The sequence below is a fragment of the Tenrec ecaudatus genome, chromosome 10 (genome assembly GCF_050624435.1).
Source record: "Tenrec ecaudatus isolate mTenEca1 chromosome 10, mTenEca1.hap1, whole genome shotgun sequence".
NCBI classification, from domain to species: Eukaryota; Metazoa; Chordata; class Mammalia; order Afrosoricida; family Tenrecidae; genus Tenrec; species Tenrec ecaudatus.
This window is the reverse complement of record NC_134539.1, coordinates 136,943,749-137,007,353: the sequence shown is the minus strand read 5'-3', so window position 1 is coordinate 137,007,353 and position 63,605 is coordinate 136,943,749. Positions and strand designations below refer to the sequence as shown.

The 63,605-nt window shown below is 54.8% G+C and overlaps 2 protein-coding genes across 3 annotated transcripts; both read left to right on the top strand.

Moving 5' to 3' along the window:
- Positions 1-22,993: 22,993 nt before the first annotated feature.
- Positions 22,994-27,302, top strand: LOC142458340 (keratin, type I cytoskeletal 14-like). Of its 2 annotated transcripts, XM_075559367.1 has the most exons (8): positions 22,994-23,588; positions 24,782-24,864; positions 25,426-25,582; positions 25,711-25,872; positions 25,963-26,088; positions 26,192-26,412; positions 26,522-26,565; positions 27,114-27,302. In XM_075559367.1, exons 1-8 carry the CDS (start codon positions 23,031-23,033, stop codon positions 27,209-27,211), a joined length of 1,449 nt encoding a protein of 482 aa, XP_075415482.1. In that variant the 5' UTR covers positions 22,994-23,030; the 3' UTR covers positions 27,212-27,302. The 2 variants fall into 2 exon arrangements, with proteins under 2 accessions (XP_075415482.1, XP_075415483.1); XM_075559368.1 differs by lacking the exon at positions 26,522-26,565 and having other exon boundaries at positions 27,094-27,302.
- A 16,624-nt stretch (positions 27,303-43,926) lies between these two features.
- Positions 43,927-49,252, top strand: KRT9 (keratin 9). Its single transcript, XM_075559662.1, has 9 exons — positions 43,927-44,125; positions 44,216-44,619; positions 45,271-45,353; positions 45,451-45,607; positions 45,875-46,036; positions 46,817-46,942; positions 47,042-47,265; positions 47,630-48,099; positions 49,245-49,252. Exons 1-9 carry the CDS (start codon positions 43,927-43,929, stop codon positions 49,250-49,252), a joined length of 1,833 nt encoding a protein of 610 aa, XP_075415777.1.
- Positions 49,253-63,605: the final 14,353 nt, after the last annotated feature.

Sequence of the window (63,605 nt, the reverse complement as noted above, 5' to 3'; positions counted from 1 at the left end):
CCCCAGCTGTCTCCCCATCCCTCTGCTGGTGGTGGGCTAATAAAGCTGCCTTTCTGGTTGATGCAAACCCGAGTTTCTGTTCTTGAGTTCATGGACGGAGAGTTACAGGTGCCTTCCACAAACACCCCACGCCGTGGGGTCCCACTGTCCGAAGGGTGCCGGACATGGGGTAGATCGCAGAGGTTGTAGCACCCTGGCGAGACAGCGGGGTCTTTCTAGAAATATCTCCACGGCATCAAGGGAGTTGGGGAGCAGTCACAAGGTGGGAGGCAGGACAGCAGGGAGCTCACAGGGTTGGCAAAGCTATGAGGAAGCGCCGCGGGCTCATCATGGAGACAGGAACGTCCTTGGGATTCAAGGATGTCAGATAATTTGCATGGAGCCGTGGAGACGGCAGGTGGCATGGGTTGGGGAATGCACCCAGGCCTGTCTGGCTGCAGAGTTCTCCCATTTTTGGGGGGAGCACTAGACTTGCTTAGTGTTAGCCCCAAGCTTGCCTTCTTAGCCCCATCCCGTCGTAGCTCCCCAGACTCACACATATGTGGTTTTTGTGCTGGATGGTGCTTTGGGGATGGTGCCCATGGCCAGTACAGAACATCTCCCCAATCTCCACCTTCTCATCACACCAATCAGCTCCCACCTCTTCCTCCATCCCCTCAACCAGTTAAGTACTGAAGGGTCCCTGAGGTTCCTCCTTGTCACCACGCCCTACTCTTCACCCCACGGTCACCACCACCTCCCCACGGACCTTCTCCCTCTTGCCTTTAACTGGGGAGAGTCTACTAACTGGGGCCCTTTGAGTTCCAGCCTTAGCACTCCAATCCATTCCTCAGTGCTCTTTCTAATTAGGATGCGGTTGAGCCCCAGAGCGAGAAGGTGGCCAAAGGTCCCTGCCCAAGAGCCCCTTGCCCCTCCAGCTCTCAGCCCTTCCTTTCCGGGTCCTTTGCTGCCTGCTGCCCTCCCACCCCGAGAAACAACCCCACCTGCACGACCCACCTCTCACGCGGCTCCTCATTCCTCCGTGCCTTCTGTGTTTAAGAAATGTAACTTCAAGAAGACCCATGTTTCAGACGTCTCCCGTCGTGAAACGTTTTTATGAAAAAAGCCATCTGTGGACTGGATCTCACGCTCCCACTCACCCCCGCCCGCCCCACTCCGCCCGCCCTTTCAAATCTCAGTGTTTCCTTTGGGCATTTGTCTCCTGGATGCTAAATAGTAGGTTTCGACAGCCCTTGGCATTTTTACCAATTGGCTTCCTGCTAGGAAGGGTGGGGATCCGGCTCTCCCAGGCAGCACTTTCAAGAATTTACAGAAATCTTGGTGATGGGGTAGGGCATCCCGTATATGGGTAAGGAAGCCCATACTGGTTACATCTCCAAACCTCTCCCAGCCCCTTCTTCCCGTCCGCATTACTATGACCACGTAGAGTTGCTTCGTCGTCCAGCCATGTTTGATTACCAGCTCACAGTTCTTTCTCAGCTGGTTTCTGTGTTCCATGTACTTTCCCCCAACGTACAGGCCTGCACATGGGTTGTTCTTGACTAGTAACCTAAAGGTAGGGATTGTGAATCTCTCTGACTAGTAACCTAAAGGTGGGCGGTGTGAGTCCCTCCAGTGGTCCTCTGATGACAGGCGTGGCCACCTGCCTCTGTGCATGCTGCTGCTGCTGCATGCCGTCCAGTTGACCGCGTAGGACAGAGGAGCAGCCCCTGAGGGTCTCCGGGTGATTGCCAGGGACCAGTTTGCAGGGTGTCTTCTTCCAGGGAGGGTCTGGGGAGTCCAGACTGCCAGCCTCTAAGTCAGCCGCTGAGCCTGTGACCGGGCGCCATCTGGGTGCCTCCCATCAAGTTTATAGTCGAGAGAGTTCCATGGAACTGATCTTCCCTGTAACACACCGGGCCATGTTGAGTCAGAATCCACTCGACAGCCATGCTTTTTTTGGGGGAAAAAAATCACCAATTCATTTCCTCATTGACTGCTGAGAGTGTGAATGCCATCTCCTATAGGTTAAAGCATTGCATAGTGTATCCATTTCAGTTTCTTGAAGATGTCCCTCCGGGTCCCCTCTGTTCTTCGACAGACACACAGCTTAGCATGCAGTGCTATGGATACTGTAACAGAAGCACTCTGCTGTGTTACTGTGTTACTACTAGTGTTACACTTACGGACCTAACAGTGGATTTACAAGCCCATTCCCCTATGCTGGATTTCCAGGAGCATAGTTCCTAGGAGAGAGGATACAGATATGGTAAGGTCCTCAGTCTGAATTATGAAACTGATTTAAAGAGACGCGCCAATGTATGCATTTTCCAGTAGGCAATGGGAGTGACTATTCTAGAATGTGATCACTGTAGCGATGGGGATCTTCAAAGCTGCGAGCAGCAATTTAAAGGGACCACGATTGGTCTCTCCACAACTGGGGAAAGGAGAGTGGTACAAATCAGAAGACACCCAGGAGCAAAGAGTCTAATGGACTATCGGACTGTGTGAACATCTGTCTCTAAACCCTTGAGATCAAGAGAACTAGATGGTGCCCGTCTACCACGACCAACTGCTCTGCAAAAGGTCACAGGAGCAGGTTCTGGCCAGAGCAGGAGGAAAATATGGACCAGAATTCTAATCCTTTTTTTGTTTTGTCTGGAGACTCGTTTATTCCGTACCAACAGTACAGCTCGGAGGTGACACAGAGGCACATGGCTGAATTCCACCACAATGGCTGAAGAGACATTCAGAGTGAGGCTACAGGGATGAGGGGGCAGGTCTGGTCACCACGTCACCACAGGTCCTGAGACATAACGTGAAGGGACTTACCCCGTAGAGATTGGGTCCCTGGGCCTGATGGCCAGGGCTCGAGGGGAGGATGCAGTGAGCCAGGGGCCCTACAAGTTCACGGCAGACCCAGGATGGGCCGGCTCTACCTACATCTCAGGGGGCTGAGGTTGGTGTGACCTGTCGGGCCCCAGGAAGGAACTGCATGAGGCCAAGCCCTCCCCAAGGTGCCTTTGAAAGATATGGACAGCCCGTAAAGGGACCCTGCTACGTCTAAGGAGGAAGGGAGGCCCGACTGGAGGTTCTCTGCTGGAATTCCGGTAAGGAAGGCGGCTTGTACAGTGGGTGGAGCAGAAAATGCACTCACAGGGCCCTCCCGAGGCGCAGACGCAAATGAGGACCAGTGCTGTAGACAAGGTAGAGGGTGTGGAGCCAGGATTCCCCCCAGCCGTGCATGAGGGCCCCCAGACCGGGCAGCTCTGACTGGGGACTTCCCCATGGGGTACTGAGTTACCCCCACCTCCACCCTCTCTTTCTATTTCTTCTCCAGGGCAGCCCAAAGCATTAGCCCGGAGTTGGAGCCAGGACGCCCTGCCCCTAATGTGGTCAGGGTGAAGGCATTGGGCACAACCAGGCAGATGACAACGTGGAGGCAGCATGGGGCCCACCCTGGGTAATCCAAGGTTTGGGGGACAGAGGGGGACCAACAGGCGAGAGCAGGAGGCTCCTTTGTCGTCTACACACGCACCTCCGGGCTACTTACAGAGGGAGAGGCAGAACTGGGGACAGGGGCTGCCGCCTCTCTGGGCCAGGCTCCTCGGGTCTTTTCTGTGGGCGGCAACTTCCTGACCGGCAGGTGATGGGGCACCCATGTCACAGGGCTGCCGGTCCATGGGTCGGTCCATCGGTCCACCTCCAGGGAGCCCCTAGGGCCTTTGCTTTGCCCTCCGCTTGCCAGCGGGAGCCCTGGGCCCCGTCAGGCGGTAAGGCTCCAGGCTGACTTGGAGGCGCCCTGTGCCCGCAGGACCACCCCCAGCACTTCTCCCGGCGCAGCAGCTTGTACGGGGTGTGTGTGTGTGTGTGTGTGTGTGTGTGTGTGTGTGTGTGGCCTGTGAGAGCCGTCAGGGGAAGTCAGCAGCCCGAAACCATCCACTCTGCCAGCTTTGAACTCCCCCTTCAAAGGTCTGTTGTCCTGCCGAATGAAGACCCCCGACGCCATCGAACTTGCCCCGGGGCAAACTCCCCCTCATACCTGGAGCCGTCTGAGAAGGCCAGGACCTGCAGCCATTAAACAGCCCGTTCTCAAAGTGGCCCAGGCAGGTGCCACCGTCTGCAAACAGCCGTTGGCCAAAGCCATATGCCCACGGCCCTCCTTCCAGTCGCCACGGTTCTCCTCAGCACTGGAGCAGGTGAAGGACCCTCGGGTCAGCGCCATGGCGGCAGCTCACAGAAGGAAAGGATGGAAGCGTGACTGTACTCTGGATGGGTGGCAAACGCTCAGTCCAAATATTTTCCTGGGCTCTGCCTTTCGGGGTGACCGTCACGCGCCGACGCGGAGCCCTGCGGCCCAGACCATGGCTCCAGAACTCTAAATCTTAAGAGACCAGCCTCCCCAAGTCCCCCCAGATGTAGTCACCCTTCAGGTTTGGAACTGAACGCCCCTCTGCTTTGGGATAACCCACTGAGATCGAAAGGGCAGCATTTTCCCCAGGACGCAGTTCAGAGGGTTAGGCAAGGAGGACGAGAGGAAGCAGGAAGCAGGAAGCGGGATAAGTGAGGGGGTTGCGTTGGGGGCGCTGCTTCAAAGTGCGTCTGAACTGTCGAATGTAAAATTGATGATCTGCTCTATAAACCTTTCACCTACACCTCACAGCAAGAAGCAACAAAACACCCCCCAAACAAACAAAAACAAAATAAAGCGTCCAGGATCCCCGGCTTTGAGTCTTCTTGTTTAAAAATCTCTTTTGCAAGCGGATTGACCTGTCACTCTTTGAAGTGACTGACGGAATGAACCCTCACCCAGAGAGCCGCTCGGCCGGCACGGCGAGGCAGCTTCTGAGTGGGCGCACAGCTCAGGAGTTACTGACGCGCGAAGGAGCTGACAGAACGCAGGACAGATGCAGAACACCCTCTGTCTGGGTGTGTGGAGCTTTCTCTTTTTAATCGATCTCCTTCGTTTTTGTGGTTTTTGAGGGTCTACACCAAGTCTACAATCTCTACATGTACAATTCCGACACAGTAACTGCCCTCGTCAAGTTGGGCAAACCATTCCCTCTCACCTCTTTAGGGTGACTTCACCCTCCCGGAAAATCCCCGCCCCTAAGCCTCCTAGCTAATCTTTCCAGTTGCTGCTGTCAGTTTGATCCCATAGAACCCAATATTTATGGAAGCGGGTGACCTCACCTTCTCCCGATGAGTGGCTCACGGTGAGCTTGAACACCCCACCTTGTAGTTAGCAGTCCAGTGCTTACCCAACAGGGCCACCAGGGCTCCATTTAACGCACAGTTCATCGCACTGCCATTGAATCCACCCCACCTCGCAGCCACCCTGCCGGACAGCACAGCACTGCCCCGCGAGCTTCCTAGACCGTTAACTCTTTCTTTAAAGAACGCAGCTAAATAAAACCCCAGTTTATTGTTGTTGGACAACATGGTTTACACATACATTAAACACCCCCAAAGAAATGAAGAACAGCTCTATAGACCAAAAAAAAAAAAAAAAAAGGGAAAGAAAGCTTTTATCTTTGGCCTTTTTAACCGTCTCATACAGACCGCATTTCTCATGCAGCCAAGCACACACGCAGATCCAGTTCCTGGAGTGCTCAGACTAAGACTGCATTTGTTGTTGTTTTTTCTCTTTTTGACGACTTTGAGTCTCTCGTGACCGCGGCCACACCACAAGTCTCAGCAGGAGCAGGACCGAGAAGCGCTCAGGGCTGGTGCGGTCCTCCGAGACCATTAACAATGGCTGACCCCTATCTATGTACAAAAATATAAAATGCACATAAAAAATACAAACACACTTCCCTTTGTAAAGCACGTTTAAGGGAAAAAGCCGGGCCTTGAGGGTCTGGGTTTTTTTTTTGTCTCCCCTGTTGGAAATTCACGGTGAGGTTTCGGTGGCGGGGATGGGGTGGGTTGGGGGTGGGTGCCAGCCGGCACAGCCCGGACTCTAGTGGAAGGTGCCCACCTTTAGAGACTGAGACGGGAAGTGAAGGGTGAGTCGGTCACGGTGGCCCCCCCTTTATGGGAAGGTTGAGTTCTTCCTTTCGCTGCCTGGTCATTCTTCTGGGCTTGGTGGCATCATCGACACCCTCAGTCCTCATTTTCCTCATTAGCGTTTCCATCCCGCCTACGCCTGCTCCCACCCTCCTCCTTCTCGAAGACCTGGGTGGGTTGGAGCTGCAGTGACAGGGCGGGTGATCCGGAGCAGCAGCGGTTACAAAGAAAGCGTGAGTTTTGGGACTCGTGACAGGGGAGGAGGTGGCTTCTTAGGGCAGCTATTGGGGGTCGGGCGAGACTAACTCTTTACTGGAGTAGAAAGCTCTGTCTTCCTGCTGGGGAACCGCTGGTGGTTTCAAACTGCCGACCTTGCGGTGAGAACAGCCCCGCATGTGACCACTGCGCCCCCAGGGCAGGGCAGGCGTCTGTCCCAGCTGGATCTGGAGAGGTCTTAAGGGAACACAGTGCTGAATGCAGGCCTTTTTTACTCGTTGAGCTAAACGATTGTCTAGTTTTCAGAAGGTCCAGGGGACACTTGTTGGCTTGAGTTTGAGAAACGATCTCAGGGCAATGATTTTTGGGAGTTTATGTGGCCCTCGTGATGCCAGCAAAACCCGGGTTCCATGAATATTGGAAAACAAGTTTTAAAATTTATTTTTAATCCATATCGTATCATTCCAGAGTTCAGTTGCGTCCAGCAGAACTGTACCATTGCCGCCACCATCCATCTCCAAACATCCTTCCTCGACGCTGTCTCCCCCTCAGGTACTGTATGCCCCTCCCCCCAAAACCCTTATTCTACTTTTAAGGGGACCAGATGTCCCGCTTTTGGTGGACAGTCCCGATTTTTAACAATTTTTCCCGGGTCCCACGGCGTTTTTAAAAAGTCCCAATTTTTGGAAAGACTGCACGACAAGCTAGGGTAGACGGTTTCCGGCTGCCATGTGGCTGTTTCGCCAGGAGATGAGTTTTATCAGTGGTGTCCTGCTTTACCAATATTAAATCTGAGTATTGCTGTCTCCCTAGGGTCATCAGTGCTCGGTTTCATATATTGAAGACTGGAAAAACATATAGCACAACTTCAACAGGGTGACTTCCAACGACATGACACCTCTTTTACAGGAGCTGTGCTCAAAATGTCCACTCCTGGCAGCTGGGCACTATCCAGCTTGTCTGGGCTCATGGAAAAGGGCCAGTTGTTCATGGAGGCAACTAAGCTCATATTTAATCCCTTCCTCCTCCCTGACTCTCCTGTGGCCGCGTGAAAGATGCTGTCGGTTCCACTGTCTTCAGAGCTCATAGTCCGGCCCAGTGGACCCTCCGGAAGCTCCATCTAAAGTTCTTCTCCTGACAGATGAGGAAACTGAGGCCCACAATGAAGGAAAGGAGGAAGAGGAGGAGGAGGAGGACAAGAAGAAGTAGAAAAGACTTTCTCAAGTTCTCACAACCAGTTAGCAGAGTGCTCCAGACCAGGGACCTTATTTCCTGTATTCACCGCTGCGTCCTGTATCTATTTTAGAAGAAACAGAATCAGCTCCGTACACGTGACATTGGCAGCACTTGACCTGACTTTCGACAAATCACTGGGAAAGACAGACCGGTAGAAAAGACGATTGTATCAGGAAAAGCAGTGACAGCGAGGGAAATCTTCTGTGAGGTCGGTGGACACAACAGCCTACACGATGGACTCGCACAGGCTGCTGGTCAGAACGTTGGCACGGGACCCAGCGGTGGTTCGTTCTGCTCATATGTCGACAGAAACCATGACAATCCTGTGGACACAGAGCACACATCCTTCCTAAAGAAGGACAATATCGGCCGGGAAGGGCCCGTTTCCCCTTCAACAAGGGGACTCGCTCTTCCTGCGAGAAATGCCTGATTCCTGAAGCAACATGTCATGTCCCAACCTAGACTGCACCTTGCTCCTGGTCAGCCTTTCCCAGTTCCTGGCGTCTTTGACAAGAAGGTTGAATGCTTCTGAATGTGCCTTGTCTGCTTTGAACACACCCTCAGATGCCTTATGCTTGAGCTAGTGTCAATGTTTATGGAGTATTGTGATAGATAATTGCCTGGGGTTTTTAATTATGAAACAATGCCTAGAATGAGAACGAACGACAGCTCATAAAGCCTATCTGCTGATGTAAATGAATTAGCAGGGACCTCGTAAGATGCTGCTCTCTTTGGGCCCATTGTCTTCGAGAGCTATAAAAAAGTGTGGTGTTACCTCCTACTGTCTGCATCCCCGGTCTTCCTCTGCTTGCCTTCTCACTGTTGGTGCTTGTTGTTTAAGGCTGTCTGGCAGCTCTCTGAAGCATAAACATAAACGAAGCTCTTTGTGCTCCTCTCTAGCTGTCCGTCCGTCAGTGGACAGCTCCCAACGCACAAGGGACGCTTGATAAAGGCTCGTGGAGTCAAGTCATGGAGGGTTGGTTTGGACGCCTCTGCTCTTTCAGGTCTCCATGGAAGCGCATCGGACTTAAGCTTCTGGAGGGCAGGTGTCTCCTGGTTCCCATGAGTCTCCCCCGGAGCCTCCCCATGCTGTATTGACACAAAGCAGCCTCCGGGGGTGGGTGGTATTGATGGGCTTCCGTGGAGGAGAGAGCAAATAGCTATCTTGGTACCTGGAGTTCATTCTGGGAGGGCTGAGGTACCCAGGGAGGGAAGCCTTTACTTGGCCCTTCCTCCAATGTAAGAAACCTTGCTGATATAGTGGCTACACGTTGGACTGTTCACTGCAAGGTCAGCGGTTGGAAACCATTGGGTGCTCTTCAGCAGGAAGACGAGGCTTCCTACTCCTGTAAAGAGGGACAGGTCTCGGAAACCCATAGGGGCGGCTCTACTCTGGCATCTAGGGTCATGATGAGCCAGTATTGACTTGATGGCAGTGAGTGTGTGGTTTTGAGTTTACCATCACTGTGGGCAGATGTAGCCTTTGTGTCCATGTCCGTGCCCCCCCCCCCGCCCCAACGATCTCCAACAGCCCAAGATCCTGGAAGGCCTTTGAGAAGGTCAAGGGATGTTACAGCCAGCACAGCAGCCACCAGAAGTCACATCCTGTTCCGACTTTGCCGCTATTAGCACAGTGCTGAGTTTCGAGAGTCCCTCTCTTTCCTACAATCACACAGAAAACAGATATACCTTTGAATCCTTCCATCTTTGAATCTGTCCTTTAAGTAGTTTGACACTACACATGGAAATACACAAAATAGACATTTTAACCCACTGTTCTGTCCAAGGGTCTTTATTTTTCCAGGCTCCTTCCTGGCCTTGGCTACACGTGAGTACCCAACCGAGACGAGTTTCAAGTGATGAAAGGGACTTTCGTGTGATGGGAAATGAACCCAGCTGGAAGACCAGTTTAAAGGGACATTCGCAAGGGTTGAGTTGGAGTGACAGAATAGGGAAAACCAAGTCACGGTAGACAGACTGAGTGAGCCAGGGCCCACACAGAGCCGCGGTGACCATCATGGAATCGGAGCCATGTCAGGAGAGATCCTTCTTGCAGAGCAGCACATGTAGGGCCCTGACTACACGTGTGGGAGGCAAACTATCAGTCTCCCAGTTAGGCAAAGGCATGTGTGCGCATGACCCTATGAACCCAACCAATACCGAAGTCTACACAGGGGTTGACGTGGGCTACCTGGTTTACTCCTGAAAAGAGCTAGCCTCAGAAACGAGAGGGGCAGTTCTCCCCTGTCCTCTGGGGCACTCTGAGTGGGCACTGACTGGATGGCAGTGAGTGTTCTTGCGGTTAAGGTAAGAGGCTGATGTGGAAACGGGGGGGGGGGGGGGAGGGTGGAAGAAGAATCCAGAAAAACCAACCCACTGCTACTTAGGCAATGCTGACTCACAGTGACCCTGCAGGACACGGGCTGGGGGTGGGGCTGCCCCCTGGGTTTTGAAGACTGAAGTCTTTATGGAAGCAGACTGCCACGTCTTTCTGCTTTGGAGCAGCTGGTGGGCTTGAACCGCTGCACCTTCTGCTAGCAGCTGAGTGCTTAAACCACTGAGCCACCAGGGTTCCTTCCAAAGAAACGCAGGAAAGAACAAGATCGTCAGCATTTTAATATAGACGTATATGTACGCACACATATACATATTTACTTGTGTGTGTGCAGGCCTGGTGACATAATGGTTACGAGTCCGGCTGCTAAAGCTTTGGGCCACTAACTGCAAGGTCAGAAGTTTGAAACCACCAGCTGCTCCGTGGGAGAAAGACCGGGCTTTCTACCCCCTTAAAGGGCTACAGTGTTGGAGACTCGGAGTGGAAATTCTACCCTGTCCTATAGGGTCACTATGAGTCTGAATTGACTCTGGTAGTGAGTTTGGTCACACACACACACACGCACACGCAGTACCTAAAAAACACTGGAATTTTTTTTCTTCAAAACTATGTATTAAAAAAATTTTTTTTAAACAAAACAATCTTATCATCTTCAAAGTACTCTCCTTTACACTTAATACATCTGTCAAATCTGGGATTCCATTCTTGGAAACATTTTTCAAACCCATCTTTATGGATGGCTGGCAGTACCTCCCTCTCTTTCTCTTCATTGTCAAATCGCTGTTCTTTCATGTCCCTCTTCATTCACAGAAACAAAAAGAAGGCACACGGAGCGAGGTCAGGTGAGTAAGGTGTGTGGGACAAGAGAAGCATGCTGTTTTTGCCCCAAACTGACACACTGAGATGGCTGCCTGAGCAGGTGCATTGTCGTGGTGGCAAAGTCAGTCTCCCGTCTGCCACCAATCAGGCCGCTTTGTTGTACACCATTCCACAGTCTTTTCAGAAGGTCTAAATAGAAAGCTTGACCAACAGTCTGACCTGGTGGAACAAACTCCAAATGCACCACGAGTTGACATTTTTGTCCCTTTGTTGATGGACATCCAGAATGAGGTTTGCCACCAAAGGACATTTCACCTTTTTTGAAATGAGAGATCCACTCATCATACACCTGAGATTTCCCACAGTGCTGTCCTTGTAAGCTGTGTTCAACATCACAACGGTTTCTGTGGCATTTTTCCTGAGCAGGACTCACAATTTCACAGCTGCAAGCTGTTCTCTTAAATCAGCCACCGCAATAAATGAGGTTCAAACGAAACTGCTTTTATGAAAGAATTCACTGTGACCAGAGAACCTTCCCAGGCGACGCCACTGGGTGCACTGACTCAGAGTGAGTTGCTTGATGCTCGCCTATCAGGAAAAATGCATAGTATGATGTTTTTCCTGTGTTTTTTTTTGTGTACCTCTTGTATACACACACACACACACAAATTATGTATGCAAGTGTGTAAATAAAGAAATCAAATCAAAAGATTAAGAACCAAAACTCAGTTAACCAACTTGTTGGACATCAATCAACTTCCTACTTAAAATCAAGTTGCACATGCTAATTATATTCTAGCCCGTCAATTTTATATTACCGTTGAACAGATTTTAAATTTGCTTTGTGCTTTGATGATAGAAAGGCTACACAGCTTGAAAACTGATCAGTGAAAGGAAAAATAAAATAAAGAGCAGATGGCCATCCCTGGTCGAAGGCACTGTGCGAAGAGGACGACAGAGCCGTCAGGCTGACTGGGAGCGACCTTGGAGTGTGAGCTTCCCTCTCGATGGCTCAGCTCCTCCTCTGTACGTTGAAGACATTGAGATCTGCTTCACAGGGTTTGTGCAATGATTGAAAGAGCTCAGCGGTGGGCACGGCACACAGTAGGTGCTCAGTAAATACTCTTTGTTCCACCACTGTCTCCACGGCTTTACACCTGTGTCTTCAGGCAGCTTGTGTTCAGCTTCCTGAAGGAGACCCGGAGCAAGCATCATCTCCCTGCGTGCTCTCCGCCTAATTCTTTCCCCACCCCCACCTGACTCACCCCATCTTACAGGTGAGGAAACTGAGGGCCGGTGAAATACAGTGATTTGCCCCAGGACGTGGGGCTGGTAGAGTGGAGCATCAGGTGGGGCTCCCCGGCCCTGCCTCTGTGCCCATCTCCCAGGTGAGCAGGCCCCTGGACCTCTGCTAGTGGTCCCGCCAAGCCAAGGGAGACCAGTAAGGGCCCAGGAGACATCCCAGAGCCAGAGCTCGGGTCTTGCATAGGAGGTGGCTGAAAGGGCGAGAGGAGCCTTGGCCTATTGGGGTGCCTGCGGGCTCAGTGGGCACAGAGAGGGGCACTCCAGAGGGCAGGGACCATAGGGCAATAGCCCTGGGAACGGAATTCCAGGGAAGTCGCCCGATCTTAACTTCCCACATTGGTAATGCATGGAGCTAGCACCTACCCTCCAGGGCTGTGTGAAGATCAAATGAGTAAACACCCTAAGATCGCACCATGGCAACACCCAGGGCAGTCAGCCCCAGACGGAACTGTGGGCTTGGGTCACAGAGAATCGCCTGCTCCAAGTCGCTGGCCAGAAACAGTACTGGCCCAGGAGCCAGGTGCCTGCCATCTTCTGCCATGGCCTTTTGGGCACCTCTCTGACACTTGAAGAACTCAAGACAGCATTCTGTCCCTAGCACTGCCCTCCCCGGAGGTGGACATCAAGGTCCGAACTGCGGCTCCGGCTCAGTAAACAGATGGTGAGCCAGCTCTCCCGTCGCCCCTGGCCACATCACCTGATTCCAGGGGCTCCCGCCCTAAGTCCTGGCAGCTCATTGGTGGGACTATGGCTAGAGGGGGCGGGCACACAGCCAGCAGCATCAAGAACTCAAAGAAATTCTACCCCCCACCTGTTCCCAGCAGCCAGGGAAGAGAGGAAGCGACCAGGCCCTTAGTGTGGTGATGCTGGGACTAGTGGGACCCCCAGGACCCACTGGGACTCTGAGCAGCTGCTCCCCCAACCCTTTACTCCTGGGGGTGGGGGCTGGAAAGAGGCCAGTGTTGGGTCTCCAGTCTCCGAAGGTGGGCTCACTGGAAGCTCCCTGCCGCCTCCCTTCACAGCCAATCCTGCGCCCCGCTCTTCCTCAGCAGGATTGCAGGGTGCCACCTTGTTCTCACAGACTCCACCCTGGCCCGGCCCTACACACTCACCAGCGCATCACTCAACTCAGGTGGCATGAGCACCCCTTTGCCAGCCTCCCTGTCCCGGGGCCCGGCCCTCCCCACTCCCTCCTCCTGCTCCTGGACAGTCGGCACCGTCATGGGCTCCTCTTTGTTCTCTGCCTTCAGGTCTTGGCCTGGAGTGTACTTACTCTCCAGCCACCAGCCCCTGCATCCATGGGTCAATGCTAGGGCTTCTCTTAAGGGAATGCTTACTCTGTAGGAAGCCCTGGGGGCAGAGCAGGTAACTCACTGGGCAGCTAACTACAAGGTCATCAGTTCAAACCCCCCAGTCACTCCATGGGGGAAAGCTGAGGCTGTCCGCCCCTGTGAAGACTTCCTCTCTGAAACCCACAGAGGCAGTCCCACCCTGTCCTAGAGGGGCTTGATGAATCAGAATTGATTTGATGGCAGTGAGTTTGATTATTTATTTTTTTCATGGTGTCAAGCACCAATTCGCCCACTTCCGGTAAACTAGTGACCCCTCGCCATCCTGTGAGGTGGCCTCTGGCCTTATGCCGTTTTATAGGAATCTGGCGTCCCATGAAAGGCATAGGTGACTTGTCCAAGGTCACATGGCTGGCCCACGGTGGGGTGTCTACTTGTAGAGAAGGGTCCAGGAAGCCCTGTTCCTTCCACCCCATGGGGTGTCTCAGTCTGGGGTTGGGGTGGGCTGCATGATGCTACATCTCCTTCTGAACCTCCCATTGGGTGACAGGGGCCCCTTTCTTCCTACCAGCAGGAGCTCTAGGGCCCCGGGGCCCACTTCCCTTCTTCTGGTCTGGCCTATTGTTCAGGACTCCTGACGCAGCCATGCTGACTCCTCTCAGCTCATGAGGCTTCGCTGGTTCCCACAGCCACGCCCCAGGCTGGGAATGCATGCCCTCTCCCCCACACCCACTCTTCCTTCTTCCCAAACCTGACTCAAAGCTCACCCTTTCCAGGAAGCCTTTCTTGCGCTCCCCACCCTCTCTCCAGCCGCTGAGGCAGTGACTGGGCTCTGGGCTCCCCTCAGCTTGCTCCTCCTCCTCCATCAGACAGGACATCCCCAGGGGCAAGGGCTGTGTCTCCCCTGCAATGAATGAACATGCCGAGCATCCACGATGGGAGGGACACTTGTGGTCCTCTAAGGAATCGTGTGTGGGGGGGGAAGGGGGCAGGGGACGGGGGTGGGGTTAGAGTATAGAGCAATGGAGGGCTGAGAGACAGTGGCAGGGGCCTCCTGGGAGAAGGTGTCTGAGTCAACACTGTCGTTTACCTGGATGACGGCAGTCTTCTCTTGCTGGTGTTCCCTTTTGGTGTCCTCCCGCCCCCCCTCCAAAAAAGCACACTCTCCACACAATGCCTGCGTGACCTTTGCTTAGCTCACACCTGCCAAGGGCCATCCTCCGCTTGGTTTCTGACTCACTCTCTTGCCACCTGATCATTAACAACCAGGGCAAAGTTTGGGGTAGCAAACCCAGTTCTTTGCACCCCAGCCTCCGGCGCCCCCTATTCCCACCCTGCCTGGCTCAGACCCCTGGGTGGTGTTTGGCACTTACCTTATCCTTTTCAAGAGGCTTGGCTGTGGGATGCTGGGTTCGCAACCTCCCTTCTCCAGGTTTCAGTTCCCCATTGGGAAGGTGAAGAGGCTGCTCTGGGTGGCTACCCAGGCCTGATTGGACCCTGGCTTACAAAGACATCGTTTTATTGGAGACTCTTACAGCATTCCATACATCCATCGTATCAAGCACATTTGAACATATGCTGCCATCATCATTTCCAAAACATTTTCTACTTGAGCCCTTGGTATCAGCTCCTCTTTTTCCTCCTCCCTCCCTCACCCTTCCACCTTCGTGAATCCTTGATCAATTATATATTGTTAATTCCGTATCGTACACTGTCCATTGTCTCTCTTCACCCACATTTCTGTTGTTCGTCCCCTTGTGAGGGCTATATATCCACCTTTGATGGGTTCCCCCTTTCTCACCCTTCCCCCTCCCAGACTTTCTCCCTACCCTCGTAATATTGCTACTCTCATTACTGTTCCCGAGGCGTTTATCTGTCCTGAATTCCCTGCCTCGAGAGTTCTTATCTGTACCAATGTGTGTTCTCTGGTCTAGCCAGATCTGTAAGGTAGCACTGGGTCGTGGTAGTGGGGGGCGGGGGGGCAGCATTCAGGAACTAGAGGAAGGATGTGTGATTTGTCGGTGCTCTATGCACCTTGGTTGAATCATCCCTTCCTTATCCCACTCTGTGGGTGGGTGGGTGCGGATATCCAATTGTCTACAGATGGGCTTTGGATCTCCACTCCAATCCCCCTTGGTCACAGTGATACAGTAGTTTATTTTGGATCTTTTGATCCTGATCCCTGATCCGTCGGCACCTCATGATCACACAGGCTGGTGTGCTTCTTCCACGTGGGTTTATTCCCTGCTAGATGGCTGCTCGTTTGACTTCAAGCCTTTAAGACCCCAGACACTATATCTTTTGTTAGGCGTGGATCCTGACTCTTGAGCACTGTCTACTAGGGGCAGAGCTGGCCCTGAGAAGCGAGGCTTGCAACCAGGCAGAGCTGGGTTTGAACCCTGGCTGGGCAGCTTCCTTGCTGAGAACTTGGGTGAATTCCTCAACCTCTGCACCTTCTTCCTCTGTGGTGGGCTGCTTGTTCTGCCCTGCCGGCTTTCCGATGCCTATGGGAGGCACGGCGAGGCCTTGGACTGTGAAATGCTTGGCTTGGCTCCCACAGGACACAGGCTTGGGAAACCAGAGGGTGGCAGAGCTCTCTGGGGGAAAGGGATGCCAGGGCCTCGGGACGGTGCCCCAGGCCCCCGATGGTGTCTGTTCTCCTGGCTGGCAGCCTGCTCCCAACCTCCACACTAGCCCTGCCCTCCCATGGTCAGCTCAGGGCCCAGACCATGGTCCCGGCAGGACACACACACACACACACACACACACACACACACACACACACACACACACACACACACCCCTGAGACTTGGTAGGGAGTGATACAGGGCAAAGTGAACGGGGCTGGAGAAGCAGAAAGGGAAATAAGGGAGCCCTGGGTGGCACCGATGGTCAATGTTCTTGGCAACTGCTTGGCAACTGCTAACCTGAAGGTCGGCATTTTGGGTCCATCCAGAGGTGCTGTGGGAGAAAGGCCTGGCAAATGCCTTCTGAACATGCAGCCTCTGGGGACCTTTAGGGACCCACATGGGTCCCCATGAGTTGGGATTGACTCCACTGCCATGGGTCATTCTCTTCCAAAGTGTCCAGGTTCCGGGAGACCTGCGCAGCCTATGGAGCTATCACAGAGCTGGTGAAACTCAAGTGAGGCCCGCAGTGTGTTTGGCGTGTGTAGCATTACATGCGTGTTGATTTCTCAGTCTTGTGGCTGGGCAATGTTGAATGTAACATGCTACATCTTAGGGGATGCTGAGTGGCCGGGACACATGATCGCACTCTACTTTTGGGGGGGATTCTTTTAAAAATCTCAAGCAATTTCAGAGATATCAATGAACAAACCAATTAACCAACAAGACCTCTCTCCCCGGGCAGCTTTGTCTCTGGGAAAGGAACACGGTAATAAGGCGGGGAGAGTTCTGTCTCCTGCCAATCCCCGGCACCTGTGCATGAACCACAGCTTCTTCTCCCAGAGGCCTGCCAGGTGGGGCCACCCACACCTGCTCCGCACAGTCTCTCCATCACCCCCGCCTCTGCCATGGCACAGAACTCCGTGACTCGGTGATAGAGGGTTGGATTGTTGCTGTCATCCGTTGCCCTGCAGTCAGCGCTGTCTGACGGCAACCTTACACACACACACACACACACACACACACACACACACACACACACACACACACACAGCGCACTTCCTGGCCTTACGCCAACCCTGGCGCCTTGGGTGTGTTTCAGGGCAGCACTGTAGGCCCGGATTGAGCCAATCCTCCTTGTGGATGTTGTTGTCGGGAGCTGTCGAGTCCGCTCCCCGCATGGCGGCCCTGTGTTGGACCTCGCAAAGCTCCACCAGCCCCGCGCCGTCCTCCCGATGGGCAGCTTGAGCCTTTGGTCGCAGCCACGGTGTTGATCCCTCTTGTCAAGGACCTTCCTCTAGTTCATGGCTCCCTGGCTGCACCACATCACGACGCCCATCTCCTGCAGCACGTCCAAGACCGTGAGACGAAGCCTCTCCCGCCTCGCAGCCAAGGAGCGTCCCGGTGGTGCTTCCACCAGGAGACCCCTCTGTTCTACTGGCGGCCCCGGGTGCGGGCAACAGTCTTCACCAGCACCATCCCCCGGGCTTCCATTCCTCGGCTCCCCTTAGTCACTGCCCACCTTTCACCTGCGGGTATAATACCGTAGCTGGTGCCAGGTCATGGATGCTCTCCTTTTCCCCAATCTATTTGACCAAGGATAATATCCTTCTCCAGCAGCGGGTCCCTCCTGATGACGCCTTACCTCCCGCGCATCTGAGGATTATGGGCTGCTGGACCTTCTCTAGCGTGGATGTGTGTCCCCTTCTGGCGGCCTGCAGTATCTTTTCCACCACCACCACCACCACGTCCACCACCTCCATCACCTCCACCACCACCACCACCACCTCCACCTCCATCTCCACCTCCACCACCTCCACCACGTCCACCACGTCCACCACCTCCACCACCACCTCCACCTCCACCTCCACCACCACCTCCACCTCCTCCACCACCTCCACCACCTCCACCACCACCACCACCACCACCACCTCCACCTCCACCTCCACCTCCACCACCTCCACCACCACCACCTCCACCTCCACCACCTCCACCTCCACCTCCACCACCACCACCTCCACCTCCATCTCCACCTCCACCACCTCCACCACCTCCACCACCTCCACCTCCACCACCTCCACCTCCACCTCCACCACCTCCACCACCTCCACCTCCACCACCTCCACCACCTCCACCACCTCCACCACCTCCACCTCCACCACCTCCACCTCCACCTCCACCACCTCCACCTCCACCACCTCCACCTCCACCTCCACCTCCACCTCCACCTCCACCACCTCCACCTCCACCTCCACCACCTCCACCTCCACCACCTCCACCTCCACCTCCACCACCACCTCCACCTCCACCTCCACCTCCACCACCTCCACCACCACCACCTCCACCTCCACCACCTCCACCTCCACCTCCACCACCTCCACCACCTCCACCTCCACCTCCACCTCCACCTCCACCTCCACCTCCACCACCTCCACCTCCACCTCCACCACCACCACCACCTCCACCACCTCCACCACCTCCACCTCCACCACCTCCACCTCCACCTCTTCCACCACCTCCACCACCGCCACCACCGCCACCACCACCACCACCACCACCACCTCCACCTCCACCTCCACCTCCACCACCACCACCACCACCACCACCTCCACCTCCACCTCCACCACCTCCACCACCTCCACCACCTCCACCTCCACCTCCACCTCCACCTCCACCACCTCCACCTCCACCTCCACCACCACCTCCACCACCTCCACCACCTCCACCTCCACCACCTCCACCTCCACCTCCACCACCTCCACCACCTCCACCACCACCACCACCTCCTCCACCACCTCCACCTCCACCTCCACCTCCACCACCTCCACCTCCACCTCTTCCACCACCTCCACCACCGCCACCACCGCCACCACCACCACCACCACCACCACCTCCACCTCCACCTCCACCTCCACCTCCACCACCACCACCACCACCACCACCTCCACCTCCACCTCCACCTCCATCACCACCTCCACCTCCATCACCACCTCCTCCACCACCTCCACCACCACCACCACCACCTCCACCTCCACCTCCACCACCTCCACCACCTACACCACCACCACCTCCACCTCCACCACCACCTCCACCACCTCCACCTCCACCTCCATCTCCACCCCCACCACCTCCACCCCCCCCACCACCACCTCCACCATCTCCACCACGCCCACCACCACCATCTTTCAAACACATCACTCCTTCTTTGAGCTTCCTTCATTGCCCAGAGTTCCCATACATAGGAGGCGATGGAAAATACCAGGGTTTGTGTCAGGTGCAGGAGCCTGGTGGCACAGTGGCTGACTCATGGGGCTGCTAAGCCACAGGTCAGCAGTTCAAACCCACCAGCCGCTCCTAGGGAGAAAGATGAGATGATCTGTCCCATCACGATCTATAGTCTTGGAAGCCCTTAGGGAGGAGGTCTCCTCTGACCTATAGGATGGTTGTAGGATGATGAGTTGGAGCTGACTCGATGGCAGTGGGTTTGATTTGGTTTGTGCCAGGTGCACCTGAGTCCTCAACGTGGCATCTTTAAGTTCATGTCCACCTGGAATCTCTGAAGGGAACCTTAGTTGGAAATAGGGTCTTCACAAATGTGATGAAGTTATGGATTGAGGTGAGGTTGTACTCGGTTAGGATGGACCCTAGACCCAATGAGAGACAGAAAGGGGACACACACCCAGTCCCATGGGAAGATGGCCACTCAAAGGAGGAGGTGGGGTTTGGCGTTCTGCCGTCAGAAGGCAAGGGACACCAGAGAGCACCGGGCCATGGAGGAGGAAAGGAAGGACCAGGGTGCCCCTCAGCGTCTTTGGAAAGATCAGGGTCATGCTGGTGCTTCGATGCCAGAGTCTGGTCTTCCGGATGTGAGAGAAGACGTTTCTGTGGTTTTAAGCCCCCAGGTTTGTGACAGTGTCACGACCTTTGTTCACAGGGTTGTTTAGGTCTTAGGTAACTCTGATGTGTGTTCTCTCTCTCCTGAGCACTTCCTAAGGGCAGGGCAGCTCCTGCCATCAGACTCTGCGGCCCCTTGTCCCACCCCACCCTCAGCCTGAGCTGTCCCAAGGCCTCCTCTTTGCTGTGGATCCCACTCGTTCTGCCCAGCCCAGCCCTCAACACACAATGCAGGCTCTGTGGGGGGCTGCCTGGCCCTGCCCAGCTTCACTTGTTTGGGTTGGCATCTGTGCCCCACTTTCGCCCTGCAGGCAGGAGCAGGGAGACTCACTAACCACAGGAGGCACCGCCCCAGGCTCCTCCTGTACCCACCTTCTTTTCGGGCAGGCAGGCAGGAGAGCCAGGTAATGCCATCCACACAAAGTCTACCAGGAGATCAGAAATTGGGGCTGGGGGAGTATTAGATGGAACTGGCTACCTGACATGTCCTCCCACCCCATCCCATTGGCCCCTGCTGCTCCCAAAGCTGACTCCCCATAAGACCTGCGCACCAGGGAACCGGTGGGAGTGTAGTGCCAGGCAGGTGTCCCCGCCTGCCCTGGACTCTTTGTAAGTCCCAGGTTACCGGGTTCTGTGCCTGCAGAGGGGAGGGAGGTTGATCCCCGGATTTGGGCCACAGTTGGGGGAGAGGGTGGAGACTTGTGTCCTGTCCTGTGCTGGCCTTCCAGGGTCCCTGGGAGCGGGAGGCCATCAAAGACCTCTTCTGAGGTTGTGAGTGTGGGTGGATTGCCCTTGGTTTCCTAAGAGCGTTTATATCCTGGGCTCCCCTTGGAGGAGGGGGAGCCGAGAGTCTCTGATGAGTCCCATCAATCTGGTTGCAGGGCAGGAGGAGAGCTTGTCCTGTGTCCTGTGCTCCAGGGCTTCTCCCCGTGTTCCCCACAATGGAGGGAGACGGGGTGATGGGGGACAGGCAACAAGGAGGAAACCTCTCTTGGACTCTGCGCCCCATTCCGCCCCTCAAGTTCCCTCCGGATGCTGCCCCTTTCTCTGCCCCACCTCTAGCCCATAGCAACATGCCTCCCAACCAAAGATCTGTCCTTCAGCCCCAAAGCTCTGTTGCCTCTTCTGTGGAAACTGCAGGGCTGGGCCCGGGGTGGGGGGCCCTCTCTCTGGAAGGAGATTAAGCAAGTCTGTCAGTGGCGGGTGGATCGGGGTGGGGCCTGGCTTACTCACACCCTTGAAAGCCCTCAGCGAGGCAGATTCCGGAGCCCACAGCCCAAGCGCCTACCTCAGCATTATCTTCTGAGCTCCTGAGCCTGGTGGACAGGGGGAGGGGTCTTCTGCAGGGGGAGGGCCCAGCGGACTTGCATGTGTTGGTGGGGGTTGAGGTGGGGTGGGACTGAAGGTGGGGAGTGGGGGGGGGGCTCACTTCCTCACTTCTGCGATCAGTTGATCCTAGGAAGAGAGTTGAGCCTCCAGCGGGGGCTGTTGGGGCCTGTCTGGGGAGATAGGACGTGTCGGGCAGCCCCAGACATGACCACATTCCTCCCAACACGCCTGCCAGGGTCTGTGGAGCCGGAGGTTGGCAGGTGTGTGGGGTGGGGGCCTGGAAGGCGACTCCTGTGGAGGTCGTCTGGGCCCACTTGAGGCCAGATCAGACATTCTGACTTTAGGATTCACACGAGGGGCTCAAAACAGGTCAATGACCATGAGGCTTGGGCAGGACTGGGCAGCACTTCATTCTGCTCACCCATCAGGTCCCTATGGATCAGAGGCCACTGGACATCAGCTGGCAACAGCAAAGAATATGTGGGTGGTTAGGGGGGGGGAGAGATGTGGCTCTGTGGGCCCCCTCCGTCTCCCTGCCTCTGAGTCTAGGCTCACTCTGAGCGCCCCTTTAGGACAGGGTAGGACGGCCCCTGGAATGCTTTACAGGAGTAGAAAGCCCTGTCTTCCTTCTGAGGAGTGCTCAGTGGGTTTGAACTGCTGACCTTTTTGGTAGCAGCCCGCCAAGTAGACACTGTCCCCCAGAGCTCCTCGAGGCTCTGCTAGGGAGGACTCCTGGAGATGGCACCTGCTCCTTGGAGCTTCAGGAGCCAGGATGTCTGGGTCCACTCTGGCCACACCCTCAGCCCTGCTGGCTCTGCTCCCAGGGGTCCTACACCCCTCCTCCCACCATCACTTGGGTCCAGTCCTATGGTGACTCCACAGGGGCTCAAGCAAGCAGGCCCGAGGGGACCCCATGCCAGTGCTGCCCTGAGGGCCCAAGAAGACATGGGGGGCTGGAAAGAGTCCCACTCTCTTGCCTCCTGGCCTATTCCAGGGATGTTGCTCCATCTTTGTTAGAGGCCAGACTGGGTTAAGGCGGTGCTCACTGCCTGGGAGGCATCTTTAGGTACCAAATCCCTTCCATAGATATTGCCACCTCGGTGCTTGGAGTGGACTCTGCAGGGCAGATGCACCGCTCCCCCACCCATGTTATCAATAAGCCAGGTCTTGGGCTGCACAGGTGGGGATGGCAGAGCCAGGCTCAAGAATTACTGATCTCTACTGACATTTCTGATGCTGACTATGAGGCCATCTGCCATAGGCTAACTTGAGCTGCCAATGCCAGGAGGCCCTGGGCACAGGGTCACTAGGTCCCTGGTGGTGGGTGGGGAATTGAGCCACTTGGATTTTCCTTTCATGGGGGTGTGAGCCACCAGACTGCCTGGGTTTGTTTCAGGAACCTACCAGGCTCCCCAGCCCAGCCCATCGGATCAGACAGGAGGGCCCCAAGACCATCTTGTCTTCTGGATGGCACCCTGGAGGATGGAGGTCCCCAGGGCCGTGGCCATGCTGGGGCCAGTCACCTGGAGCTGTGGGCTTCCTCACGCCCAGGGACCGACAATGGCAAAGGCCGATCTCAGGATGGGAAAACCACCAGGTCACCAGGTGTACAGGGCTGAGAGGTGCTGCTCCCTGTCACTTTGGCTGAGCCCGAGCTCCTGCAACTGAAGTTCTGGGGACCGAGGGGAAAGTGTAGCCCGCAGGCCCACACCTCCCTTTGTGAGTCACACCTGGCAGACAAGAAAGCCCCAAAATGGCCCCAAACAAGTGAGTTTACAGTAAAATATGACAGGCATGATGAGACAGAGGAGAGGAGGGCTCAGGCTGGGTGTTGGCACGGCCCTAGGTGATGAAAGCCAAGGGGGATGGAAAACGCGGGGCCCGCCCCTCGTCAGGAGTATAAAGCGATCACATCCCTTGACAAGTTACTGAGCACCTTTCTCTTCTCTCCTGCAACTTGCCTGCTCACTGACTCACCTCCTCCCGGCACCATGACCACCTGCAGCCGCCAGTTCACCTCCTCCAGCTCCATGAAGGGTTCCTGCGGCCTCGGTGGTGGCTCCAGCCGGGTCTCCTCCGTCCTGACCGCAGGCTCCTGCCGGGCCCCCAGCGCCTACGGGGGCCTGTCTGCCTCCTCCTCCCGCTTCTCCTCCGGGGGAGCCTGTGGCATGGGGGGCGGCTATGGCGGCTTCAGCAGCAGCAGCACCAGCTATGGTGGAAGCCTGGGGATCGGCTTTGGTGGTGGCTTCGGCGGTGGCCTGGGTGGTGGCCTGGGTGGTGGCCTGGGTGGTGGCCTGGGTGGTGGCTTCGGCAGTGGCCTGGGTGGCGGCTTTGGGGGTGGTGATGGCGGCCTCATAGCTGGCAGTGAGAAAGTGACCATGCAGAACCTCAACGACCGCCTGGCCTCCTACCTGGACAAGGTGCGCGCCCTGGAGGAGGCCAATGGCGAGCTGGAGGTGAAGATCCGAGACTGGTACCAGAAGCAGCGGCCCAGTGAGGCTAAGGACTACAGCCCCTACTTCAAGACCATCGAGGACTTGAGGAACAAGGTGGGTGGGCTGCACAGCCGGGGAGCCGGGGTGCCACCCCCTCGACCTCCCTCATAACAATAGATACCTTAGGTCACTGGAACCCTTAGCTGCCTCGGGGGAGGGGCTTCAGTCCCACATCCCCTTCTTCGAAGACTCTGATGTCCCCAAACAGAAATAGGCAGGAGATGTTGACCCTCTAGCCTTGCTCCCACCCGGGGGGACTCCAGGTCACAGACCCCATGAGACCAGCCAGGCAAGCCTTTGCAGGGGGCAGTGGATGATTTGAGAGGGGCTGTGACTCTCTAGGGGGCACATGGCAGTGCCAGGGCAGAGGGGAGCACTTGCTACCTGTTCTCCAGCACAGGGTGGGGCGAGGCTGTAACGGGACAGGCCAGACATCCTGGAACTGCTCATTAGCTCGTTAGTCTGGGCTGTGACGGATGCCGCCCAGGAGCATCGGGTTCTTCCCCACAGCCAGGTGGCAGGGAAGACCCACAGAGGCAACCCGTCCAAGCCCATCTTGGGGCCCTGCACAGAGAAGGGGCTGGGTGAGCCTGTCCCACCTGCCTTCCACATCACCCACAAAGCCAACCGTGCCTTGCTGGCCCGGCTCTGCAGCCTCACACGGATGAGGGGGGTGAGCTGAGGAAGGGAGGAGCATCAGCCAAGCTCAGGCTCCACTCCACCTGCGTTTCTGTCCCCTGCTTCCTCCTTTCAAATCTGCTGTGAGGGCTGGGTCTCATCTCTTAGGAAAGGCCCACCTGAGGTCGCACGCCCTGCCGGTCACAAGGAAGGAATGTGTGTGGCTTTAAGGCATAGACTTCTGTAGAGTGAGAAAGCTTCAGCTAGGATGGGGACTTGGGGGACTACAGGGCCACTCCTCCCTTTTACCGGGGAGCTTGAGGTCCAGAGATGGGGCTCAGGTGTCACAGCAAGTCAGAACAGGGACCAGAACTCAAGGACGTTTTTAAACCCAAGGGAAGAGGGTTTTTAAATTCATTTCTTCCTGTTTCCTCTGCGTGCCACATATCAGCCAAGTCTTGGGCTAAAGCCAGAGCCCCTCGGGGCTCTCTTTTGGGCGGCTGTGGTGAGGCCTTGGGCATCTGGGGCGAGGGAGCCGGGGACTCAAGCAGGAGCAGGTGTGCAAAGGTTATCACCCGTGGATTGCAGTCAGGTCTGGCTCGAATGACGTGTGCTTTTCTACCCTGCAGATCCTCACTGCCACCGTGGACAATGCCAACGTCGTTCTGCAGATTGACAATGCCCGCCTGGCTGCTGACGATTTCCGTACCAAGTGAGTTTACAGCCTGGCCCCCAATCGCCAGGCTTCCCAGGATGGCTGTTCTGGGAATGGCGTTTCCAAGTGGCTGGCCAGTGCCACAGGGCTGCCTGAAGAGCCCGTAGGCACCTCCTGAAAACACTCAGTCTCCTGGGCTCCAACCCTTGGAGTTCTGATTCAACGATGTTCATCCATGTAGTGGGCAATTCTGTTCAGGCTTGAGAACCGCTGCTATGGGGAGGGAGGCTCCCCACTTTCTGTCTTGCTGAGAGGTGCAGGAGCTGGACCTGCTTGGGGGCCCTGTGCACGACTGTGTGCCTGACGTGTTGAGCCCAGCCAATCTTGCCCATAGCCGGCAGCAGCATCACCCATCTGTTCCTAGTGCCCCGGGGGCATGTTCAGCTTGAACAATCCATGGGGGCTGTGTCCAACCCGGCTGTGATTTTGCACCCCCCCCCCCCCCCCCCCCGCCAGAATGCTAGCCACAGGAAGACACTGCAGGGGTGTGTGGAGAGAACAAAGACTTCAGTGTGGTCAGAAGGGCTGTCTCATTTCCCCTCTCCCGGGTCATTTCAGGTACGAGACGGAGCTGAACCTGCGCATGAGCGTGGAGGCCGACATCAACGGGCTGCGCCGCGTGCTGGACGAGCTGACGCTGGCCCGCGCCGACCTGGAGATGCAGATCGAAGGGCTGAAGGAGGAGCTGGCCTACCTCCGGAAGAACCACGAGGAGGTGAGCAGACAAGATGCGGCTCGTGAGATAAGCTGGAGGGACGAGAGGGGACCTTGACTGGGGAGCTTGGATCCTTCGCCATGGGGATGGTGGGGGTCCTGACTGTGGACTCCTCTCTGGTTGCCCAGGAGATGAACTCCATGCGAGGCCAGGTGGGCGGGGACGTCAACGTGGAGATGGACGCGGCCCCCGGCGTGGACCTGAGCCGCACCCTGAACGAGATGCGCGACCAGTACGAGAAGATAGCGGAGAAGAACCGCAAGGACGCGGAAGAATGGTTCTTCAGCAAGGTGGGCGCCTTTCCAGATGGAGGGCAGCCGGGAGACCTGCGTTCTGGGGAGCTCCCGGGGTGAACGGCCCGTGCCCTTCTTTTCCTGCAGACTGAGGAGCTGAACCGCGAGGTGGCCACCAACAGCGAGCTGGTGCAGAGCGGCAAGAGCGAGATCTCGGAGCTGCGGCGCACCGTGCAGAACCTGGAGATCGAGCTGCAGTCCCAGCTCAGCATGGTAGGGTCGCGGCCAGGGCCACCGCATCCTGGGGTGGGCCCAGGCCCTGGCTGGGTGGGGGAAGCCCCTACTAACCCCCCCGGACCGCTTCCCTCCCCTGCAGAAAGCATCCCTGGAGAACAGCCTGGAGGAGACCAAGGGCCGCTACTGCATGCAGCTGGCGCAGATCCAGGAGATGATCGGCGGCGTGGAGGAGCAGCTGGCGCAGCTGCGCTGCGAGATGGAGCAGCAGAGCCAGGAGTACAAGATCCTGCTGGACGTGAAGACCCGGCTGGAGCAGGAGATCGCCACCTACCGCCGCCTGCTGGAGGGCGAGGACGCCCAGTGAGTGTCCCCGCGGTCCACGCCCCAGGGCTCTCTCTCTGCCCCCCACCCCCACCCCCACCCCCGCCCCCAAGAGTTCTAACGTCCCTCCCCCTTTCTGCCTTTACAGCCTGGCCTCCTCCTTCTCCTCTGGCTCTCAGTCTCACAGAGATGGTAAGACCTTCTTCCCCTCAGGTCTGGGCTGGGGACCACCTACCCCCCAGCAGGTCTGGGAGTTGACTTGGGGCTCCCTGGACTTTCTCCACACAGTTCCCTGTATCAACTGCCTGGGAGTGGGGTGGGGGTGTAGAGAGGAGGTCATTCTTCCAGGCTGTCCTTAGGGTTAGGGCTGGGTCTCCTCGCTTGACTTCTCCAGCTCCGGGTCTGCAGCTGAGCCCCTGCTGCACCACTGTGGTGGCCCTCTCCATTGACAGGGCTCCGCAGGGCATTTCCCGACCCGATCAGTTGATCTGGGTGGATTTGGGCAGGACCAGTTGGGGCTGGGTTCTTAGGAAGAGCCAGCCCGAGGGCAGACTGGTCTGAAAGAACTGTGCAGCTGCTCTGAGGGGTTGGGCAACAGGGGCAAATGAAGCGATAGGGCAGAGGGCAGGGAGACAGGTTGGCGGAAGTGCCCTCACCTTCCTGGTTGGTTTCCCCACTCCCGATTTCCCCATTGCCCCGCCCACCTCTGGGAACGAACACCCTCTCTGCTCTTTCCTCAGGGTCCTCCACCAGCCGCCAGATCCGCACCAAGGTGGTGGACGTGCACGACGGCAAGGTGGTGTCCAGCCACGAGCAGGTCCTTCGCTCCAAGAACTGAGGCCGCTCATTCGGCCCTGCGCAGCCTAGGAGACACTGAGCCCCCTTCTCCTGCCCCTCCAAACACCTCTCACCCAGACCCTGCCTCACCCTTGCCCGCTCCTGGCAAGCAATAAAGCTTTTTGAGTTGCATAATGCCCGTCTCTGCCTGGTCATTGGCAGGAGTGGAGGTGGGTGGGAGAGAGCGGGGGAGAGAGTGTCTCTGTTGCTGGCAGTGGCCTCTGGAACACAGAGAGGGCTTGGGGGCGGGATGGGCTCTGGTCCCAGGAAAGCTTTCAAAAAGTACCGATGGAAGTGTGTGCCAGGTCACCTGTGACATGTGTGTGCAAGGTCATCGCTGACCCCTCCTCATCCTGGGGGAGGGCGGTACAGTCATGCAGCCAGGAGTCCATTCCTTCCCTAGGTGTTGGGTGCCTGTTACGTGAAGGCGTTGAACAAACAGTTTTTGACCTCCGTGATCCACTTGAGAATATGGTGAAAGCCGGTAGTCCTGTTCCTGCGTCTCCATTCAGCGCGCGCGCGCGCACACACACACACACACACACACACACACACACACACACACACACAAACAATATCCCGGCGCCCATCCATGCAGGCTCATGAACCTGAGGTAAGAACTCAACGGCCAGCTGACAGTCCTGTCCCCCTCCAGCTCACCCGAGCCTCCTGCAAAGCTGGCTTTGGATGGTGCCCGCAGTCAGCCATTGACCAGGAGCAATTGGCTGACTATCTTCAAGCCTCAGTTTGAACATCTTCCATGTGGGCACAATGACGGTACCCGCCTCGTGGGCTTCTTGGGAGGAAGGATTATCAGGAAGGGTGTGAGGAACCTGAAGCAAAGTCATTACTTTGCTCACGCCCCGCCACAGCAGTGCTCCTGTGAGCTCCTCCTCCTACCGCGTCTAAGGGGGTTGGCTGCCCACCACGAGGGTGCTTCTAGTTTACTTCGTATTTTAATAAATCATTTTATTGGGTTCTTATGGCTCTTATAACAATCCCAGACATCGATTTTATCAAGCACATTTGTGCCTATGTCGCCATCATCATTTCCAAAACGTTTTCTTTCTACTTGAGCCCTTGGGATCAGCTCCTCTTTTTTACCCCGCTCTCCCCTCCCCTCTCCCACTTGTGAACCCTGATAATTCATAAATTATTTTTATTTTCATAGTTTACACCATCTGCTGTCTCCCTTCACCCATATCGTTTCTGTTGTTTGTTCCCCTGAGGGGAGGGAGGGCTGTTGCATGTTGATCATTGTGATTGGTCAACCCCCCCCCTCCCACCTTCCCCCTACCCTCCTGGTATCACTACTCTCATTATTGGTAATGAGGGGTTTATCTACCCTGGATTCTGTATGTCGAGAGCACTTACCTGTACCACTGTACATGCTCTGGTCTAGCCAGATTTGTAAGGCAGAACTGGGGTCATGATAGTGAGGGGGAGGAAGCATTCAAGAACTAGAGGAATGCTGTGTGTTTTGTGGGTGCTATACTGCACCCTGGCTGGCTTGTCCCTTCCTTGTGACCCTTCTGTGAGGGGATGTCCAATGCCTACAAATGGGCCTTGGGTCTTCACTCCAACCCCCTTGTTCACATCAAAACGGTTGTTTGTTTTGGTGATGCCTGATACCTGACCCCGTTGACACCATGATCGCACAGGCTGGTGTTCTTCTTCCATGTGGGCTTTGTTGCTTCTCTGCTAGATGGCCACTTGTTTAACTTCAAGCCTTTAAGACCCCAGATGTTATTTCTTGTAATAGCTGGGTGCCATCAGCTTTCTTCACCACATTAACTTATGCACCCATTTTGTCTTCAGCGATTGTGTCGGGAAGATGAGCATCACAGAATGCCAGGCTATTAGAACAAAGCATTTTTGCATTGAGGGAGGCCTTGAGTAGAGAGGCCCAATGTCCGTCTGCTACCTTAATACTTAACCTATAACTATATCCTAATTGTTATATGTTAATATATTTACATATATACATGCCTGTTTATACCTCTACAAATGTCTTTTGCCTCCAAGTTCTTTCCTCTATTTCCTTTTACTTTCTTCCTGCCCCACTATCATGTTCGACCTCCATTTGGCTCTCTGTACTTCCTCTTGGCTACATTGCACTTTATCGAACCCCACCAGGCATTCTATGCCCCCCTCACCATCATTTTCAGATCTCTTGTTGTTCCCTTGTCCCTGGGTTACAAGGGTGTGTTTAGAGGATTTGGGAACAGACTGAATGATTTGGTGCCCTGGTTCTGTCTGCATTAGCTCTCTTTTGGGGAAGTTGAGTCTGAAACTCCTTACCGGTAGAGTAAGGGAGACAAAACCTCCTCTGGGTTGATCGAAGTGAGTGACTTGATGCATGTGAAGAGCCAAGGTTGTAGGAGCCTCCTCTTGGCGAGAAGTCTCTTTCCCTCTCTTTTGGGGGCTGGAGAGGGAGGAGCATGGGGTGCAACCTCACCTAAGTGAGTAGACAAGATTCCAGAAGTGGGTGGGGCTCACCACCGCAGGCTAGGAAAGAGTTGGCTAGTCATTATGTCAATTTTAACAGCTCATTCATTTGAATGAATCTTCTAGAGACCCTTGGGGTGAAGCTGGGGTGGAAAAGGCTATTTGGGCCAAGGGGCTACCAGCCTGGCCTTTGGAAGCAGACAGCCAGGGTTGGTGTGCCTGGCTTGCCACTGGGCAGCCTTGAAGAGCTTGGGCCAGATCCTGGGCCCTACTTTTCTCTTATAAGGTGGGAGTAAAGTATCTTACTATATAAGGCTGGTGGAGGATCCGATGAGCTCATGCAGGCACCAAGTTTCACTTCAGGCTTGGCACCTAGTCAGCGCACTATAAATGGCAGTGGGAAAGGATGAGTTATTAGGAAAATGAATGGAGCGAAACACTAAATGTCTTTTTACCTGAGCATTGTCACTAAGACCTGATCCAAGTGGTCCTCAGTTGAGGTGGGGGGGGGGGGAGGAGGGGGAGGTGGGCATCCTGGAAGTGAGTGACTGGCGCTGAAGAGGTTGAAGTGAAGCAGCAACTCTGTGAGGGAAGAGGCTCAAGAGAGCTTCTTTGAAGACTGAGTAGAATGGGGGTCTGCTGGCCTTAGAGACGGGAGCTCCCTGGTGGCAAGGGACTGCATGATAGGGAGGTTGGGCCCTGGAGACCAGAGTTCCCAAGTGGGCAATGAGCTTCCCGCTCAAATGTGACAGGGAATCTGGGGAGTCGTTTACATTTGAGAGGTAACGCCGTGGGCAGAGAGCAAACACATGAACCAGTCATCAGTGCGAGCAGGAGATGGGAACAGCCGTCCCGAATCCCCGGACACTGCCCATCCTTGGAGGGCCCGATGTTTCTATTCCGAAAGGAGACAGACACAATGGAGAAGGAGAGAAATGTGAGATTCCATGGTCATGAAAGGTAGCTAGACTAAGGATTAAAGGGGGGGGGTGTGTGTCTCCCCAATGCCTGCAAAGGCCCGCATAGAGGTAGGTGTTGGAAAGAAATCGGGCACTCACTGGACACCTATGGGGAAACCAGAACTGAGCATGCTCAGACACAAGCCCCTTAGGCCCAGGTGAAGTCAATGCCTTGGACACACCCACCGTAGGTATATTACACAGGTGGGCCTAAACTCAGCCAATGGAGCCAACCAATACCTTCAACCACGCCCCCCGGGGGCAGCCGGAGATGTTAAACACCCGCTGTAGGAAGGCCGGCTGGTCTTGCTCAGCTGTGTGCCAGCCTCAGGCCTGCACCCTCTTGGTCTCCTGAGGGGCCTCTGGTCCCCGGGGTTCCCCCAGTCCCACACGTGGGTTTTCACGCGCTCCTGTTCCGGTGTTCTTTCCACGTGGCTTTTCATGGCCGTTGTGAACCCCAGCGTGACTTCTGTGTGGCCTGGTAGGTTTTCCAGAACTAGCGTGTAGCCTTTTGGAACTCTAAAACCTGAAACGTTTCCGTTCCTTCATAAAAACCCACTTGGATTGCAAAAGTGCTGCTGAGCCGTGAATGCTTTCGGCGCGGTGTGGGAAGAGTCGAGGTGGACCCCGTTCTAGAAACCTAACTGTGGGGGGGGGGGGGACAAACCTGGGCTGGTGCAGTTGCCACGACAGTTTGGAAGAGACTAGGACTTACTTCAGAATCAAGATGATTGCCCAGGCCACCTGGAGGACAGCCAGGCTCCGAATTGGGAGGGGAGGCAGTTGGCATCTGGGCTTACAGGTGAGCGCGCCCCGTACTCCAGACCCTAGAGGAAAAGGGCTGTCCTAGGGTCCCATGTGGACCTCACTACCATCATCCCTGGCGGGGAAGGGGGCGGTCAGCGCTTGGTGTCCTTGGCTGGACCTTGCTCTTGTTTACAGGACTGGACCTAACTAAAACCCCGGGACAAAGTAATGGTTTCACACTGGGCTTCAATTCACGTGGTTGGCAGTTCTAAACCACCAGCTGCCCCGAGGGAGAAAGAAGAGGCTTTTTACTCCAGTAAAGAGTTACAGTCTTGGAACCCCACCAGGGTATTCCGCCCCGCCCTGTGGGTGGCGAGAGGCTGGCGGGGCGGCGAGTTTGGTGTGGTTTGCCGAGGCAGAGCAGGAAAGTGCCTCCATAGCGCAGTCTAGTGGAAGCAGACGGAGTTGCAGCTTAGAGGCAGGGGCAGGTCACGTGACCACTCTGCCTCTGCTTTTCCCTAATGACCTCTAGGGGGCTTGGTCCTCTCAGGGCCCAGAATGACAGACAGTGCTGGGGAGGACCCTGGAGACACTTACTCCCACCTCCTCCCACCTCCTCCTCTCTGGGAGACTGACCTGCTGCAGGTCATACAAGCTGAAGGTGCTGGTGCTCCCTCCCCTGGTCCCCTGCAGGCTTGTGCCCAGCCTGGACGTCCCATTCTGGTCTGTGCTCTCTTGGGGATGGGGTGAAGCTCAGAGCCCAGAGGGATCAGCCTGGATTTTCCTGAGTTGACAGCGTGGTTTTGGTTTAAGGAATGGAGCCTGCCTTGAAATTCCAAGTTCCTTTCTGTTTGGGGGGGCTCTTTGTACTGGGACCTCAACTGTGTCCAGTGAAACAGTCACTGGTAAACGGTACCTCTGCCCGTTCAGGTGAATGGTCTTTTCCTAGGGCCCCAGGTGACCTGGTTTGGGGAATGTGGCCAATTGGTCTTGCAGGCCGATGTCAGGGCAGGTGACCCCTGGAGGCTCCCAGGAGGTGGGGAGCCTCAGTGTCCCAGCTGGGCTCCTCTCGCTGAGCTTGGGCACTGTCCCAAAGCTAGCAGGGGAGGCCAGGGATTTGCAGGGCAAAGATACAGAGCAGGTACCACCTCCTCCTCTTCACCCTGGGCTGGGCCAGGGCTTTCCTGATGTGACTCCTCGTTTTGTGGCTCTGACAGCTGTCGGGCCAGGCCTTTTATCTCCGAGGTACTCTGACGATGTTGACGTGACTTGGCATGAGTTTTGGGGCAACTCAGCAAAAAGAGACATGCACAAATAGACACAGAAATGCTTATCTAGACAAAGAGATGAGAGAGAGAGAGAGACTGGCTAGTGGAGGTCATTTCCATGACTCATACATTCAGTCACATAGCTATGGAGACATGCTATCTAGGTGTGGAGCGCATGGGGTGAATGCATTCAGACAGATAACCTAAGGGGGAGAGACAAAACAAGGAGGAAAACATAGGCCCCAGGAGGAGTCGGGGGGCTTGTTGGCAGAGAGAAGGAACCCTACATCTTAAGGCTGTTTCAGCTCTGACTCGCCGGAGGACAGATCCCTGCTCCGCCCACTGCTGGTTTGGCTCTGGGACTGCGGGCAGCACGCTGCACGTTTGGAGCCTCGGTTTCCTCTCCTCTCGAAGAGGTTTAAGATGTGTGCCCACGTCAACAAAAACCCACCCACGGCCATGAAGTGGATTCTGAGTCACAGAAACCAGACAGGACAGAGTAGAACTGCCCTGCTTTGGGTTTTTTTTTTAATCGTTTTATTAGGGGCTCATACAACTCTTATCACAGTCCATACATCAATTGTGCTGTTTGGGTTTTCAAGACTGTAGATCTTTCTGGGAGCAGACAGCCTCCTTTCTCCTGTCTCCCCTTTCCCCTCTCCCCTCTCCTCTTCTCTCTCTCCGCCCCCCCTCCCAGTCCCCAGCAGCTGGTGGGTTTGAACTACTGACCTTCTGGCTCAAAGCTCAAGGCATAATCCAGTACACCAGCAGGGCTCCTGACCTCCCTCACAGGGCGGCTGTGAAGATGTCATGTGCAGCCTTTGCCTGATGGAAGGAGAGCCTTCCCCCACCTTGGCGTCCTCCTCCCAGTCCCCCGCAGAACGCAGGTCCTGGATCTTATGGAAGCGTAGTAAAACTGGAGGGTGAACTGACACAAGCAGGAAGGCTGGGGGCCTGTCACCCCACTCTCCGAGGGGAAGCCAGGGGTGACGCGGTGGCCATGACAGGAGGGACATGCCCCACCGTGTGCGCTGCACTAGGGCCAATATAAACATGAACTCCGAAGCCTCCCAATAGCCCCATGGGGTCAGAAGGACTTTTTAAAAATCAGGATCGTTTGCTTGGTCCAACTGCTGTACTTTAGACTCACTGGCCGGCTCTCCTTGGAGTTCCCTTGCTTATTCTGACCTTGGGGCATCTGCTTGGGCTGTGCCCTCGCCCCTTGTTCTCCCCGACCCCCAACTTCCTCCTCCTCACTCGCCACTCCGACTTCTTTCAGGGAGGCCCTCTTTGAGCCCCCAGGTGTGGCCACACCCCTTTTAGGTGCTCCCCATGCATCTTCCCATGACTAACCCTCCCCCCGAATGGCACCATCGATTCGTTTGATAAGTGTCTTTTCTTTGGGACCAGTTTTATTGGCATGTAATTCACCTGCCCTGCAGGTTGACAGTCCAGTCCCGTGCAGCAGAGGTGTACACTCGTCTGCAGATCCTTTTGCGAGGGTCTCTTTTGTCTCATCACTGCCCACCGCGGGGGGTCGTTCCTCACTTTGACATCAGCCTGGGATGCAGGAGGTGCTCAGTAAAGAAGGAATTGGATTTGCAGTGAGGAAGCTGGGTTTCAGGGCGGGGACAGCGTGTTTCCCAAACTAAGTGGAGAAATCTTCAGACTTAGAGCTGTTTGGATCCCCAGTGGGCCTCCTCCAGCCCCCCTGCCTGGCAGACTGCAAGGGAGCCTGTTGAAGCACATCTCCCCCCCATTCCCACCGTGCCCACCCTTTCCCTCATGCCCCCTGGTCTGGCGGGGCCTGGCTAGGTGGGTGTTGGCTGACACCCGTATGTGAGGAAAGAATCAGTGTTGGCAGACAGGCAGTGCCAGGCCTGCGCCAGGAGGCAGCACGCGGCTGTCTAAATGCGTAATGGCCGGGCGGGCCCACTTGCCAAGAGAGGAGGCGTGACTCAGGCCCTGCCCCTGCCCCAGCAGCCAGCTTCCCGCTGACTCAGAGCCTCCCTGGGCCCCACCTCAGGCGCAGCCACTGACAGCTGGGAGAGGGAAACAGGTGCCCTGTGCCCACCTGGCCCACAAGTCCTCAAAGGAAGGCCTGAGCCCCCTTGGAGAGACCTAGCAGAGGACTCCTTGGAGTTCCTGCTGTCCCCCTGTCCTGTGGGTTGGCCTTCCATCCGGCCGTCCCGGCAGCGATCGCTCGAGGCCCACAGAGCCACGGTGTGATGCCTCTGGGTCACCGAGTGGTGTGGGCGCCACCTTGCCTGGCTCATTCTTTTGAGATTTCCCACCAGAGGCATGGAAGGCTGGGTTGAGCAAAGAGGGGATGCAACCCGGCCTGGAAGAGATCAGCACGCTGGCCAGGGCTGTGGGCCTCCCTCACTGCAGGACCCACCACGCCCGGTCTCATCTGCTGGCCAGGGCCCACAGGAGCAGGGAAGAGCTGGTGCCTGGATCCATCCAGGCCCCAGTCTGTACCCGCGGGGTTGCTCAGCAGAGTAAGAGCCTCTTCCTGATAGGAGCAGGGCCAGAAGGGAGGATGGCCCACATGTGGGGAACAGCTTCCATGGGGGGAGCAGGCCAGATGTGGGGAGGAGGGCTAGAAGTGGGGGCAAGGCCAGATGTGGGGAGCAGGACCACGTGTGGGGAGGGGAGTCAGATGTGGGGAGAAGCCAGAACTGGGGAGTAGGGCCAGATGTGGGGGGAAGGTCAGCTATGGGCAGGAGGTCTAGAAGTGGGGGGAGGGCCAGGTTCGGGGAGTGTGGCTGATGTGGGGACCTGTGCACATCATCCAAGAAGGCGTTGTGCACACACTGTCTCTGTGTCTCCCCGACCCTGCACGAAGGAGCCAGCGGTGCAGTGCTCATTGCACCCGGTGGGGGACTGGGAACTGCTGGCCTGAACGCACCCGTGGACTCTTTGGGACAAAGAGCCGGGAATTGTCTGTAAACATTGCAGCCTAGGGAATTCTATAGGGCAGGTCTTCTCTGTCACCTGGGCTTGCACCAAACACCACCACCACCACCACCACCGAGGAAACGGAGTCCAGGCCACAGAGGAGGGGCCAGCCCTGTCTGTGAGCCCTGCTTTCTTCACGCCACTTGCTGGGGCAGTCGGAGGGGTGGCGACCTTGGGAAGACGTGCAGGGATGGCCCAGAGGCAGGTGAGTGTCTTGGCTTTCATAGCCAAGGCAGTGGTCAGGGCTTCCTCAATCCCGGTAAAGACTCAGCCATGTAGTTATATTTGGCTCTAGAGATAAAGGACGAGGAGATATCTGAAGCCAGATATGTCAGTACATACACATGCTGGTTTACGGATCCATACATGTCTAGTAGACGTCATTGCTTCCTAAAGGAAATATGGTCTCACCAGGTGGCTCAGTAGTCAATATTTATTTAGAACAGTCTACTTCTCATCCTGGTCTCAGAGTCGCACAAAGGTTGGTGGTTTGAACTCCCTCAGCGACCTTTTGGGGGACAAAGGCCAGGTAAGCTGCTTCCAGAATCCTCTTGTGGTTGCTCGTGCTCGTTGAGCCCGTCAGGAAAGTCTCTGGAGCAAGCACCTCTCTTCTGTAGCCCGTGGGGTCCCCAGGGATCAGAAGCAGCTTGACGGCAGATGTGACTGCGGTTCAGATTTGTGCACCATCAAAAGTCACTTCAAGAAAGCCCAAGGCCCATTGGGCCTCGCCCCAGAGGCTCCTGCCTCTTCCAGACCCGAGCTGATCGCCCCAGCATCTCTCTCTCTCTCTCTCTCTCTCTCTCTCTCTCTCTCTCTCTCTCTCCTTTTAGAGCCTGTCTGGGCTCTTAGCATCTCCACTGGGATGCCTGGTTATCTTCCCTCCACCCCTATTGGTTGGGATCCCCCTTGCCCAGACACCCTCCTGGGCAAGGACAAGCGAGGGAGGGGCGCAGGTGTAGAGGGGCAGCTGCTGCAGGAGGCGCCGTCGAGTCAGGTTTGAGTCATAGTGGAAGGAACTACTGCTCGGTCCTGTGTCCTTGCCACCATTGTTCTTACATTTGGATCCATTGTTGCAGCTGCGACTCCTGTCTCTCCAGTCCAGGGTCTTCCTCTTTTTTTAAAAAGTCGTTTTCTTGATTCACGTATCATACACTTCCTTGGTTAAATCGCTTTAAGAATGAGTTGTGTGTGCATCATCACAATCAGTTCGGGTGCTCCCCACCCCCTGCTGCATTTAGTGTTTGCTCCTCAAGTCCCCTCGCCTTCCCAGCCTCCCACCCTCCTCCCACATCCCCGATAAACCATCACATCCATCTCTAGGCATCTCCTCTGTGCTTCCCAAACAGGGAAACCAGACAGAGACAGTAAAACACAAAACCGAAATAAAAGGGCCAGAAGAGAAGAAGATGAGGAAGATGAAACACAAGTAAGGAGGAAGAAAGAGAAGCCCACCCGCAATATTAAAAAGACAGAGAAGACGGGTCTGGCGTGGAACAAGCAAGAAATACTTCAGCTTAGAGCAAATTCAGGTTGGCTCTTCCGATGCACGAGGGACGTGAACTGATCACGTATCAAATCACCCTGCAGTTCCGTCCACCGTAATCAAGTTGACAGTCATGTCTGGCTCATCATCGAGCTGTGCACGTCCCTTGCTCGAGGGGATCTGCCAGCAGCTCAGTCTGGCTAGATAGATACTCTGCAGAGGGATTTAGGGCTCCCACTGTCCTGCTTAGCCTTCTACAAACTGGGGGTGCGCAATTGAAGCTCTGGTAGTTTCCCCCTCGTCATATCTGGATATTTTTATTGTCCTCCTTGGATCACACTGGCTGGCGGTCTGCGTCCACGCGGACTGGCTGACTCCTCACTTAGATGGCTGCTTGTTTGAATCCAAGCCTGGAGCGCAGGAGTGCTCACACGTTTTCAGCACGCGAGCTACTTTGAAAATGATCAAGTCAATGATCTGCCAACTACAAAAATGCAAAACACATATGTATTTTATTTATCACATTTATTCATAAATGCATGCAGACTTCTTTCTATGTTCAGTGTATGTTTATGCACCTTGCATAACCGCAAGAGTCTATCTTGCACAACACAACACAATTATCTGTGTGCATTTTTGTCATGACCTGAGTTTACTCTGATGACTTGCACTGAATGGAAGGAGCCAGGGATGCACAGTCCGGACAGTAGCTGCTGACCGCCAGCCTCAAGCACACTTCCAAATGATCGTCAGTCCTGGTGGAACGGTACTTGGACTTAATGATCTTATGTGGGAAAAGTTTGACTCACGTCAATAAGCAGAGCCCAATCATGCAGTCAGGGAGGGAGCACATTTTCTCATGTTTGGGTCCTTTCCCTCTGCGAGTAAGTTCCAGAACTGTCCCTGCCTCTGGACTGCAGCTGAATGTCGGCTTGGAGTGTCAAAACCTCCCATTCCGTGTGAAAGTGATACATTTTTGTCTTCTTACTTGGTCCAGCTCCCCCACTCATTTTAATACCTTTCTTATGTTTAAGAGGAAAAAAAACCAAGGTAACAATTGGCGATAACTTAGCTCGTCAGTTTTGCCCCACTTAGCATAGTTGTTTGCCCATGTGTTTCACACCTAAGATTGCATCTGATTGGCCGCGCTGTATATCAATTAAATGACGGGATTGATGATAGGCTTACATCTATTTTTTTAATGCCATGCGATCTACCCACACTACATTTGCGACCGACTAGTAGATCAGGATCCACGTGTTGAGCACCCCTGCTTTAGGGCCTTCTGCGTGCTGCCCTTCTGCTTTACCAAGCGTGATGTCTGTCCAGGGACTGTCCTTCCCTGAAAACCTGTCCAAGGCACCGGAAACAAAGTCTCCCCTCCTCACGTCTAAGCTGCCCTTCTTCCGAGATCGGTCTGTTCTGGCTGTCCATGGTACTTTCAGTATTGCTTCGGCAGCACTAACATTCAAATGCGTGGACTCCTCTCCAGTCTTCCTTCTTCCACGGCGCACGTTCACATGCGTTGGGGCCGTTGGAGGTACTGTGGCGTGGGTCAGGCGCACCTTAGTCCTCAGAGTGACTTCCTTGCTCTCAGTATTTGAAAGAGGCCTTGTGCTCAGCGTTGCCCAATGTGAGGCTTTACACAGCGAGGAGCCACGGCGAGGCAGAGCACAAACCGAGAGGAAAGAAAACAGGAGAACGCCACAGGTGAGGGGACCATCAACGATGAGCAGGCATTTCTGTGTAGAAACGAGAGAGATGCATTTCAATGAGCAAGGACCTCATGTGCTGAGGCTACCCAGGGTGGTAAGGGCAAGTGGGAAGCACAGCTTCATCTGTTAAGGATGGGTACAGATAAGAGCTGGAAACAGGGAATCCAAGACAGATAAACCCCTCAAGACCAATAATGAGAGTAGAGATACCAGGAGGGTAAGAGTAATGTGGGAGGGAAAAGGGGGAACCGATCACCATGAGCTACCTATAACCCCCCTCACAGGGAGATGGACAACAGAAAGGTGGGTGAAAGGAGACATTGGACAGTGTAAGACATGAGAAAATAATACTTTATAAATTATCAAGGGTTCACGAAGGAGGGAGGGAGGGGGAAAATGAGAAGTTGATACCAAGGGCTCCAGTAGAAAGAAAATGTTTGAAAATGATGATGGCAACAACTGCACAAATGTGCTTGACACGATGGATGGATGGAGTGTGATAAGAGTTGTACGAGCCCACAATAAAATGATTTAAAAAAAAGAATGATCGGGTAAGGGCCATGGAACGGTGGAATGTGGGACCAGAGTGGAAAATCTGGGTGCACCTTTAATGCGAATCTGATCTTATGAGGCAACGTGTGGTCAGTGTGGGGACAGGCCAGAGGGACTCTAGAAACAGGTATGGTGTTGCATTTGGGAACTGGTGGCAAAGGTGTGAGTGAGGGCGGAGTTGAGAGGGAGTTGGGGGGGAGGCTGACTACCCAGAGGCACTGATGGCTGTAAAGCCCCCCTCCCCCATGGGATCCGACAACAGAATTGTGTGTGATTGGATGTATCGGGTTGTGTAAGATATGGCAAACCCCCCACAAACAAACAATCACAGGGGAACATAAAAGGCTTTGTGAGTACTGTGGGGGAAGGAGGGGCTCAAAGGGAGCTGATATCAAGTTCAAGAAGAAGGTTTTGAAACTGATTGTGGAAGCAATTGTACAACACTGCTTGATGGGATGGAACTATGGAATGGTATATTGGGAAGAGCTCCCAATAAAATGATTAAAAACCATACCCAGAGGCAGTGCTTACCGTGCACACCTCACTGAGACGGGCGACTGTAATTGTTAGGTGCCGTCCGGTCGGCCCCGACCCATAACAACCTTATGCAGAACAGAATGAAACACGGCTGGTCCTGTGCCATCCTCCCAGCTGTCCCTAGGCTTGAGCTTGTTGTTTCAGCCACTGTGCCCATCCATCTCCTCCAGGGGCTTCCTCTGTCGCTGCCCCTCCCCTTTCCCAGGCAGGAGACTGCTCTCTCCTGACCACATGACCAAAGAACGTGAGATGGGGCCTCCTGATCCTTGCCTCCAAGGAGCACTCTGGCCGTACGTCTTCCATGAGAGATGGATTTGTCCCTTTAGCGGTCCATGGTCATTTCTTTCTTTTGAATCGTTTTATTGGGAGCTCTTACAGGTACCACAACATTCCACAGTTCAATCACATCAAGCAGGATTGTACGGTTGCTACCACAGTCAGTTTCAAGACCCTGTCCTTGCTCTCAGCTCCCTTTTACACCCTCCCTGCCCCCCCCATCCCCAGGAACCCTTAGGATTATCTTTTTGCTGCACGTCTATGGGTACTTTCAACAGTCTTCTCCAGCACCATAACTTGAATGCTATTCCTTTCTGGTCTTCTTCATTCGTTGTCTAACATTCATTCACATGCCTATGAGGCCATTGAAAATACCATATCCTTTGGGCCCCCACTCAAGTACTACTTCAATGCAAGAATACTTTGTTCTATTAAACTGGCATTCCATGATGCTCACCTTCCCTACACGATCGCTGAGGACAATGTGGGTTTATAAGCAAATGTGGTGAAGAAAGCTGATGGTGCCCGGCTATCAAAAGATATAGCGTCTGGGGTCTTAAAAGGCTTGAAGGCAAACAAGCGGCCATCTAGCTCAGAAGCAACAAAGCTCACATGGAAGAAACACACCAGCCCGTGCGATCATGAGGTGTTAAAGGGATCAGTTATCAGGCTTCATCACATAAAAAATCACATCATTGTGAATGAGGGGGAGTGCAGAGTGGAGACCCAAGGACCATCTGTAGGCAATTGGACATCCTCCACGGGGAGGAAATGAGCCAGTCAGGGTGCAGGGTAGCAATGATAAAACATACAACTTTCTTCTAGTTCCTAAATGCTTCCCCCTGCCCACTGTCATGATCTACCTTATAAATACGACTAGACCAGAGGATGTGCACTGGTACAGATAGGAACTGGAAACACAGGGAATTCAGGACGGATGATCCCTTCAGGATCAGTGGTGAGAGTGGCGATACCAGGAGGGTGGGGTAGAAAGGGGGAACCTATTACAAAGATCTACATATAACTTCCTCCCTGGGGGACAGGCAAAAGAAAAGCGGGTGAAGGGAGATATCGGCCAGTGTAAAATATGACAATGACGAAATAATACTTTATAAATCATCAAGGCTTCATGAGGGAGGGGGGAGCGGGGAGGGAGGGAGATGCCAGGAACTTAAGTGGAGAGCAAAGGTTTTGAGAATGAGGAGGGCAACAAATGTCCTAATGTGCTTTATACAATTGATGTATGGATGCATTGTGATAAGAGTTGTATGAGCCCCAATGAAATGATCAAAAAGAAAGAAAGACAATATCATGTCTTGCGTCAGGTGCGCCTTAGTCTTCACGGCGGCAGGCTTGCTTTTCAGTAACTCTACAGGGATCTTGTGCAGCAGAATTGCCTAACACAAGTCGCCTTTTGCCCTCTTGACTGTGCTTCCATGAGCATTGACTGTGGCTCCAAGCAAGACGAAACCCTTGGCGACTTCAACCTCTTCTCCATTCCTCTGCATGTTCCCTGCCGGTCCAGTTGTGAGCACTTTGGTTTTCTTTCCATCGAGTTGTAAGTAAGACGGGCACCTAGAAATGCCATTATTTTGCAAGGACCAGGATTGAGGCACAGAGGGGTTAAGGAATTTACCGAAATCACACAACTAGTGAGCACGGGGCTGGAACCGCACTCAGCAAGTGGGCCCCAGAGTCCACATCTTCTTCACCACCCTCTTCTGGCCTTGGGGACCCTGGGGGATGCACCTTTGAGCATCTGCCGGCTGCTGGAGAGGGCAAAGACTAGGACCAGGTCCCACGGCTCCGGGGCTCTCCCAGGAATCAGTTCGAGGCAGACGAGGTCAAGCCACTTGTGCAGTCGCCCCTCACCTGGCAGCTTCCATGTGGGTCAGAGCAGAAGCGAGCTCTCTGGGATTTCCAGGGGAGGTGGGTTTGGAATTGCATCAGCAGGTCGTTCTTCCGAGATGGCTTTGGGTGCACTCGAACCTCCTACCTTTCAGTTAGCAGCCGGGACAGTCACTGCTGGCACCGCCAGGGCCTCCATCAGCCGACCTGGGGCCTCAGAGCTGGGGCCAGTCAAGCTGATCCTGACTCCCGGGGACCCATGTGTCGCCGAGGGCACAGCTCGTGGGCTTGTTTTTGGCAATCTTTGTGGAAGCCAGGACCGTCTTCTGAGGTGCTTGTGGGGGGACTTGAACTTCCCACCTTTCAGCTGGAAGTTGAGTGCATTCACTACCATCACCCGGGGTCTCCAGCCGCGGGTATCACCCCACTACCACTGAGGTGATCCCGATTCATAGGGCCCCAAGTTAGGCTTTGCAAGACTGATTTATTTATTTTTTAATGGGAGATGACCTCATCTTTTTCCTGTGGATTGGTTGGCGGATTTGAACCTCTGATCTTCTGGTTAGCAGCTCAATGCTCATCCCACAGTGGCCCTTGGGCTTTTCTTCCTTTAGTGAGTTCCACTGTCTCCTGGGCATTGACCACAGAAGAGTCGGTGCCCTTGAATCGTGTCGTGGTGCTGGTGGAGACTCTTGAAAGCTCCCCGGCTGCCAAAAGGACAGACCAATCTGGGTTGGCAGAAGGACGGCCTGAGGGCTCCTGCGGGGCAAGGATGGACAGACTTCGTCTCACATCCTTTGGACATGTTGTCAGGAGAGGACATCGGGTTTGGTGAGGTAGAGGGGCAGCGCAGGAGAGGAAGGCCCCTGAGCAGGTGGGGGGCACAGTGGCTGCCGGAGTGGTTCAGGCATAGGCACCGTGGTGAGGCTGGTGCGGGAGTGGGCGGTGTTGCGTTCTGTGGTGCGTGGCATTGCTCTGGGTCAGGACTGACTTGATGGCGCCCAACAATGACAACAGCAAACAGCCATCTCCTGTGAAGGAGCCCTGGTCACACATTGGACCGCCAGCCACAAGATCAGCAGTTCAAGCTCACCAGCCACCCCGTGGGAGAAAGAAAAGGTGTTCTGCGCTCTTAAAGATCTGTAGCCTTGGAAACCCACAGGCCAATCCTTCTCTGTCCTGCAGTCTCACTAGGAGTTGTAATGGACTAGGGGAGCGGCGAGTCTCCTCTGCTCTGCCTGAGCCCTGGTCGACTGTATGTCTTTCTGCTGCATTTCTCCATCAGATTGGCATCTCCTGAGGGCAGGCCTGTCTCCCCCCCCACCCCCCCATCTCCCCAGTCACATTGGGAGCATGAGAACCGAGGCCGCGTTTCCTACCTACACTGGAAGCTCCCTGTGGGGAGGAATTGGGTCCTCTCCTCCTGTATCAACCACGCCCAGCTCAGCCACGGTGGGCACCAAGTGGCTGGGGCTCAGGGAGTTGGCAGCAGGGACCACCCGCCGGGAGGTGGCCCTACTCCAGAAGTTTCTGTCCCAGAGGGTCTGAGTTTCAGATCTGTTGCTGAGACCAGCTGAGTCCAAACTTGGGGATCTAGGTCACCCTCCTGGCAGACAGCTGATTTATGTGCCCTGACAGCCTAATATCACCCAATTACCAGACACAATGGGGAGAGGCTGGGCTGCCAGCGGCAGTGACCAGGGAACGCTGAGCCCGGGGCAGCTGGCTGCCTCCCAGATCCCAGACCTCCTGAGAGCCTGCGGAGGGAGTCGGTGATGCAGACAGTGGGCACACCTGGGCGTGCCACCCTGGGCCGGGGGTATAAGTAGGTGGCTGGGGACAGCTGAGTACACAGAGCCTGCATTCCAGCCAGTAGCACTTGGCCTTGCTGCTCTTCATCCTCGAGTCCGGCAGAGAGAGCCATGAGCTGCAGACAGACCTCCTCTTCTTGGAGTCGCAGCAGCAGCCGTGGCGGTGGCGGTGGCGGTGGCAGGAAGGGGGGCGGGAGTAGCCTGAGGTCTTCCTCCAGCAGCTTCAGCTCCTGGGGGGCTTACAGAGGAGGGGGCAGATTTAGCTCTTCCAGTGGCTGCGGTGGGGGTGGTTCTGGGGCCTCTGGGAGAGGTTTGGGCTCCAGCTATGGTGGGGGACTTGGGGGTGGTTCCAGTTTTGGCAGCCTTAGCGGGGGCTCCAGGGGTTTTGGTGGGTGTGGAGGCTTTGGAGGCAGTTATGGGGGCTTTGGCGGCAGTTCCGGGGGAGGCTTTGGTGGATCTGGGGGCTTTGGCGGCAGTTCTGGGGGTGGCTTTGGTGGATCTGGGGGCTTTGGCGGCGGTTCTGGGGGTGGCTTTGGTGGATCTGGGGGCTTTGGCGGCGGTTCTGGGGGAGGCTTTGGTGTGTCCGAGGAAAGTGATGGTGGCATCCTGACTACTAATGAGAAATACACAATGCAGAGCCTCAATACCCGGTTGGCCTCCTACATGGACCAGGTGCGCCATCTGGAGAGGTCCAACAATGAGCTGGAGGACAAGATCCGGGAATGGTATGACAGCAAGGGCCCCAAGGTCTTCCACAAGGACTACTCCCACTACTACGACATCATCGAGGACCTCAAGCGCCAGGTGGGGCGCCACTCTCCCCCTCTTTCAGAGAGTCACTGAACCTCTCTCCTGCCTTCTCCTGAATCCTTATAAGGGCCTGTCTTCTGTCTGCCTCCTTCCCCCTCCAAGGCTTGTTGAACGACGGGGATTGGGGGGGGGGGCGCAGGATCTGGTATGTGAACTGTTCACCACTCTTAGGTCTGTCCACACACTCATTTACCCACCCAGCCCCATCAGCGGGAGAGAGCCCTCAGGTTGCCTGCTGATGGGCCAGGCGTGGCCTCTCAGTCTGCCGGGTCCGTCATCCTCCCTCACTCCTCCTCCCCCACCCCCACCCCTGTGCTGCTGCTTCCCCAGCCGTCAGAGCCCAAGTGGCCACCTCCTGCTTGTCCCCAGCGGCAAGTGATGGATCCTTTCCTGGAGCGCTTTCAGGAAACGCCGGGCTTTGTGGTTGACTGTGAGCTCCTTGGGGCACAGGAGAGCACTTTTCTCGAAACCTCACAATGCTCTGTGTAGTAGACTTTTAAATGGGTGGCATGAGGCCCCCCACTCAGCATCCTTGCTGAAGGTCTGTGCCCTAACCAGTGATGGGAGGCTCAGCTCCCTGGGCAGATCTTCGCCTGGCTTCTTTCCCTCCGAGCAGGAGCTCCACGCTGCCTCCTCTTTTTCCAGATTTCAGAAACCACTGTGGACAACAGCAAAACTCTCCTGGGCCTTGACAACGCGCGCATGATGCTGGATGACTTCAGGCTGAAGTGAGCCCCGGTCCTTCGCGTTGTCCTCTCACCCGACATGCCCCCACTTCCAGGGTTCTGGGAGCCCCTGCAGGGACTGATGCCCCTCTGTTCTTAGATTTGAGATGGAGCAGAACCTTCGGCAGGTAGTGGAAGCTGACATCAATGGCCTGCGCCAGGTGCTGGATGATCTGACCATGGAGAAGTCCAACCTGGAGATGCAGTATGAATCGATGCAGGAGGAATTGATGGCCCTCAAAAAGAACCACGAGGAGGTCAGGTCCTTCTGGGCGACCCACGGCTCCTGGCGGAGGAGACGGAAGTGCAGAGGCAGCAGGAGCGGGAGCTGGGGGCACTGCGCGGGGAGTCACTGCTTCCCACACTCCCGGGGAGAGCAGCCCAGCTCCTCTCAGCCCCGTCTATGATGCTGGAGGGCCGTGGGCTTCAGAGATGCGTCCTCCTGGGGGGACTGTGGGGAGAGGGCAGAAAGGCTACGGAGAGGACCCGCCTTTGTGACCTCATATCCCCTTCTTCTCTTGCAGGAGATGAGCCAGCTGACTGGGCAGAACACTGGGGATGTCAGTGTGGAGATGAACGCTGCTCCTGGCCAAGATCTCACCAAGGTCCTCAATGAAATGCGCCAGGATTACGAACAGCTCCTTGCCAAGAACCGCCAGGAGATTGACAAACAGTACGAGACTCAGGTCAGCGGCCTGGGCCTTCCACCTCCTCGTCTGCCCTTCGCAAGCCTTAATCTTCCCACCCTTCCATCCTGTCCTTTTCGCCCTTACTTCTCCCTCCTCTGTCTTTTCATCCCCCACCCTCGATCTCTCATTCTTCATCTTTCCATCCCGCCATTCTCACTCACCCACCTTCTCCCTCCACCTTTCCATCCAGCTGCCACCGACACTCTTCACCATTTATTCATTTCAGACAAATGTAACAAGTAGCTCAAATATAGATATATATATTCGAATACACACACACACATATTAGAGATGAGCCAAACACGATTGCTACTGTTGCTGACAATTGAGCAAAAGCAGAGTATGGACAACTTAGGTTCAGGCTGTGTGATGACTGTAACAGAGGGACACAGCGTGCTCCCAGTGGTGGATCGTGAGCTCCTTGATGCCAGGGACTGGGTCCCCTTTCTCCCTGGCTCTCCGATGTCTAGCACAGGACATTTTGCACGTGTACGTGTGTGTGTGTGTGTGTGTGTGTGAGTTTGGAGGGTGGAGAGAGTTTGAAATGAGCTTAGGAAGGTGTTTGGGGCCCACAGTATGAAGGGTTCTCCAGCTGTGCTGAGGAGGCACGTCAGGTGGACCTCTGCATGTGGCCAGAGGGAGCCAGCCCTCAGAATGGCTTGGTCTGGACTTGCGCTCAGCACTGGCCTGGAAGTGAAGAGCCTGGCGGGTGGGGTCGGCCTGGCTCACTACAGCCTCTGGCCCAGGGTGGTCCTCACTGAACCTTTGGATTTCCAGATGACCCAGATTGAGCAGGAGGTGACGACCAGTAGCCAGCAGATGGAGTCTAACCTGAAGGAGGTCACCCACCTCCGGCACAGTGCCCAGGAGCTGGAGATCGAGCTTCAGTCGCAGCTCAGCATGGTGGGCAGTCCTGTTCCAGGCCCGGCGGGCCCTGTGGTTGGGCAGGAGGGGAGCTGGCTGAGGGTGCAGGATCCCTCTAAACAGTCTCCTGTCCCCTAGAAATCTGCCCTGGAGAAGACTTTGGAAGACACCAAGAACCGCTACTGTGGCCAGCTGCAGCAGATCCAGGAGCAGATCGGTCAGTTGGAGACCCAGCTCGCTGGGATCCGGTCAGAGATCGAGTGCCAGAACCAGGAATACAGCATCCTGCTCAGCATCAAGTCACGGCTGGAGCAGGAGATTCGGACCTACCGGAACCTCCTCGAGGGTGGCCAGGAGGACTTGTAGGTGACCCAGGACCCCATGGGTTCCCCTAATGCTGCTCCAACCCGCTGCCCAATACCAGCTAGACCAGCAGTTTCACCTGAAAGTCCAATGGGTTGAGGACGTCTTCAGCTTGTGCGGGTATCTCGGGGGCGTGGCTTTGGGAGAGGAAGGGGGTGACCATGAGAGAAGGGACTGCCGTTCATTTGCAAAGATTCTCTCTGGAGGGCTGTTCTCTCCCAGCTCAGGGCCAGCCCAGCCTCTCTGCCCTCCAGCTCGCCAGGCAGACATTTAGGCAGAGTCTTCCGTGGCTCTTGAGTCTGCCCAGATTCATCCTGGTGGGTGCTGCTGGGGCTTTCATTTTCCTGTTTGTTTTCTTTGCAGTGAATCTTCTGGAGCTGGACAGATTGGCTATGGTGGCAGAGGAAGTGGAGGAGGAAGTAGAGGAGGAAGTGGAGGCAGCCATGGCAAAGGATCCAGGGGAGGAAGTGGAGGCAGCTATGGTGGAGGAAGTAGCTCTGGAGGAGGAAGTGGCGGCAGCTATGGTGGAGGAAGTAGCTCTGGAGGAGGAAGTGGAGGTAGCTATGGAGGAGGAAGTGGGGGTGGCCATGGTGGATCAGGAGGACACAGTGGAGGCAGCTATGGCGGAGGAAGTAGCTCTGGAGGAGGAAGTGGCGGCAGCTATGGTGGAGGAATTGGGGGTGGCCATGGTGGATCAGGAGGACACAGTGGAGGCAGCTATGGTGGAGGAAGTGGGTCCAAAGGAGGAAGCGGAGGCGGCTACGGAGGAGGAAGCGGATGGCAATCGCAGTCCCAGTCTTCTTCCCCAAAGTCTGGCAACTGTGATGATCAAGGTAAAGAACGACTCTGGCGTATGCGGGAGAGACACAGGTGGGACTCAGAGCTAAGGTACTACTCTTGGGCTTCTTCGGGGAGTATTGCACAGGACTAGCTTTTAGGGAGGTCTGCAGGGAGAGGATCTGTCCTCAGTTCTGAATTTGTCAACGTTTTGATAGCGTTGTGGCTGGACCCAGGAGGAAGTCTGTGTATGGCCCTCGTTCCCACAGTCGGGGAGACAGGCTGGAAGTAGGCCTGATCTCGTGTTTCCTGTAACACCTGAGGGGGCGGGTTTTATTATTATTGCCATTTTAGAGAGGGAAGAAGAGAGGACAAGTAACTTGTTCAAGGTCACACACTCATAATGAGACATTCGGCCCCGTGGGGCTCCCTAGCTGGCACTTTCAACCATTGTGGGCATGAGGAGACCCGGATCCAACAACAGATCAAGCGGAAGAGGGATTTGAATCAGTAGTTGGCTTGTCTAAGCCCAGTAGAGGGGCATGTATCATACAAAAATAATCTAAAGATAAGAAAGAGTCATAGGCAAAGTGCTCTTTAGAGCAGAGAAAAATCTCCCCACGTGCACATCGTGTTTTTAAAATGCTAGTTCAATGAATTAATTTGAATATACAGATTTAAAAAATCAGATTGCCTTCCTTCCTCATCCAAGGTAATAGATGTCTCCCTTCTAGTCAATGACACACTGAGTTTGAGAAAATGAAACGTCTAATATGAATTTATAGTAAAAAGCTAGATGGCATGGCAGAGCATGTTTGGTTCAGAAGAGCTTTGAGGTGCCTGGGAGCTGTCCTTCCAAGAGTGTCTGGTGTGGGTGGGTGCGCCCAGGGGCCCTGGATGGGCATCTAGAGGCATAAGCTACCTCACATCCAAGGGGTCTTCAAACAAAGCTGTGGAGGGTGGCAGGGCCGCCTCACACACTCCCCGTCCTTAGAAAGGCGAACACTTGCCAGGGTTGCTGTAGAAGAGACTCATGACGTGGCCGTTGCCATAGACTGAGTGACTCCAGTCCCTGCATCTCAGGACTCTCCAGCTGTGTGAGCCGCAGACTCCTTATCCCTAGTTTCCCCATTTCTCCCCAAGGCTCAGCCTCTCTGTCTCTCGCTCTTCTCCCGCTTACTAATCTCCCCTCTCTCCCCAGGCCACTAGATGTGATCCTAGCGCTCCTGAAGGCTTTTACCATGCAGCCCGCACTGAGCATCCCCAGACGGGCAGAGCTTGGATGACAACCGCTCATTGTCCTTCACCATCAGGAATGGCTTGGCGACAAGCTCTGGTTCCCCTTTGGGCCCAAGCTGGCTTGGCATGTGTGCCCTTGTCTGTCCATTGACTCCCTCCCTCCTCTGGTTGACTTTTCTGACCTCAGGACAGGGAGCTAGCCCTCCCTCTATCCGGCCTGGGGGTGACCTCACTCCCTGCCTGATCCTAACTCCCTAATAAAGCTTTCCTATTGCAAACCAGAAGTTGGATTCTGAGCCATTTGCTCTTTGGGATTTAGAAGGGGTTGGATGGAGTGACCACACAAACAAACAAGCCAAACCTCACTGCCACCGAGTCAACGCTGGCTCATAGTGACTCCCTGGGGGTTTCCGAGACTAGCTAGCCCAGGCTGACTCCTTTGGAGCTGCTGGTGGTTTCAGAACCACCGACCGTGCGGATCACAGCCCGATGCAGACCCACCGCACAATCGGGGCTCCTTGAATGGAGTGAGGGGAGACTCAGTGAAGCCACTCTCAAAAGCATGGATTCGCTTGTCTGTTAACTCTCCCTTGTCACAAAGCATTTCACACGTTAGTGGCTTCAAAGGAGGAGTCATTTCTTTAACTCATGGAATTGAGAAGTTAGAGTGGGCTTGGCTGGGCAATGCTGGGTTTTTAAAAATGTATTCTTTATGGTGCTGAGCGACCCTGCCTCGGCTCACTGGCTGGACACCAGTGGGAGTGGTGGGAGCGGGGTGGGGGGGGAGGTGAATAGACCGCGTGACTAGTATCATCCAGGTACCTAGCCCTGGCACGTGGTTCTAGGTAATGAGCAGAAGCGCGCTAGGCCTCTTGAGGCTTGGGTGCAGGGCAGTCACCGCGCTGCACTGTACCGACCAAAGCAAGTCGCAGTTTGCTGCAGATCCAAGGGCAGGGGAAACACGCCGTTCCTTGCTAGAAACAGCTGTCAACGTCACATCGCAATGGTCATGGGTCTGGGGCAAGAGTGGAGGCCAGAGTTTTGCAATCTACCAGCAGGTCCTGTGGATTCCTCGGGTGGCACAAATAGCTAAGCCCTTGGCTTATAACCAAAAGATTGGTGCTTCAAATGCACGCAAGGGCACCTTGAATGGCAGGCTCTAGAAGGTCACAGCTACTGAGCTTCTGGCTTTCCTCTGAGCACCTCGGTGTACCCAGAATCAGAGCAACTCCAAGACCATTGGCTTTTGGCTCTGTGCTAGCCAAAGAGGGAAACAAGACCAACAATGAGGTGTTCTTTGGAAGAGTCACTGATGGCGAAGATAGGAGCACAAGGTAGAGTAAGGGCCATTTCACAGCCAATTTTTCTAAGGATTCTGATGGGGCCGGATCATCAAACCTTCCTGTGGCTGGGGATCTGGGAACCCCTTCAGTCGATGTTCCAGGAGCTGGGTTTTTTTTTAGGGGGGGGGCAGTTAAGCCAAGCCTTAGAGGCGTAAAGACATTTATTTTGCTGGCATATCTGCCATTGTGACAGAGCGTGGTAGAGACCTCTGCCCTCTGGGCCACGGTGGCTCTAGGGATGGGGCCTGGAGTCATCTGAAGTCTCGCTCACTCACATGACCAGCTCCTGGACTGGCCCAGCTGGGGTCCCTCGGCACCTCTCTCCATCTCTGTTGGAGAGGCCCAGTGTGGTCCCCGTTGCCTGGCAGCTTCCAAGTTGCCAGGCTTCTTATGTGCCGCCTCGGCTCCCTCAGTAACGAAAGGGCTTCAAGAAGTCGGTGGGGACGTTCCGTAATCTTTTGGTTCCATTTCTTTTTCACCAATGTTTTGAACTTGGTGGCCTCGTGGTTTTGTGTTGGGCTGGTGGCTGCAAGGTCAGCAGTTCTAAACCACCAGCTGCTGCACGGGAGGAAGATGGGGCTCCTTGCTCCCACAAAAAGTCACCGTCTTCTAAAACGGATTGTGGCAACGCTTGAATCTTGATATGATTGAACTGTTCAATTGTATGATATGTGGATGTGACACAATAAAATGACTCAAAAAACAAAAAACCAAAACAAACCCACAAGAAGAGTTACTATCTCAGAACCTCACAAAGGCAGTTCTACCCCGTCTTATAGGGTCGCTATGAGCCAGCATCAACTGGATGGCAGTGTTTGTTTTTCCCTCCCCTTGAGCGCTTTACTCGGCACAACGCTCCCCCAATCTATCCATGTCATGAGGCACCTCACAGTTTCAGCACTGTTCTTTAGCCATGTAGAACATCCCGTTGTGGACAGGTCCCAACGTTTATTCATCCACTCTTCCTCCGAGGACATTTCGGTTGGTTGGATAGTCTTGCTGTCATGGACGGTGCTGCGACAAGCATCCAACCAAGAGCCAAAAAATCAAGTTCACTGTCGTCAAGCGGATGGAGGTTCATAGCACCTCTACAGGACAGAGCAGAGTAGAAGTTCTTCTGTGGGCTCCTGGGGCTATAAATGCGCACGGGAGCAGAAAGCCTCATCTTTCCCCTGCAGAGTGGCTGGTGGTTGGGAACTGCTGACCTTGCGATTAGCAGCCCAACAGGTCAATTATTCCCCCCCTCCACCCCCCGCAAACCCCCAGGGTTCCCCTGAGATGAACATGGACACGTCTGTCTGTGCTTTAGCTTTTACTCCTTCACAGCAGAGACCCAGCAGAGGGTTTGGGAGAGTTTGTATTCGGCAGGACCCTTCTACCCCCAGTTGTTTGAAGATGTCTCACAGCACTTTCTACGGCGATCGCACAGCTTCGCAGTCCCACCAGCTGTGTGTTCCCAGCTCACTCAGAGATTTGCGATCTCTCCACACCTTCTCCAGCATGCTGTACTTGCTGCCTTTTCTTTTTTCGGTTTTCAGCTTTGCTATGGGGATGGGTGGTACTGGGAGGTGGTCTATCCTCGTTGATCTGATTTGCATCTCTTAGGGGGCTAGCCTTTCTTCTTGAGCATGTCTTCTCTTTGCATATTTGCCCTCTGCTCATTTTAAAAATGGAATTGTTCATCTTTTTCTTGTCGCGCTGTTGCAGTTTTCTGCAGATGGTCACGGTCAGTCCCCTGTGCTTTGGGATGTTTTCCACGTCTGTGGGTTCTCATGTGATTTGTTTTGATGAAGTGGGTTGGTGTACCCAAGTGTCTTATCTTTAGAAGGCCTTAGTTATCTATGGTGTCTTCTTCTGAGTGTGTGTTTTTCATTAGGCTGGGGAGCGTGTTCACGCCTTGAATTAGGGCCCTGCAGTGTGTCCCTACTTTCTGATTGCTGATCGGTAATAGTTTAGGATTTACATGTGGGTGTTTAATCCATCTTGAGTTTGTTTTTGTATATGGGATGAGGTATGGGCCCTGTTTCATTCTTCTGCAAATGGAAATCAATTTTGCCAGAAGAGACCATCTCTTCCCCGTGAATGGATGTCCACCCTTGGTGGACATCAGTTGTCTGTGGGTGGCCGGATGGACTTTTGGGTTCTTAGCTCTGCTCCATTGGCCTATGTATCCATTGTCCCAGGCCGTTTTGATGACTGTGTGCTGGGCTTTGAAACCGGGAAGGGAGCGGCTTACTTTGTTCTAGTGCTTTGCTTGTCCTGGGTCTCTTTCAGATGAAGTTGGTCATTTGTTTTTCCATGTCTTTAAAGGATGATGCTGGCATCCCAATTGGTGCTGGGCTACACATGCCTTGGAGTAGTTTCAACATTTTCACATCGTGAAGGCTTCCTATTTAGGAGCATAGCACCTTCTCCCACGGAGGTGGGTCTCTTGGAGCGTTGTGGTTCTCTTTGTGCTCTTGTTTCTCTGGTGAACTTTATCCCCAAACATTTCATCTTTTGTTCGGCTATTGTAAACAGCATTGTTTTCTTCATTTCCTTTTTAGAGCTCTCTTCCTCAGGAGACAGAGACCAGATTGATTCCCACCCTCCTTCCTCTTGATCTTGTACCCTGCCACGCTGCCGAAGCTTTCAGTTACCTCCTCCAGTTTTCTCACCCAACCTTTGGGGTTTCCTATGCGTAGAATCCTATTTCTCTGCGTACAATCCTGCCAGCGAAGAGAGTTTGGCTTCTTTGCCCTTTGTTCATGCTTCCGTGCAATACACGCTCCTGGAAGATCCGCTGTGCTCACTGCTAGATGCTGAGGTTGCCACGGCGACCCGGGCACAGGCTCTGCCCCCTGAGAGTTTTCTGGGGAGACTGATGTGACAACAACCACCGGCCACTGTGTTGAGCATCATCACAGGGTAGTTCTGGGATTCCGAGGACACAAGCCAGTGCCGAACGTCCTTCCAGGTGTCAGGAAATACTCAGCCCTGAAGGATGGGTGGATTCCCCTCAAGGCGCTATTTGGAGGAGATGTGGTGTGTGTGCTGGGGAAGGTGGGTATTCTGGGCAGCAGGAACTGCGTCTGTCATTGAAACCCTGGACAGGGTTTTCTGGGGCTATTGTGCAGTGTGTGAGGAGGGGCTGCGGAGAGACAAAGGTGGGTGGGTGGGGGGACATGCCATGGAGGACTTTCTCTGTGAGGACATTTGAAGTCCATGTTCTCTCTAGTCTAGTGAGGAGGGATGGGACTCTGTGGGCCAAGAACTGCCTGCTGCCTGTGCTCTGGAGCCATCCCTTCCAGACAGCTTGGAGAGTGGTCTCCACACTGGTTTACAGACGCTGACATTGAGCCGGGGAGTGCCACTTGCCCCACTCTCACCACCCACCTCCAGGTCGGCCGTCACTGCTTCCACAGATCTGTGTGTGAATCACTGGGGAAGATCCACGCCACCCCCACCCCCCAGGTGAGTGCCCTGGGCCTGGAGCATAGCCCCTTGACAGTGACTGTGATCATGGCGGTCATGGTCACCCTCTGCCTCCACGCAACTCCATCCTCTTGTGCCGGGAGTGTGGCGGGCCTTTTCCTAAGTTACTTGCTCTTTCCCACAGCCATCCACGCTCCCAGATGGGAAGCGGACTCCCCGGGCAGTGATGGGGAGTGTGGGTTGCCCTGTTCCCGTCTCCCTTCATTGTCCCGCACCATCTTTAGCAATGGTGCGAGTCCAGGTGGACTCGAGAGACACATCCAGAGACACTCGTGTGTGTGTAAGAGGACTTTATATCCGACAGCAGCTGCAGTAGAGAACACATATACCAGTGCAGCCGAGATCAAGTCCCTAAGTCCGATATTAGCCCACATGTCCAACGCTGGGCCATACGTTTCTCTTCAGACCCATGCAGCGCCCGCAGGAAGATCACAAGCTGGTGGGTGGAAAGCCTTGTGCATCATGGCGGTGGAAGCATCTCAGCGCTGCCGCGGGTCTCCACGTGGCTCCTCCAGGTGGCATTCAGAGCCATAATTTTCTCTTCAGACTCATGCAGCGCCCGCAGGAAGATCACAAGCTGGTGGGTAGAAAGCCTTGTGCATCCTGGCACTGGAAGCATCTCAGCGCTGGCGCGGGTCTCCACGTGGCTCCTCCAGGTGGCGTTCAGAGAGAGTAGCCCTCCTCCCAGGAGGAAAAGAGAGAAGCTCCCAGAATCCTCATGGTTAGATCACACCCACAAGGAGGCATCATCGGGCCGTGACCTCATTGACAGGATGGACTCCACCCCTTTACTCTTAATCTCCTCACGCTGACATGAGATTATGGAGCTCCCACCGCGACCATGGGGTACGTAGTGAGCGAACGAGCAGGAAAGCTCTGGGAAGTCCCTGCTTGGGAGGCCACTGTGGCTGTCCAGGGCACTCCACCTCCTGGCCGGCCTTCCCCACCCTTTCCACCCCCGTGGACAGCTGATAAATGATTATTATTTTCATATCTTACACCATCCACTGTCTCCCTTCACCCACGTCACTGTTGTTCGTCCCCCTGGGGAGGGTGGGGAGTTATATATTGATCATTGTAGTCCGTTCCCCGTTTCTCCCTCTTTTCTTCCCACCTTCCCCCTACCCTCATGATATTGGTACTCCTGTTACTGTTCTGTGGGTTTATCTGCCCTGGATTCTGTGTGTTGCGAGCTCTTATCTGTACCAGTGTACATGATCCAGTCTAGCTGGATTTGTAAGGTAGAGCTGGGGTCATGATAGTGGGGGGTGGGGGGAGGAAGCGTTAAAGAACTAGAGGAATGTTGTGTGTTCTGTCGGTGTTCTGCTGCACCCTGGCTGGCTCATTCATGCCTTGTGACTTCTCTGTGAAGGAATGTCCAATTGTCTACAGTTGGGCTTTGGGTCTCCACTCTGACCCCCATCATCTGCATCGATATTTATTTGTTTTGGGTCTTCTGATGCCTGCTACCTTATCCTGTTGATACCTTGTGATCACACAGGCTGGTGTGCTTCTTCCATGTGGGCATTGTTGCTTCCCTACTAGATGGCCACTTGTTTGATTTCAAGCCTTCAAGACCCCAGACACTCTATCTTTTAATTGCTGGGCACCGTCAGCTTTCTTTATCACATTTGTTTATGCACCCATTTTGCCTTCAGGGAGCATGTCAGGAAGGTGAGCCTCACAGAATGCCCGGTTATGAGAACAAAGTGTTCTTGCATTGAGGGTGTACTTGAATAGAGACCCAATGTCCATCTGCTTCCTTAATACTTGACATTTAAATATATGTACATAGACCTATATCTCTTTTAATATATTAACATATGTGCATGCCTTTATTTATAGTGTTTTTTGCCTCCGAGTTCTTCCCTCTATCTCCTTTTACTCTCCTCCTGCCCCACTACCGTGTTCGCCCTTCACTGGACTCTCCGTACTTTCTCTTGGCTACATTGCACTTGAGTAAATCCTCCTCGGCATCGATTTCAGATCTCTTCTTGCGACTCTAACTGCTGATGTGAGTGGAAAGCCCCGTCTTTCTCCCTTGGAGCTGGCTGGTGGTTTCAAACTCCTGACCTTGAAGATTGTAGGACTTCTGCATCTCCAGGGCTCCTGGTGATGTGCCAGGCCATTCATTCTCACCGGGACAGTTTGAAGATAGGCTTAGGCTTACCTGGCTCGGGACCTGCATTTCAGTGAGGAGGGCCCATCACTTGCTTTCTCAGGTAGCTGATAAGCAACGGGCCCTGGATGGGAGGCTGAAGCTGGCCAGGCTCCGAAGCCGGTCCTCTTGGCAACACCGTCTGGCCAGAGGGGGCTCCTTCCCTGAGCTGAGACGACTGACTTCCCTGCAGTCTGAGAAACAGTTGTCCACACGCTTACGCGCGATTGATGAAGGAACTGGGACAGGGAGGGGGCTCTGCTGGCTTACACCTCTGCAACTGATCACCCTCAAGCTCTCCCCGGCCCACAGACCCGCGCCCAATGCACAGAGCCGGCATTCCCCAGCTCTAGCTTTTCCGTGGGGCCTCTCATGGCTCCCCTCAGCGAATGCTCTCTTAGCTGCAGACACCAATGACATCAATTTCCCTGGTCCCCTTCCCTTCCCTCCCTTCCAGCTTTGGCTCCACCCGGGATACTTTGGGGATTTGCAGGCAAAAGGGTGCAAAAAGAAGGGATGGGGCGGTATGAGGAGGGATCCCACCCGGTGGTAGGGTGGCGAGTCCCCAGAGTGGCCGGTATTGGGTCCTGAGCCCTAGGTCCTCCTCCACAGCAGGAGGGAGCTGAGGTCAATGTAAGAAAGAACTTCAACCCAGAGCAAAAAAAAATCATAATGTGAATGAGGGGGTTAGTGCAGAGTGGAGGCCCAAAGCCAATCTGTAAGCAATTGGACATCCCTTTACAGAAGGGTCTTGGGACCAGTCAGGGTGCAGTATAGCACCGATGAAACATACAGCTTTCCTCTAGTTCTTTAATGCTCCCCACACCACTACCATGATCCTAATTCTACCTTACAAATCTGGCTAGACCAGAGCATGTACATGGGTACGGATAAGAGTTGGAAACACAGGGAATCCAGGACAGATAAACCCCTCAGGACCAATATTGAGAGTAGCCATACCAGGAGGGTAAGGGGAAGGTGGAGAGAGAAAGGGGGAACTGATCACAATGACCTGCCTATAATCCCCTCCCAGGGGGATGGACAACAGACAAGGGGGTGGGGGGAGACATCAGACAGTGCAAGACATGAAAAATGATAATTTGTAAATTATCAAGGGTTCATGAGGGAGGGAGTGGGAGGGAAAAATGAGGAGCTGATATCAAGGGCTCAAGTAGATAGAGAATGCTTTGAAAACGTTGATGGCAACAAATGTACAAATGTGCTTTACGCAATTGATGTATGTATGGACTGTGATAAGAGTTGTATGAGCCCACAATAAAATGATAAAAAAAAAAGAGTGAGCTTCAGAGAGGTGTAGTGACTTGTCCAAAGACAACCAGCTGACGGGATCTGCAGTCTCGCTTCGAACCCACCTGCTTGGGACGCCAAGCCTCGTGGGAGCCCCTCTGGGCACTGTGCCCCAGCTCCTGCCCAGGTTTCAGATGGTTCCAGGTCTCAGCTGGTAGACACTCCTAGTTCGCCCAATTGTCCACAGCTTAATCTCCTGAGATCCCTACAACCTTGTCCCCTTCTTCCTGCCCCCACCTCCCACGCCATGTTGTTGGGTGCCACAGAGGGGCCTCCACCCTTGGCGACCCTGCACACAGCCGAACAAAACACCACCGTCCGGTGCCGCCCTCCCAATGGTTCCCGGCTTGAGCCCATGACTGCAGCTGTGGTGTCAGTCTCTCTCACCCAAGGACTTCCTCTTTGTTGCCGCCTCTCCGTTCGACCAAGCCCGACGGCCTTCTCCAAGGACCCTACCAACAGCCATCCAAAGTATGGAAGATGGAGTCCCGACAGCCTTGCCTGTAAGAACACGCTGGCCGTCATTCTTCCAAGACAGATCGGTTTGTCCTTTGAGTAGTACTTCCAGTAGTTTGTGGTACTTTCAGTAGTTCGTGGTACGTTCAGTAGTTCGTGGTACGTTCAGTAGTTCGTGGCACTTTCAGTAGTTCGTGGCACTTTCAGTAGTTCGTGGTACGTTCAGTAGTCCGTGGCACTTTCAGTAGTTCGTGGTACGTTCAGTAGTTCGTGGCACGTTCAGTAGTTCGTGGTACGTTCAGTAGTTCGTGGCACTTTCAGTAGTTCGTGGTATGTTCAGTAGTTCGTGGTACGTTCAGTAGTTCGTGGCACTTTCAGTAGTTCGTGGTATGTTCAGTAGTTCGTGGCACTTTCAGTAGTTCGTGGTACTTTCAAGAATCTTCTCAAGCACCTTGTTTCAAGTGCATCTGTTCACTTCTGGCATCCTTGTTCAAGGCCCAGTTTTAGAGCGGTGAGCCATCGACGGATGGCTTAAGGAGAAATCCTGGTGGGAGGCCGGGCGGGGACTCTGGGCTATGCTGGGATTCCAGCTGAAGGCCCACAGGGCGCAGGGCGGCCAGGTGTGTGAGCCCGCGGACCAGCTTCCTGCAACCGCAGCCACACAGCGCCCCCTCGTGGGCGCCCTGCACACGAGGCAGTTGGGGTTCAGACCACCTACAATTCCAGCGCCTTCCTCAGGGGTTGGGCTGACTGACGCAGGCAATGAGCCTTTCTGCTTCTAGGAAGATTTAAAGTTGCAGACACCCACAGGGAAATTTTCCTCCATCCTATCGGGCGGTTTCCTCCTGCACAGCAGTGGGCTTGGTTTGGCTTTTTATTTTAAAATTTATTTTACTTTTTACAATTGATCTTTGTATCGGGGGCTCTTACCGATATGATAACAATCCGTAAATCAGAGACTTCAAGCGAACTTGTCCAGACATCATCATTTTCAAAAGGTTTTGGCTTCTTTAAAGAGACCGCCCTCGCTCTCCTCTGTGTCCTGGGTGGGGACACAGGCCTCGGGCCTCGGTCCAGGTGAGCTGCTCGCCCCCCCTTCAGAGGCCCGTCTTCTGGTCCCACTCTCAGCTCGGCGCCTGGGGCTGTCTGGGGGCTCCCGGGAGCAGCCTCGGATGTTTGACCGGCCTTTGCCCAGGCAAACTCTCTCTGACCCTTCAGCCACTCCGAGCCATGTTTTTTGGGGTTCACAGAGTTTCAGGCTGGGGTCGGCAGGCTTTTGAGGCAGAAGAGCCAATCCTGTCCCTCGCAGCAGTTTAAAAGTTGTTTGAGAGCCATGATTCTACTATATTTACAAGCAGACGAAATCATCCTGCATCATCCCTTTAACATCTTTTTATGTTACCTCCGAGCCACACGTAGGTAGGTACCCTGGGTGCCCAAAGAGCCCCCCACACGTGGTTGACGACCCCTGGTCTAGGGAGGAAGACAAGGCCTTTGGCTCCTGTAAAGAGTGACAGCCCCAGATACCCATGGGGCCAGTCCCCGGGGGTCGCTGAGAGTTGGCCAGGACTCAAGGGCAGCGGGCTGGAGTGCGGAGAAGGGGGGCAGCAGGAGGGAGCCCTCCAAGCGCAAGGCCCCACCACGGCCTCCAGGGGGCGCCGAGCCACTGTGGTGTCTCCCGGCAGGGTGCCGCCCAGCAGGAGGGCATGGAGGACAGGGAACCCGCTGGCCTGGAGCCTGCAGCCTTCTCAGCTCCGGGAGGACGCCTTCAGCCTTTCTCCTGGGCCTGGGAACCCTGCCCTGGGACCCATCCACACCCCCTTCTGCCCAATCCCCTTCAGACTCTGCCTCTCCTCTGGGTTTATGAGGCTGTATTTTTTTTTTTTTTAGTTTTAACTTAAAAAAGTCATTTTATTGGGGGCTCATACAATGCTTATCACAATCCATCCATTGTGTAAAGCACATTTGTACATTCATTGCCCTCATCATTCTTAAAACAATTGCTCTCCACTTAAGCCCCTGGCATCAGCTCCTCATTTTTCCCCTCCCTCCCTCCCTCATGAACCTTTGATAATTTATAAATTATTATTTTGTCATATCTTGCCCCATCCGACGCCTCCCTTCACCCACTTTTCTGTTGTCAGTCCCCCAGGGAGGAGGTCACATGTAGATCCTTGTAGTAGGTTCCCCCTTTCCAAACCACCCTCCCTCTAACACCCCCCCTCCCAGTATCGCCACTCACACCCCTGGTCCTGAAGGGATCATCCACCCTGGATTCCCTGTGTTTCTAGTTCCTATCTGTACCAGGGTACATCCTCTGGTCTAGTCAGACTTGCAAGGTAGAATTGGGATCATGACAGTGGGGGGGAGGGGCAGGAGGAGGAAGCATTTAGGAACCAGAGGAAAGTTGTATGTTTCATCGTTGCTACATCGCACCCTGACTGGCTCGTCTCCTCCCCAAGACCCTTCTGTAAGGGGGTGTCCAGTGGTCTACAAATGGGCTTTGGGTTTCCACCCCGCACTCCCCCTCATTCACTATGATATGATTGTTTGTTCTGATGACGAGGCTGTAAATCGTTATGGAGCAGGAAGGCCTCACTTTTCTCCCACGGCTGGCCACCCCGTGTTTAATCCACACCCCCGGGGCTCCTTCTGGGTTGGGGAAGCCATGCTGTAGCAGAAGGGAAGGGGCTTTAGAAGCGGCTTCCTTACTGACCGCCCGGGTGGCTGGAGGCAAGTGATTTAACCTCTCTGAGCCTCCGTGTCCTTATCCGTGAGCCGGGCGGCCACAGGCTCCCTTGGGAAGAGAAGAGGGGCTCTCTAGGGTAGCCAGTGGGGCCACCATCCAGGCCTAGAGGTCCCGGCTAGGCCGCTCAGCTCCCTGCTCACTTGTCCTAAGTTGGGAGAGCTGCCCTGGACTCTGCTCTGGGGTGCTCAGCAGCAGCTGGAGCTGGGATGGCTGCTTTGGTAGACACTCCTGCTGCTGGGGGTGGGGGCCGTGGTCAGGGGAGGGCAGCGGGGAGGGAGAAGATGAGTCACTCCTGGTGCAGACTCTGCGGTGGGAAGGGAAGGTGAGGATGAGGCAGTCCAGGCCTGGCGGCACCAGGCACTGAAATTCCAGGAAGGGAGACCTGAGGGCAGGAGGTCAGGGTGTGGAGCCATGTGCCCCCCCACTCACTCCACTGCCCACCCCGCCCCCATGCCTTTCCCTCACCCCAGCCCCTTCTTGTCTGGTGCTCCCCAGGGACAGGCCCCTTGGAAAAGAAAGGGAAATGTAGTCCTGCAGTGTGAGTCTGCAGAGGCCTAGGGCTGGGGGGGCGGAGGGGGGGCGCGGGGGGGGGACGGACTGGAAAGCACCCTAAGGCCAGGGGCCGCTCAGCTCAGTCGGCTTTCTTCCTCCTGTTCCTTCCTGCCCTCCCCCCGCCCCCCCCCTGCCCCAAATCCCACACCTCCATGGCTGAGGTTCTCTTCCTGCCCCTGAAGTTGGGGATGAGAACCTTCCCCTGCAGCCCCCTGGGAGGGTCACCTGCAGCCCCTCCTGGGGGTGGGTCACCGTCTAAGAGCCCAGTGCTCCAGGCACACTCACAGCCCACCTGTCCAGGTAGACTTAACGCTCCACCTGCGCCCACAGGGACCCTCGGGACATGGGTGGGCTGTCAGGGTTAACTGAGAGGGCTTAGGGATGGTGTGGACAGGGAGCATAAGGGGTGGGGACACGCAGGGAGCTTGGGGGAGTGGGGGCTGGGAAGGAAGCTGGAGAGGCAGGGGGAGGGGGGTGGTGGGAGGTAGTGAGGGCTGTGGTGGGGAGGCTTTCTGCTGGAAGCAGTGACCTGACCACAGAGAGAGAGCAACTGTGGCCTGCAGGGGGTGCGGGGGTAGGTCCAGGGAGGGGAGCCCCAACCCCACTGCCATGGTGGGGTTGATTCCAACCAACGCCCAGTGACCACAGAGGAGAGAGTGGAATCACCCCAGTGGGGTTTCTCCCATCCCCCCATCCCCCGCTCCCCCCCCCTCCCCGTCAGCAGCCCTGCAAAGGGAGGGCGCCTGGGGAGGGAGGGAGCGGCCCTCCAGGCCCAGAGCAGGGCTGAGGGGACAGGGCAGGGGCTGCTGCTGGAGGGCCCTTGTGTGCCTGCACCTGGCCTGTCGGCTTACAAGGGTGTGGCCCAGGGAGAAAGCCTCCATCAGGGGGAGCTGGGGTGGGTGGGTCGGAGCGCTTCAGTGAGGACCCTGTCCCCTCCCCTCCAGGAAAAAGAGCCCTGCTTGCCCTGACCAGTGTGGGCCTGGCCATTGTCCACACAGGAGTGTCCTTGCTTCAGCCCTGTGCTTCCTCATGCTGGTGCTAGCTCAGGAAGCAGCTAGCGTGGCCATGCTCAGGCAGGTCAGAGGCAGGCACGTCTGGCCTTGTCTCTCCCACCCCCCAGCCTCCCTGGACATCAAAGCCCCCTGCCCCCATATCCAGACCTTCCTACATTCCTTGCACCCCATTCCCTGCCCCTGCTCCACTCCCTCATCCATCAGCTCTCAGGACACAGCCCAGGCCTGTCCCTCCCCACCACTCCCCAATCACGAGGCAGGGGCTCCTACTGACCTTTGATAAAAATCCACTGCTGAATGTAAACATATGTAAATATATTTATAGATAAGGATAGGGCATTGATCTATGTACATATATCATATGTTAAGTATTAAGGTAGCAGGCGGACATTGGGCTCAAGCCCTCCCTCAATTCGTGAACACTCTGTTCTAATAACCTGGCATTCTGTGATGCTCACTTTCACGACAGGATCGCTGAAGACAAAATGGGTGCGTAAGCTAAGGTGGTGAAGAGAGCAAGCAGATGGTGCCCGGCTATTAAAGACTAATTGTTTCTATGTCTTTCGATTTTCATTGCTCTTCTTCCTCCGGATGGGGAGACAAATAGTCCTTACTTGGTTGTTCATGACCTGGGCCTCCTTCAGTTCTGTCTTTTTCGTCGGCCACAGGGCCTGGCCCAGAGGACTTGAGGCCATGAGTCATCATTCCTGGGTGTGACTGTGGGTACATCGGGAGCTTCTCAGGGTGGTCGCCTTCAGCTGCCAAGATCCAAGAGGGGTTGTAGGCTGTGAGTGTCCCCCCTGCCCCCAGCCAACCTGGGCTTCGAACCCTGTCCAAATCTCTTGCCAGGTCTGAATGTTTACATTTGTTTCTCTTTTTAAATTAAGGTGACTAGATTTTAACATTGGTAAAGCGGGACACCATCGATAAAACTCATATCCTGGCAAAATAGCCACATGGCAGCCCAAAACCGTCTACCCTGGCTTGTCGTGCAGTCTTTCCAAAAATCTGGACTTTTAAAAAATGCCGCGGGACAAATTGTTAAAAATCGGGACTATCCCACCAAAAGCGGGACGTCTGGTCACCTTATTTTAAATAAAACTTTTACAAATGGATACAGATATGCAGGTATAGGAAGTGATACATGCACATAGCACTAGATCCGAAGACTTCAAAGAACCTATGCCAGAAAGTCTCCCTTCAGCCTCTGAATCCAGTCTCCCAGAATCTCTCCCCAAGCCCCCTCTGCGATCACTTCCGGTGAGTCTTC

Bases quoted from the DNA above. Each gene is read 5' to 3' on its own strand.
- LOC142458340 (XM_075559367.1), top strand. From the start codon at position 23,031: ATGACCACCTGCAGCCGCCAGTTCACCTCCTCCAGCTCCATGAAGGGT. The intron at 23,589-24,781 runs GTGGGTGGGCTG...TCTACCCTGCAG, and splicing joins TCGAGGACTTGAGGAACAAG to ATCCTCACTGCCACCGTGGA. The intron at 25,873-25,962 runs GTGGGCGCCTTT...CTTTTCCTGCAG, and splicing joins AAGAATGGTTCTTCAGCAAG to ACTGAGGAGCTGAACCGCGA.
- KRT9 (XM_075559662.1), top strand. From the start codon at position 43,927: ATGAGCTGCAGACAGACCTCCTCTTCTTGGAGTCGCAGCAGCAGCCGT. The intron at 45,354-45,450 runs GTGAGCCCCGGT...CTCTGTTCTTAG, and splicing joins CTGGATGACTTCAGGCTGAA to ATTTGAGATGGAGCAGAACC. The intron at 47,266-47,629 runs GTAGGTGACCCA...TTTTCTTTGCAG, and splicing joins GAGGGTGGCCAGGAGGACTT to TGAATCTTCTGGAGCTGGAC.